This window comes from Mya arenaria, chromosome 6 (assembly GCF_026914265.1).
Source record: "Mya arenaria isolate MELC-2E11 chromosome 6, ASM2691426v1".
NCBI lineage: Eukaryota > Metazoa > Mollusca > Bivalvia > Myida > Myidae > Mya > Mya arenaria.
Genome location: NC_069127.1, coordinates 60695240 through 60765591, shown reverse-complemented (window position 1 = coordinate 60765591; position 70352 = coordinate 60695240). Strand labels below are relative to the sequence as shown.

General features: G+C 34.3%; 2 protein-coding genes across 3 annotated transcripts; one reads left to right on the top strand and one right to left on the bottom strand.

Annotated features, from left to right (window-relative positions):
* The first annotated feature begins 10619 nt into the window (after positions 1–10619).
* Positions 10620–65647, top strand: LOC128238508 (ras-related and estrogen-regulated growth inhibitor-like). 2 transcript variants are annotated; one of them, XM_052954495.1, is made up of 5 exons: positions 51655–51665; positions 52111–53149; positions 54559–54615; positions 63615–63688; positions 64013–65647. In XM_052954495.1, the coding sequence occupies exons 2-5, from the start codon at positions 53083–53085 to the stop codon at positions 64451–64453; spliced, it is 639 nt and encodes a 212-aa protein (XP_052810455.1). In that variant the 5' UTR covers positions 51655–51665; positions 52111–53082; the 3' UTR covers positions 64454–65647. The 2 variants fall into 2 exon arrangements, with proteins under 2 accessions (XP_052810456.1, XP_052810455.1); XM_052954496.1 differs by lacking the exons at positions 51655–51665; positions 52111–53149; positions 54559–54615 and adding an exon at positions 10620–11064.
* Positions 28916–32378, bottom strand: LOC128238502 (uncharacterized). The gene is made up of 4 exons (XM_052954483.1): positions 30965–32378; positions 30611–30761; positions 30059–30164; positions 28916–29542 (listed from the first exon to the last, which is right to left on the bottom strand). Exons 1-4 carry the CDS (start codon positions 32245–32247, stop codon positions 28950–28952), a joined length of 2133 nt encoding a protein of 710 aa, XP_052810443.1. The 5' UTR covers positions 32248–32378; the 3' UTR covers positions 28916–28949.
* Positions 65648–70352: the final 4705 nt, after the last annotated feature.

The window sequence follows — 70352 nt, the reverse complement described above, 5'->3', positions numbered from 1 at the left end:
GATGGTGGATTGCATTTCTTAACACCTGTTTGGGCTCTAAATGTATTTATTGTATATTACTATTTCAATGCAAAACCCGTGGGAGTTGTGGAATTTGTGTCATAGTGAACTATGGGCGAAAATATCAATTATTTAATTTTAAATTTACATGGATATAACACTTAAGGTTCTTATACTAATGGTAATTCAGAGAGTTCCTTGTAGCGAGTTTCTAAAACATTTTGGTACACATACTAAAAATCAACTGCAATGGTACCTGCCATATTTTCATGAAGAACGGAATGTTTGTCTTACGTATCGTTGAACGTAAATGTAAGTAGTATGACGTCATATGTGATGTAGAAATTCATACACAACAATATATAATGCAATCACATAATTAAGGTTGTAAAGCAAAATTATTTCACATAATTTATAAACAAAATATGTTGTTAAATCCACATATATTCAAATAATAACAAACAATTCAACACATGTTTGGCTTATATCTTAGTTTTTAAAACGAAAAGCGGACTCTCCTCAGTTCCCTTTAATACATAGTTTTACATAATATTTGTTTTAAACAATACATTGTTATAAGGCATTTACATTAACTCTATTTTATACAAAACCTTTGAATAATGAAAGTTATGCTTACTAAGAGTACAATGTGAATACTAGGTTAAAAAACAGGAATATAATAGCAATAAGCATGACATACGAAAAAAGAAATAAACATACCACATACTCATAGGTTTGCTCGAATTTCGAATTACTGTACTAAATCTAGAATAGTTTTTAAGCATAGCAAAGGTATACACTGAAACAGATGTCTCAATTTGTAGAAACCTTTTAACAATGATAATCTTCATTTAAACCGTTCACGTATTTGCCCGTTCTGTTCACTTAATCGGTGTGGATCTTGGCATCGTTGGTATCGGCATTCTCAAATTTGTCTTTCATTGGTTACTCGAAAGGTTTTCTGTTGTTAAAGTGGAATGCTAGTGTTGCACTGTAGTCAAGATCAACTGTTTTGTTGACGATCGATGCATTTGCTTTTACCATACTCCTTGGATATCAAGCGATCGGCCAGGACAAGCTTAAATTTCTACTTAACCAATGTAAGGGTTCCCTCAAAATGCATGTGGGCAGATCAGCCGCTGTTCCTAAAGGCAGATTTAACTGGCACACTCATTGATCGTCTGCCTTTCAAAGATAGCATTTGTAAATGTTTCTCGCATTATTACACGTTCTTCTAAACTGGACTTTTTATAGCAATATTTGAAAAGGTAATGCCTATTATCACGGAGTCTTAAACAGACATCGGCCTCGCAAAGCCGAGGATGTCAATGTCGCCTAAGGTACAACAAAACACACACACACAAAATGACATTTTATCGTTTGGTTTATTGATTTCTAGTGGTTTCCTGTTCTTGGTTGGAAAAAGATATAGCCGACTCTTTTTGGTCGTTTTCCTTCTGTATTTTTATTGCTGTCGGCGTATCTCAACCAATATATATTTCACCAGGAGCCTTGGAAATTTAAAGACAAATGTTTTCAACGATATTTTCTTGGAGTAAAACTATGTTTTGTTGGGCCATGTTAGACCTGGATGACGACGATTTAATACATTAATAAATCAGACTTACCAATAGGCTAGTTCTCCGATAGCTACAGTAGCAATAATGTTAAATTTTGACGCCTGGTGACCCTTTATCATATTTGTATCAATCTAGTATGCTTTGCTGGCTAATTATTAATAATATCAATCAATTGTAGCGCGTGTAGTCAACGCATACATCGGGTTGTCTTTTGCAGCAATTCCCGCTAAAACCAGAACCGCTGTAACAAGTGTCCGGACGACGGATGTCCTTAAATACATAATTTTGTCTGTTTAACTAAAAACTACCACTTCGGAAGCTCGTCTCCGTCATGTTCAGTGTATAAAGCGGGTTTACTCGTACACCTAATATTGCATACGTCTCTATAGAATCGGAACTGCTGTCCTCATGACGGGTGCTCCTTTTTTAAATAATTTGAATTGATATTTCAAGTGCCGTGTTAAGTTCGAATCCGTCATAGTCAGTGTGTTTAACTGGCTGACTCTTGCATTTGCTCTGACTATCATGTAACCTTAGCACCGGAACCGTTCTACAATTTATTTTTGGATGTCCTTTTTCTATAACATTCCATATATTCATTTAAATATTTGTATTGTGTTGATAGAGCGACGCTTATCATCCTTTATGGACTTTATAAACAGTTGTGAACTCGCGTTTAACTGACCGTTCTAAGGCAGTAATCCCATCAGGTATATTATGATTCGTGTATGGTCTGTTTTGGGGGTTTGTTATTGTGTATGTGGTGTTTATAAACTTGTGACACTAGTTTATTGTCCTTTGAGTTCTTTCCTTGTGCTTGTATACAGGGTAAAGCTCTGAAGTTTCGACAACGTTGCCTTTCCCTCTACTTTTATTTTTTTTATTGAACATCGGTGACTTTGTTTTACCGAGTATGACCACGTCGCCCAATCACTTTAAGTAGTGATTATTCCTTTTTATTCAAAAGAATATTATTTTAAGCCTTGTTATATATACCAGTTGTATTAGACACACTACCAACCAGTTGCTCACCTCCTTAAAATAAAATGTTGTCCTCGAAGGGAAAACTACGTTTCAAAGCGATGTTTATTGATCCACAAGGCATCAAATTTTAGATTTTTAGGTCTTTTAGAAAAGCGATTTACATGTAATGATATGTATATGGCACTTCTAATACCAATGCGTCTTCTTATGCTTGATGTGCAAGCCTATAGCGTGCAGCGATTTCCAAACTTTAATGTAATACTTACACGTGTATCGGGAAAAGGCAAAAGTGTATAACCTCCTCAATACTTCAACGATATTAGGAAAAATTATCACTACTATTTAGTAAATATCACGATGAGATATCACAAGTATTACGTAATATTGTCTTAAAGATAGTTATAGTACTGATAACTTGTTAACTTGTCCGTAATCACATCCGTTGATGGTTCAGATTAAGCCTCATACAATAAATCCTATGTTAGTTGAGATCTCTGAATTTATTATGGCCATTATCGATAAATAGTGCAATTTTTTCGACTTTATATTTCGTTGTTTATAAGTTCGTCTGGTGCCATTTTTCGCCTCCGACATCTTAATCAAATAAATTGCTATGCAATGTTTTGTTCTGATTGCATTCAAGAATGAGAATTTAAATAGTGTTTTAGCTTTCCACTATTTCTTGTTTGATTAAATAACTGATCGGAGATATATCGTAAACAATATTTGCTTTTGTGTTTTACACGTCACTGGGTACACACCTAAGCTTTTCGTACGTTTGAAATATTGTTTGGAAGCCTTTTCTGCAAGGTTTTTATACAAACCTATATACCGATGGAAAGCAGAGAGTCTGACCCTTTTTTAATGTTTTTGGGTTTGGAACCGTACTAGTAACTTCAACAGTTAAAGGAAATGCCAGTTTGAGTTAAAATAAGATATATCTTTATCATCGTAAGGATAAAGTAGATAACAAACAGTTAATTGTATAACCTCTCTTATTTCGAAACAGTTTGCAATGAATACTGTTTACGTTAGAAACAAAATGTTATAAATTGCAATGGCGTTGCTGAAATTGTGAAATCACGTCACATTTAATATTTTTTTGTAAATATCTAAGCTTATAGTAGCAATAAATGCACAAGAAAGAGTTTTTGACTCGGTTAAACTGTTGATTGGTAGATATGATGGAGAAGAAAAGAAAGCTGAAAATATGATAACAATGATAGTATAATTGTGTAAACTGGTCCTGACTCAGAATCAAGGGAAATCCCGAATTTGTCTCGCATACATTAAGAGAATATATATGTCAATGATATAAATTTGTGAACATGGCTAAAGGTGGTTTTGGTTAGTAATATCATCGTAAAGATACTTATTAGAAGGGTTTTGATTGAGATATATTGCGGTAGTTGTACATTTTGAAGAAGTGTCTGATGTTAGTTGTTGAAGACATAAGAAATAGTGTTTAGCGGATTCAATTTATCAACATTCGGAGAAATGTTTGAGAAGATGAATGAGTTTGCAAATATTCGTGTTTCTTTGAGACGAAAAGTAACGTAGATTATTGTGAGTTATACTTTGTCTAAGACGACAAATGTCAGATAGGAAACGAACTTTCATTTTGTGAAACATTGTAACTATTTGCTACTGTCGCCTTTGCAACAGTGTTTCAAAACCGATTATCGATCCAGTTATTCACACGAAACAAGTTTTGTTGGTCCAGTGAGGAGTCTGAGTTCCTGAAGCTGGACTTGCTCAAGTATAGTTTCATGTCGATGTGTCAGATGCTTTTCTGACAACATCGCCCAAGTTGATCTGATGAATGACGCAATACATTATTGAAAATAATTTCTTGTCGAAAATTATTTTTTATCACCTCAAAGCGTTAACTCCTTCCACACTTTTCTGCAAAATCTATTTCTGCCAAGTAAAATTGCTTGGGAAAGTAAGTCCAATGTGTTTATGTGAGATATTCTCCTGCATTTGTATGTTACGCATGCTAACGGTACGCAAAATTGGCTTATTATGTTTGGTGTGATATCATTAGTGATTTTAATTGAAAGAAAATAACCATTTGTCAGGCCATTGAGGAATTTTATGAATGTGAGCATTTAGAGATACAGAAGCAGTACGAAGATCGTCGACAACCTAAAACCATCAAGAGAAGCATTGCTTATTGTTTTTAGCCAACAATATCATTAATGAAAACATAAATAGTTATGACAAAATAATGGACGCTTGTGGACATCAACTATGAGCTGCAAAAGTACTGCTCTGTTCCATGAATGACTACTCTCTGTGAGAGATAAGAAATGTTATTAGATAACCAAATAGGCTAAGAAATAACCCTAAATTAGAACCGATGTAACAGACCATGTTTCAATACTGCATACGGTAATTGCATGTTTTGAAATAAAAAAAATATTTGCTCAAGAGATGTTTTGATTACAAAGAGTTGACAGTTGCGTAAGACTCTTCAACCGGTTAACGTACAGATTGATTTTATTCCTTTTAAGGACAGACCTCCAATTTGTAGAGATCGACAGTCTAGGAATTACGGCAAATATATAACTTGTCCTCAAACCAAGCTTCACGAGTGTCACTACAAAGGAGAATGGCAAAGCACGGTGCGGATTGGAGCCTGGGTTCCACCGAACCCGATCGGAAATTCTTCAAAACCGAACCCGACGACGACGAACAGACCCGACGAAAACGATCTCTTGGAGCAAACTCCTTCTCCAGCATGGGAAGCATCGCCTCTGGAAGTAGAAACCAGGACATCCGAGCTCTTAACTCACGAGGGCAGCTTCGACGGGGATATGGAAGTTTCCTCTACCATGCCGGAGACAGGAGACTTCTGAAGTATCGAAAGCAGGATTTGATTGCATCTCATCAACGATTTGGAGTGGATAACATGAAAGTAGTGACCGTCAACTTTACCAGAGTAGCCTATAATCATCAAGTCTTGGATCGTACTCATCCAGACACCAAGGTGTACCTGATGCATCCGTTCATCATTGATGTCATGAGGATTCTAGACTTTGGACAATTGTTAATGTATCAACTCGATGGCTATGAACGATACCAGTTCCTGGATTTGACGTTTGGATTGAGTAACTTTAACCGAAAAGATACCATTGCCTATGGATGGAGGAATGAGACCAATCGGACAGTGCCTTTGAACATGGAGACTCGACACTACACCATGATTGATTGTCAATACATCTGGGACTATAACAATCAATTTAATGCAGCTGCCCAGACCTATCCGACAGGAGATCTCACCAAACTCTACAAACAAGTCACCATCCCTACACAGAGTTTCAAGCAGTACTTTAAATACAAGTACACTACAAAACCTCATCCTCACTTTCGATGGATTGATGGGACCAACAGTGATGGAACCAAACAGAATATCTTCGATTTGCTGAAAAAGATGACCGGCCAGAACGGTAATGAGTTGGAAGTAGCAGTCCGGAAAATTGTCGAAGATCCTAAACGGATGCTCTATGATACAGACTCTGGCTAATACCAAAGATTATGGAGAAACCCAATACGTGCTAGGAGCGGAATGCCATTACACTTCTCAAGAGTTCTTGGATGAACAAAAAAGAGGAGCTATAGGAATCACCTCCGTCACCACTCATCTAGAATGGACCAACAACGTGGAGCTGAGGATCCTCGCCAAGATGCCGACCTGCACTGTGCTTAACTGACATTTGTGTTGTATTGTTTGAAATGACATGTAAATGTATTCAATAAATCATGCTATTGCTACCAACATAGTAAAGAGGTAAAAAAACCGTAGTGTGCCCTCCCTTCCTACTTTCAAAAAACTAGGTTGAGAGGACACTCTACGGTGGACTCTAGCTCTATGCCGCGGGCTCTATAGAGCGCTTTGCGAACAGAAATCAGGAACTAAGGCAGACCCTTACTTTCTGTCAGCATTACAAGACACCTATCAAAGTAAAACTGAGAGAAGATCTAATTCTCCAGTGAACGTTGCAGACGTAAAACAACTTGCAAATATTCAAAAGAATTTGGATATTTTTGAAAAAGAGTAAAGGAAAGAAGTTGAAGAAAACGTCAGAAAAGCTTTACTCCAACGAGAAAAAAGAAGTGCATCTGAATCTACACCATCATCCAACAAGATGTATTGGAACGAAGCCGTAAGTCAGAAACGATCCGTAAAGAAAGGAGATGTCAAACGAGGAAAAGCCTACATCAACTATCATGCAGGAGACAGACGCTTGAAACCTTATTCGAGACCATACGCTCTTTTAGGCCGTAGGGTTTGCAAATTAACAGTACGATTAAATCGAGTTAGTTCATCCAGTGGTCAATGCAGTAGGAATATCAGCAACATGTGCCATTTTTGGCCCAGAGGTTTCAAAAGTTTACAGCATGATAAAACGAGTTGCTCACACGCTGTGGTCACACGCAGTGGTCAATATAGTATATAAACTGTTACTCGGCGCAGAGGAATTGGAAAAAAAAACTTTTAATATCTATTAAAGTTAACCATTGACTTAATTAATATCTGCGGGATAACATTGTGTTGTTCTTGTATCAAATTTTCAAAGTTCGCTACCAGGTGAGATTTGACGATTCATGAATATCGGATCGTATAGAAACGCTTTAGCAAAGCTATATCAATACAATAATGTAGGGAGTTGTAAACATCATATACTATGTAATGGCTACTTTAATATACAACATCTGTCGTTCGGATACCAAAATGCATTGAAAAAAAGACACTGAAACAACATTTGAACTCTAAGTTTCAGACGATACAATTACAGTGTCTTGTTCACGTACTGATTCGGGTTTTTTGAGGCACCAAACGAAGATGACTGGCCCATATTGTCTGTTCGATACGAACATTTTCCCAACGTTCACTCAGGTATCGAACGGATATTTATCTCATTTTAGCGACCATCAAACGTATGCTTGTTCACGTCGCTCGAAATTAAGATCCTCCTTCATGAACACTTTCGAGTTATTGTCACGCATGTATTTCTTGCCATTAAGATATTAAGTTTTTCTCTGTATATATTTTCTATAAATCGTAGGCAGGATTCCACATCCGAGTACATTTATAAAATAAATGAAATATTAGATTCAGTCACATTGCATTAATCACACGACACTACAGCATTCCGATTCATTCCATGGTTGCGTGATTAAGGTTACTTTCATCAAACATTCGATTAGTTCAAAGATATAAAATTATCTACATATAAAAGTTTTACCTGGCTATTGAAGTATGAAAACGAAGTATTATCAAAACCATACATTAATGTAGCGTGTTCAATCTACATTGATCATATATATTGCGTTTAGAAGACAACTTGCCAGCAATAGGGATGTTGATCTATGTATGCTGTAATTCACCTTTACATTGCAATTTCTTACATAGTTTACAATTAAATGATTATGAGATATTCATACTTTGTAATGTTTTGCGATCAACATTGACAGAAAGTAGTGCTCTTACAATTCAACATGCCAGCATATATACAATTTTAATTAGAATTTTAACTTACCAATATTTAAGTTGGATATTATCTATTTCAGAGTTGTGTCAATTCTTTGAAATGGTCTTTCTTTTTAGAAACCATTTTATCAAAATTTGAAACTACCTAGCTTCTTTTTCGACTCGTGCATTTAGTTCGCATCAAACAAACTACAAGTTTAAATCTGAGTATTATAAACGGTATTTACAAAAATATTGCTTTGCGCATAAATTATTTCTTTAATTTACATACCTTATTATAGCCCGCGGTAGAATTAACCCGATACAATAATGATTTTTGATAATTTGGATGCCTGTGGTTTATTTTATTATAATAAGAAATCGGCTAAAAGTGCATAAGAATTATATACACACATTATGCCACAAATATTATGACAAACAAGATGTTTTGATCTTGATCTCACGTAAGATTTAAGAGGAAATAGATAGCAATATACAACCTGTAGTTATGTGTAATGTACTTTGGTTCATTTAGTTAACATATTCTTAATCAGCAAGCAATACCCATTGTAATGATAATACTATTATATATGATCACCAATAAAAAACAAATATCATTGCTAATGCAGCTATTTTAAACCTAACTTATTATTCTTATTACATCGTCACTGAAGAATGCATGAAGTACCTTTTTATTTTCAAAAATTAAGATTTCCTCACGGTGTTGGAAAAATGAAAAAAAAGTCACCCGCTCACCACATCAAAAATGTGCAAAACATAAATAGCGATGTTAGCAATACGTTTAAAATGTTTATAACGTTTCCTGATTCCGCTGACATCCTTGATATCGACATAAACGGTCGTACAAGCAATGCGTGTAATCGTTTCCACAGGGACAACACACGAGCGCTTACGGAGGCCTGCTTCTTCCCACCATGACTGGTTGTGCTACTATAATAAATCACTACCGGCGTACGTATTGTTTAGTCAGAGCCTAAAATGGGCCTATAGTTAGTATGGCAACACAATACTTATGTTAGACAATATATTGTTAAGGATGAGTATATTTTAAATACAGATTTACCTGTACTGTAATGTATGCAGCACCCACTTCTTATACAATTCTTTTTTTCGGAAGAATTGAGGACTCCATTAAAAGAAAATGCCTAAACAAAAGTAGATGCCACTGTCTGTATTCCTTAGGTCCGTTTTAGAAAAGGACTTTAGTTTTAACTTTAGTAGTATCTTAAATATGTTAAAACGGCACGAATGGTAACATGTTTTTATATCCTCAAAAGTGTGTTCATTTTTATTTCTGGCTCAGGATCAATTCACTCAAATACGTAGAAAATAAGGAAACTATGACACTAAGTTCATTTCAAAATACAACTAAGATCCTCACTCAAATGGGCACAAAGGCCCCAAGAGTCATTCTCGTTACTGGCCACCATAAGCCGAACAACACAGGCCAGACCCTACGCAAAAGACCAATACGATTAGGAAAATATATCAATAAGAATCGTACAATATCAAAGTAAATAAAGAAATATTTATAGATGAGAAGTCCTGCATATATAAACATATATATATATTTAAAGATGTGTGTGCGCGTGCAAGCGCGTGCGTTTGTGTGTGTGCATTTGAGTGTGTTCGTGTGTGTGTGTGTGTGTGTGTGTGTGTGCGTGCGTGCGTGCGTGTGTGTGTGCGTGCGTGCGTGTGTGTGCGCGCGCGTTTGCGTGCGTGCTCGTGCGTGCTCGTGTGTGTGTGTGTGTGTGTGTGTATGTTGCAATCGTTTATTTCAAAAAGTGTATTGTCTTAAATAATTCGTGAGAGTGTTGATCCATACTAACGGGATTCCACTCACATACTTCTTTAAACCAGGTTTAGCTTCGTGTATAACAGCCTTTGTAATATGTTATCTGGCTTCCATCGATAAAAAGTTTAATGTTTTTCTTGTTCTTTTCGTGGAAGAAACCAATACTTGGTTGAATACGTTATGTAAATAAGTAAAACATTTAACCTATCAAAACTGGTTTCAACGCTATTCCAAACATAACATGAGGAAAATCTCAAATTTCATATAAAACTGCGTACTTTATTAAATTCGGTGAATGAAAATACAGGAAGTGTCGCTTTACGTAAAAACATAGTTCGCTCATCCTGATGTTAATCATATGACAAATGGTTATTAATACCACTATGCTGTTTACTGCCTGTTTAAAGACATGCAGGACATCTCAGGTGAACTCCCACACACTCAATCTAAAATACAGAATACAAAAAGTGGTATACGATTTTGTAGCAGTACAATTTACCACAATTTGTGAGGAGTTCTGAAATTTGCATACATTAACAAAATAAACTGCAATTGTATCTGCCATAATTTCCTGATTAACGTCGTATTTGTCTTACGTGATAATGAATGTAAATGTGTGCACATCAACATCATACAGATAACGTTACCCGCGGTACGCACGTCTGCCGCCGTCAGCGACACACCTCCAGTCACGTCATCATGGTCTAAGGCCAAGAAATTGACGGAGCAAAGGTTAATTTAAAGGCAGTGTCCTACCTGAACACACGTTATGGTCGGAAGGTTATCCCGTCAATACAAAAACTAGTGAATAGTGACTCAAACTCGTGCGTGTGTTTACAAAATAGATGGCAAAAAGGTAATGTAAAGTACTTGCGCATCAGAGCTCTTTTTAATTCAATTAAAACGAAAAATTTGTAAACAGTGCGATTTTTCTGCACTGCATTTCAGCTATATTTTACTACGACGAGTATGACGAAATCATTTAAAGATATGGACGGTCACTGAATGATGCAACGGACCCTTCTGGCATTATGCTAACGATGTCGACACTGATCATCTCGGCCACAACTTAGATAGATGATGCCTCGCACGAGCTTAACCTTGCCAACCCCAGATCAAAGAGACTAAGAAGTCAAGACTCACAGCCTTCACCACCAAATGATAGACTCACAGTGCCGGACGAACTAGATGGTACATCAGAATAGTAAGTAAGTAAATTGTTTATTATTGTGACATGTGCAATTCAAACAGAGTAATGATACCATATATACAAACATTTGCACCAAACCCGTTGGGTCTATAGGTCACCATATCTAAAGTGTTATGTAAGTAACATAAGGTATATAACATAAATTGACTAGTACCATAACACAGTTGATATTACAGATACAATGTGAGTTCAAAGAGCGATAGAAAATGATCAAATATCACATTAATAGTACATAATAGTTCGTTTTTGCAGGTAGGCATTTACAATATATTTGGATAGTTTCCTAGGGTATAGGGACATTAGAATAGATAATTAACTGTCTATATCATGGTCGACTAGTTGACGCGAAATTATTTCGTTTAGGTGTAGCAAACGTAGATCACAGTAACGATTGCATTCAAAAAGAAAATGTTTCTCGTCATCAATATGATTTTGCTGGCATAATCTGCATATTCTCTGATCCAGTGGTTCCCCCAATATAACGTCCAGTTTCCACTCTCAATGGCAAAATTCAAGTTCTAAATTGACATAGTAAAGATCTTTCATTCTTTTTAAGGTTAAGGCTTATGTATTCCCCTAATCTAAATAACGTTTTGAAGAGTCTATATGTTCTTAGTTTGGGGGCGTGCTAGATTTATCCCTTCCATACATCTGCATAATGTGAATGTATTAAGTATTTTGTCTGGGGTAAACTCACAGTCGATTTATTGTTAAACGTATTTGAGAGTCCCACTGCATAGAATATTTCCTTTATTTCTTTTGTCCGATTATTCCTATGCATGTGATTGTTGTAATCAGCGTTAAAGACCTTTTTAGTAAGTCGCGTGTCATTAATTAGCACAAGCCTGTTCCATAATCTGTACATAGAGTGCCAGCGCCGGTACATACTTGGTAGCCAACCGGTGTCACCGACCATGGCGAGTATCGGCGTGAAGCGGTAAACACCAAAGAAATATCTATGTTGGACGTTGTCGATAGGCTGGTACTTCTTGTAGACCCATATCGATGAACAACAATCCATGACTGTAATGACGCACGAATTATAGAGCTTCTCAAATGTTTTAAAACCAATGTCTTTGAAGTGATGTACTTTGCTGATAATGCCGCCAAGCGCGCGTCCTGCGGCCTTACCTAAAGCATCACAAGTCTAGAAAAAGTCACTTTTTTCGTGAAATATGACCCCTAGATACTTGTATCGGTCGACAGTTTCAATAATATTGTCACCAATTTTAAATACAACAACGCCTTTTGTGATCTGCCTTGACGAGAAATGCATGCACTTTGACTTGTTGCAATTCAGTAATACCCTCCAGCGCATACACCAGCTATGCACCGTGTCCAGCATAGTTTGTAGGTTTTTTGCTGTGTCACTCATGAGCGCTATATCGTCCGCATACATCAACAAAGAGAGTTTGTGATCAACCTTTTGTATTCCAAGGTCAAGGTCACGGCGAACAATGTTGGCGACAAATTACAACCCTGTTTCAAGGCAGAGACACAGTCGAACCAGTCTGTTAATTTATCGTTGATGCATATGGTTGACATTGAACTCGCGTATATATTTTTTATGGAGTTGTATAGTTTCCCGCCTATTTTGTTTAGTCGGAGTTTATACAATAGCATATCCCTGTCGATATAATCAAAACAACGGCGAAGGTCAATATATGCTGTAAACACCTGCTTATTGTTCTTTATGATGCTATTCAATGTGTATACATGATCTTCACATGACCGATCACGACGAAAGCCATTTTGTTTATCAGCTAGTATGTCATTGCTTTCTAGGTATGTGGTAAGCCTTCTGTTCACGAACGACGTATACAGCTTACTTATACAAAATAATAAGATTATCCCGCGATAATTCATTGGAATACGAGGGTCCGAAGCAGGGTCTTTTAAGATAGGGCATATAATTGCTTTCCGCCACACACTTGGTATTATGCTAGTGCCCAGGATAAGTTGAAATAGGTGTTGCAGAGTCCCAATGATCGTCGGATTTTTTAACACATCATAAGGTAATTCATCGTAACCTACATGCGGATCCATTTTTCGCTTTCAGTGCAACTTCGTCTATTGCTACGTTTGAATTTAGTTCGGGGTTCGATGTGTACAATGGATCTTCCATGCTATTTTCAGGTAACACTTTATGCATTTTTTGCTCTATCGTATACGGTGTCATCAAATCCAGATGCTTCTTCGCAATTGTATATTATTAAGTTATGAAAGTCCTCTTTAAAGTTTTCGAAACTATTTTTTCATCAAAAACCTTAAAGCCCCTGCTATGAACGATTTTAATCGGAATATTCCTTGCATTTCTTGGACCTAATTTTTGTATTTTCCCCAAAAATCCTTTGGATTGGTTGTCGACATTTCTTCTTTTTCGTACGAAATGCACGTCGATACGCACTTTCATTTTCTTTTAACAGTTTATCAAACGCATTTCTTGAACAAATATAGTCCATTCTCAACCGCGTTTTCATATTTCGCCCTTCCCGACATGAAAGAAACGCATTTTCATTAGCACTCATTGTATCCCATAGTTCCTGTAGATCCTGGTTCCAAAAGGATTTTCTTTGCCTGAAACGTCTTCTAGTTGTTCTAGTCGAGCCTGTCACTGGAAGTTTAAGGCGCATTTCGTTTTTTTTATTATCGCGCACAGATCACTATCAATTGTGTTAATACTGGTTTGATTTTCCCGCTTAGTTTCTAAAGTCATTATCAAATTGGTAATTGCCCGCCGAGATAAGTCACTGGTCATAAAAGCAGCCGGTATTTTTTTCAAAGTGTAACAGTTCTTGCTGGGGGTCGTCTCGTTTGTAGGACAGTTATCACTATAGTCAGTTTCGAATATTTATATGTTATAACGGAAAACCGAATAAAAATTGAGGAGAAAGATGAACTTTCTTTCTTAAGCAAAATTTATATTATATTGTATATTTGCAAGCAACACAGTGTTCGAATGATTCCGAAGCTTTCCTATTGGCTAAGTCATGTGAGGATTAAAAATTTCATACAATGGCAACAGCTTATCAATATGTGTCGCAGTTTTGATTAACAAATCTTGAGCTAAAAGTTGTTTAAAAGAGTATTTTAAATGACGTGTTTGGCAACATTATATTGCTAAGAGCAACTCTTTAAGAACGCTCATGTTAACAACCTACCTATAAATACGAGGGATGATCCAAAATAAACAGGATTGTTCGCACATAACCAGTATGGTTTAATATTTATACATCAACATATACATTAACAAGACGCGGATAGTATCCACTACAAACACTGAAAATTTCATGAAAAAAGTATGTATGTTTCAAAAGTTACAGGGCTCTGAACAAGGTCATTAACGCAGACCCGGCACACGCCGGATGCATTGGAATGACGTTAACAGCGTCAATCGACGTCATCCTAGATTTTTCAAAATAATCGCCGTCACACTGGATGCACCGTTGGTGGCGATGAATCCATTGGCAGAATATTTGTCTATACCACTCAGAGTCATATTGTTTGATAATTTGTGATGTTGCCGTGCGGAGATCTGTCAGCGAATCGAAACGATTTCCTTTTAATTGTGTTTTGATTGCCGGGAAGATGGCAAAATCAAAAGGTGCCAAATCTGGGGAATATGGTGGGTGCGAAATTGTCTCGAATCCGAGGACCCCGATCTCCAAACGTGACGTTTGTGCAGTATGGGACGATGCATTGTCCATATGCAAAATGAAATTCTCGAGGGGAATCCCCGGTCTCTTTTTCTGCAATGCGTGCACGAGGTCTCGGCGGAGTACCTGTTCAAGTGAAAAAAACATTTCGGCCCGCATATGTGATAATAAGTGTGACAAGAAACGATTCGCTATATGCAACTTACAAAATTACGTTAGATAAAAAGTATGGTATCACATATTTTGAAATAACACATATTTTTTGTTCATTTAAAATAAAAAAGGGGAACATAAATTGCTTAATATGTAGCAATTAAATAGTTTTTACTTCAAACCTAAGGAAATTTGAACAACATAGTGATATTTATATCAAAACTCGAAAAGTGAATAACAACTAATTATCAAGTATAAAAAATAATCCTACCTTGCTATAGTAATCTGCATTTACGGTCATATGGCTTTGGACGGCGTGGCTAAGAATCATCCCGTGCATGTCAGCAAACATGATAAACATGTACTTTCCGCAGCTCTTTGACACCCGGGCCTTCTTGGGAGGTGGGGATCCGCTTCGTTTCCACACGGCCGACTGTGATTTTGTCTCGGGGTCATAAAACCAAAGTCACGTCTCATCTGTTATTATAATCCTACTAAGAAAACCGTCTTCCTCCCGCTTATACCTTCGAAGGAAGGTTCTAGTATCACGGACACGGAGTTCTTTTTCATGGTATTCTTCAAACGCACAGTTAAAGTCGACTCCAATCATATGGTTTTAATTGTTTTCTTGAATTGAGTTTCATCTTTGCTTGTTTTTGGAGTCGATTTTAACTGTGCGTTTGAAGAACAGCTGTTCCTCTCGCTCGTTAAGGGGTTGCAACTCTCTTTGAAATTAGAAGATGTGTCTCACAAGTTAATAGCCCTTTGTGATAAACCTAATAAATAAGACAGTTGGAAATCGTGTATGTACTTATTTCTGAGACAAATATATTGATGACGAAATTGAACAGAGCAGAATTTTTCCCTGTATTTTCACAGACTACAACACATTCTTTTTTTGAATACGTAACGAAAAAGGTAGCTCGATGGCTTTGGATCCCTAATATATGGTTACTTCAGGACATAGAGTATGCATCCTTTTGGTTGTCATGGAAACAGATTATATCACCTGACGCTAGGTGCAGTGAAATGTTTGGAAATGTCAAAAATAAATAATTACCTTTGATAACTCCTGGTCAAATATCGTTCTAAAACAAATATTACAAAATAATAACAAAAGCTCGCGGATTTACAATCGAAAGCTTATACTTTAAAAAAGATAAATACTGAGGTCCTGGCTATTGAGATCCCGTCATATATCACTTCATTTGTCCCGACCCTGGATCGATATTGATTGCCACCGATACTGATAGCCCAACTGTCAAGTTTAATTTAATATAATTTTATCACCTTATTGTTCCCAGCCCGATATCGATACCATAGTCACCGAGGAAAGGAATTTACATCAGTTTGCCAAACATGTTTTCCTACGCTTCATTCATTATTGTTGTTCATATGCGAATTTACAAAAATGAATGTGTTAAAATTAATTATCACCCATACTGAGGTTTAGGCTGTTCCGTTATAAATCACTGGAATAGTTTAGACCTTGGATCGATACATATATTCAGCGATACTGCGGTCCCGGCTGTTGTGATCCCGTCATATATCATTAGAATAGTCTAGACCCGGGATCGATACTAGAAGTCACGGATACCAAGGTCCCGGCTGTTGTGATGCTGTCATATACCATAAGAATAGTCTTGACCCGGGATCGATATTAGAAGTCACGGATACCAAGGTCCCGGCTGTTGTGATATGTCATATATCATTAGAATAGTCTAGACGCGGGATCGATATTAGAAGTCACGGATACCAAGGTCCCGGCTGTTGTGATCCCGTCATATATCACTTTTTTTTGGTTAAACCTTGATTCGATATTAATAGTCAGCGATACATAGGTATAAGCTGATGTGATCCCGTCATATATCATTTTATTGATAACGAACCGGAATCGATATTAGAAATCCCGGCTCTTCCGATAATCTGGCCCGGGTCCCGGCAACTATAACGTATATACCTAGATTACCTGACTTAGCTCACACCGGTCTCTTTAAGTGAAAAGAGAATGAATGTACCAGTCTATCATATATATTGGTTGTTACTTCTATAACGTATTTTGTCGCGTTCACGTTAATCGGTGTTTTCAAAGCTAGTGAGCTACTGTCATTGAGAATAGAACATATTCTTGATCAATCAAAACAGTATAAAAAAATTGTCAAAATTTAAAAAAATGGCCCTAGGTTAATGGGAAAGCATGTTGGAATTTATCATTTGTCTGAATTATTAATATTGAATTTAAATTTTGACAGATTCGAATGAATCCAGGATATTAAAATTTAGCTGGAAAACTGGAGATGTTCCATTAAACCTTAGCATTTTTGAACAGTTTGTAAACAGTGATGTTTTGTGCCACATATTTATTTCAATAAACTTATACAATATGATTATGGATTTTTCTATTGACATACATACATGTTATTGTGATTCGTCTATACATGTTCTCTTTATGGGTTGAATCAAATCTAATATTACATTTTCTAAGTTATCAATAAGTTTATTTTGAAACATTATGCTTTTCAACCGAGTATAAACCCATGTATTTGATATTGTAGGCTAGCATTAATACCAAGAGGGAATCAATGGGGGGAAATAGACTGATGAAATATTTGATGGTAAAATAATTATGTTCAAATTGAAAAGCGAAACAGAAGTACAACAAGATTTAAAATCGTTCAATAAGTAAATGTTTTGTTTCTGCCATTTTTTGTTATTTAAATCGCTTTCACACCTCTGAGTCAATTACTGGGTATCAGCTGGGCGTAGGATTGTTTTTTGTCCCAGGTATCAGTCAGTGTTTATACACACATCGTATCAGCTTGCGAGTGACTCATCCGGTTAAGATATATTCCCACGCTATGATGTACTTTTAGCATGGTTTACTTAACCAATGTGAATTGAAACTGCATAGTGTTTAAAACTGAATTGGTGTTCATTTTATTCATTCTTCTTTCATTATTTCAAGGAAATTAATAATTTAACTAGCATAAGTCATATTTACAAATAAGAGTTAAGAATTAAGTTATCCTGAAATATTTCATTAATGTTATTTACTAGGCTAAATTTGTAATTGTAATTTGCATTTGGTGGTATGTTTGAATATCTTCTTGAACATGTGTTTGAGGGGGGGGGGGTATTTCTCCAGATCAGGTCGAAATGAAATGCTTTTCGAGAGACTATAATCGGGTTTGCGTTCAGTAACTCTAAAAGCATCAGCCGCCACAGGCCTGACGTACCAGTAAACTACGATTAATTTATCCGGGATGTTCGTGAAGTGAGGCAGATTTTCAAGGTTTCGTCGAAGACTAAAGCCTACTCCTAATCACAGCAATTAAACCTTACACCTGGTATAGAAACGCAATTAGCTGATCTAGAACAGCGCATGCAGAGCAAGATGAGGTCCCTGCTGTCTAGCATTGATTCTAAATATTCTGCCATTTAGCATACGTTAGAATCTTTGCCGTTGCTTGCACCTCCAACTTTTCATAATGTCGCTATCCCTCCTCCAGTCTTTATTAAACTACCCTTATAGGGCAACTCATTCAGCCATTCGCGTGGTGTTAAACGCAACAGTCGTGGTCATGGTAGATTGGAACCGCAATCTCAGCACCTGTCTTGTTGTCGCACGGGTCACCTAAACTACTAATGTTTTCTGGCAAGGGGAAGTGATTTTATGTCAAGGCAAAAGTACATAAACAAATGTTTGATAGATTTGTAGGAAGATCAAATTTATGTTCTATAGTGTTTCATTATGTCAACATGAAAGGACTGATTGACCATGTCGCATGGTTACATCTGTTTCTTCTTTTTGTCAGTCTTTGCCAAATAAGCCACCATTACTTAATGATTTTGATATTTATTCTGATGTTGCTGTTGTCAATGGTAACAATTTAAACATATTAGGAAACATTGAAATTTCAATTGCTTTAGAGATTCCAGTGACAGTATTGGAAGCCGCAGACACCAATACCAACTCTTCGTGCCCTGTTAGTTCGGGTATCGTATGTCGCTGTAAACTGGCTGCAGCCGTAGTCGCCTCCGCTTTGCCAGAGCCCTGGCTGATGGCTTTTGACTCACTTGTTTTCCACCCAGTTACAGTACGGTCATCAGATGAGCATACGGTTGAAGTTGCACTGTTTGAAACCGTCAAAATAAAAGTTGTTGCAAGAGGTCTCGGCTACAGCATTCAAAAGGTGATTAATGAAATTATTTTAATTGACAGTTCTTTCTTGGTTAGGTCCCATGTCATGAAAGAATGTTGGTTATGCAATCATTCATATCCATGTTTGTCATATTTCAGCTAAACCTATTTTCATTAAACCAAAATTTGACAGCCGTTGCGTCAAGGAATTAACAGTGGTTGAAGTGTTAAAATTTAGCGTGACATTTAAACCGTCAACCTCATTTACCACTGTAGAAGAGAAAGTCAAGAAGGTTGAGACAGAAAACGTCACATCAGATCAGCTTCTTTGTGTTCGACAAATATTAGGCAATCGGCAACATATTTGTTCTATGGGACACACATATATAGATCACTATAATCTGGTTAGGCAAAAGATAGTCCTCACTGATAATACCCTGATTAATAATTAAACAGTCACACCGTAAGATCCCTCCAGGCATGTGTGATAATGTCCGTTATCACATTAGGGAAATGCTTAAATTCCGGGCCATCGAAGAATCCGACAGTCCCTTTCCGTTTAATGTGGTCCTGGTAAGAAAGAAGGATGGTTTACTACGATTCTAATCATATTTCAAGGTGCTGAAGGCAAAAAAACTAGAACGGACTCCTACATGTAACCCCCATATTCGATGAAACTACGGACCTCCTAGTTTTTCGAAATTAGACCTTCGTAAGGGATATTGGAACATCGAGATGAATCCAGACAATACACTGCCTTTTCTGATGGCAATCTTGGATTTAATCATTGGGAGTGTTTGGATTTTGAATGATACTACTGACCTGCTGGTTGGTTCTAAGTTTTTTTCGAAGTTCGACCTTCGTACGGGATATTGGAACATCGATATGGATCAAGACTCCAAGTAATTCACTGCCTTTTCTGTCGGCTACCTTTGCCTTTATCATCGGGAACTTATGGTTTTTGGATTAGTCAACAGTGGTGCCTCTTTCCAAAGAGCAATGGTAAAAGCCCTATACGATCTAATTCTTCACTTTTGATGAGATTATTGTCCGGTTGGAAAACGTATTTAACCGTCTAACCTCTCATGGTCTCAAGCTCAAAGGTTCCAAACGCGAATAATTTAAAACCTCAGTCTCATATAATGGTCATATAATTTTAGAGCACGGCATGGTCACTGACCCTTCAAAAGTTAGATCTATCACAAATTGGCAAGAGTTACGTCAAAACTGCACAGCGACATCACAAATTGGCAAGAGTTACGTCAAAACTGCACAGCGACATCACAAATTGGCAAGAGTTACGTCAAAACTGCACAGCGACATCACAAATTGGCAAGAGTTACGTCAAAACTGCACAGCGACTCAACATGCTAGAAGGCCATGGCGAAACGGCAAAGTCAAAAATGTCCAAGAAAAAGTCCCCTGCTAGTTGGTCCTGTGGTTTTGAGAAACAGTCGGCCTTTGGTTGCCTTAAGGAAAAATCAACTTGTTTCTCTGTCCTTGAATTTGCAGATTTTACCAAACCATTTATTTTTTACAATGATGCAAGAAGTAATGGATTAGGCGCAGAGCAGGATGACTGAGCTGAGAGAGTTATTGCTTACGCCAGCCGAGGGTTCCGCCCAAATGAACGAAACTACACAGCCAAGCATTTTGCAATTTCTTGCGCTTAAGTGGGCAGTAACGACTACCTACACGGTTATAAATGTACAGTCACAACGGATAATAACCCGTTGACCCATGTCTTGACAACAGCGATGCAATTGGTCACCGCTGGGTCGCTGCTTTATCAGCATACACTTCTGACATTGACTACAAATCAGGGAAGCTGAAAGTTGACTGTGATGACTTGATTTGCCAGCCCAAATGGTTCTCTGAAGCTATCAAAGCGCTCTGTTATTCTATGGTACTCCCTATTTTTCCAGCCGAATGCTTATCAGGACCATAAGGTACCAAGATATATGACAACTCTAACCAATGAAAGCTTCAGCAATTCCTCCAATTAATTGGGCAATAGAACATGGCAAAGACCCTGATATAGCCAAGGCTATTTCTATCTTATATTACGGTCATCAATATAGGGGGAAGGAACTGCCGAAATACACCAAATCGCTCCTTCGTGACAAATCCCGTTTTTCTGTTGAGAACAATGTTTTGTACCACACTGCCGAGTTTAATGGGAAAATTGTCAGGCAGCTCGTCATTCCTGAAACCAAGCGTGCTCTCGCATTTCATGGACTCCACAAAGATGTTGGCGATCCTGGCTAGGGTGGAAGCAGATTTCAAGAAACGTATGTCCGTGTGAAGGTCCTGTGTCTGTAAGAAGATCCCTCGGTGCCTGCGGCGTAGCTCATGCGGCAAACGTATAGGCCCATGCAGCTAGTCTGTATGGATTACTTGAATTTGGAGAGTAACAAGGAATGGCGTGAGAATGTCTTAGTTATAATCGACCATAATACGCGGTAAGCGAAGGCTATCCTCTGCAGAAACCAGGCGACAAGAACTACAGCGAAAGCTCTGTATGAGAACTTTAAGGCCATTACTCCTTTCCAGAGCAGTTCCACGGAGACCAGGGACGAAACTTCGAGAGCCGCGTCGTTAAGAAACGCGAACGCCTGAAATACGCTTACAAGGTAGCTAGAGAAGAAGCCAAGAATATGGCGGGGAAAACAAAGCTCAGTATGACCAAAATGTCTGAGAAAACACCAGAAACTGGCTGACAAGTGGAAGAAAGACCCATATGTAGTACTGAATATTTCATTATGACGGTCTGCCGGTGTTCAAAAGGCAACTCGAGTCTCGCACTACACTAAAATCTGCTGCTTCCTTTTATATCCGTGCCAGAGCCAGAAGATACTGAAGCTTGTGCTCAAATACCCAAACCTGTCCGAAAGATCAGAACGCGGTCAGTCCCTGTTCAGGCCGAGTCTGAGCATGATGGGGATACAAGCTCCTCTGATTCATCTTCGTATAGAATATATAATATTCGAAAGAGGGGGCCAATGAACAACTGACAAAATTCTAATCCACTAAGTGTCAGTTCTCAACCAAATTTTTACCATGCTGCACTTATATCCGAAAAGCATATTCATTTCCCTTATATGAGTACCCCTGTTTGGCCTTTACCAGTTTTACCATATGCTCATAATCTAGATTCTTCACCCGTATCTAGAAACCCCTTCTCAGCGACACCTACTCCGCCTGTCCCGGGAGTATATGACAACCGAAGAGATATGGAGAATTTGTAGTAGCCCATTTGAAAAATATTTCAGCAATATATATTTTTTTTGCATATATTCAATTTAAGGTGTAATATAGCCCATATTAAGTGCTGTATAACCTTTTTTAAATTATTTGTGCACGTATTTTTTCTTTATATATATATTTTACAAAATCTAATTATGCTGTATGTGGTTTACCACGTTTGCGTTTCAGTTAAACATTGCAAAATATTAAATTTTCAGGTTAAAAGAACTTTTACATTTTAAGTTTATTATTTTCCTGAATCCGAAACAGGAAACAGATCTATTTTTGCAGGAATAAATTACTGCGACTAGATTTAATTTCACAGCTAAATGCATAATAAAATAATAATATTTTCCATATTTTTTTTAGCGTTTCAACCTATATCTGGCAAATGCTTTTGAATTGCCATTTGCTTGTTTTGTTGTTGTTTTTCAGTTAAAATTTAACTTTAATTCCATTTAAGTATTCTTGGTAGAAAATGTCGATATGTGCTGAAATTCATATATCTATTTCTATTTAGTATTTTTGTGGCAACTCCTTGATTAAGTATTCAATGTGACATATTCATTTGTCTAAACTGTGACTTTGCTTGAGTTAGTTTTATTGCCCAGTTCATATTAAAGTAAATTCTGCTTGTTCTGACTGACAGATAATTTACTGTAATAGATAAATAAATAAATGTTCAGTTACAGTTTAAGGGAGAATACTCAAATATTATGTCTGCATTTAATGTAGTGCAGTACTAGCCCCTGTTGTTTCTAGTTAGGTCTTCTATGTAACTTGGATATATTATCTAAAATTAATTTTGAAAATCAACTTATACTTTCTGCATCATTTTTCATTTAGAATACATACTTTGGTGCCTTAAAGTATTAAAAATATTAATTCTTTCAGTTTAGGAATTAGGAGTCTTTATAATTTTTGTAGGTGGTTTTGGTTAATTTAATGTGCTGGAAAATGTCGGAGTCATTTTAACCTGCTGGGGAAGAGTGTAGACAAGTGTTTTAATTCTCCCCTACTTCTAAACTGCAGTAATATTAACATTTATACACGTCACATGACAGCTGTCAAAGTCACAAATATGTCAAAGACACATGACGTCATGGTAGTGATGGGTATTAATTTACATTTGTTTATGTGCATGTCCATCATGTGGTCAAGGTCTGTTCTCGTCCCTTGTCCAAACAGATGTGTTGTATGTGTGACTGCAAGTTTGAAATTGATGAAAAGCACCATAACATCTAACTTACTACAAATGTTATGGTATTCATTTTGATGAATATTAAGCAATAACGGCGTCTCTGGTCAGCACCCTTAAATTTTTATTAACAATATTATTAACAATTAATTAACAATATATTAGTAATTTTGTGATTTGTATTGACACGTGCATGCCAGGTGTATCGTTTTATACCACCTGTTATTAAAACTTTATAATACTGAATTGCCTGAATAATTAAAGTATATATATATATATATATATTGTATATAGAAAACACATTGAAATAAAATATATTTTCATATAGCAATAACAGTTACAAAACGCAGGCGGTGTGGGTTTGGAGACGTTGAGAACCTGTTATCACAGCCGGCGATCTTGAGAATCTGCACAAGGGTTGAATTCCATTACATGTAACAACCCTATTCTACTGGGGAAGAAAAATGTATGAGTAACCAGACAGTGCATTGTGTCGAAAAGCTGAGACTTTTAATTTATGCGTTGTGGCATTGACCCCTTGGAGTTTTCAACGAAGGAAGTGATTTGTGGTTTTGCGCTGCCCCGTTGGGAAAAACTGCTATTGCAGCCATGATGCCAACAATTGCATGATAGGCTGAACTGTTAAAATCTATATTAATCATGCTTCATCATGTTGTTTTTGCTGTCAGTGTTAGTGATTTTGTTAATTTTGGGACCTGTAATATTTAACATGTACGAATTTAACTTGACATGTTTAGTAAAAAGTGACAATCATTGAATGTAACAACCAAATGCTGACTACTAAACAAGGTGTGGTTTGACATCATGTACTACCTCATTAGGAGAAGGCAGGAGAGTCACCGTTCAATGCCCAAGTCGACATTTGCTGTCGGGACCTATTAAACCAGAAGGAAGTTGCAGTGAAATGTTGGTATTTTTTTACAAGAAATGGAATTATTTACAAGACGCATTTAACTTGTTTAGTGTGACATTTTAAGTGATAATCCTTTCTCAATTAAAAAAGATGTTACTGTTGATTCATTTTGTTTGAAAATCTGTCTTTTATGTACTTAGAGTGTTTTTTTTATTGTGATACTTTGAAAATTGAAAGTCGTTATTGGTTTTTGAGTGTCATTTTGTAATATCAATACGCTATTGGTCCCCTTAATGTTTTGCGGTATAATAAATGTTGACAATTTACAATCACCCCATCAACCATCTTATATGTATATACTATAATTAAAAAGACATTAAACTGTATTTCAGCAAATATTATGCTATACTCAGGAGATATTGTTCGGTATTTTAGTAAAGTTAATACTCTATTGCGGGAGATATTGTATTTTTCTCGGGATATATTGTTCTATGTTTCAAGAGATATAACACATGTTGTTGGTTTTCAGAAAGAGAAACGCCATGGCAAATAATGGCAATGTAATATATATCTAAATTTATGACGATGTCACAAGTACATTGTTAACTTATAACAGTGTAATATATCCCTTGTTAACTTATGGTTATGTTGAAGACACCTTGTTAAGCATATACCTTGATAACTAATGATAATGCAACTTACACCTCGTTAACTTATGGCAGTGTAAAATATACCTTGTTATCTGATGGCAATGCAACCTATAACGTGTTAACTTATTGCAGTGTGATATATACGCTGTTAACTTATGGCTATTTAATAAATACCTTGTTAACTTATATCAATGATAATTAAATCTTATAAACTTATTGCAATGTCAAATATACATTGTATGTTGTTACCTTTTTGCAATGCAACATATACGTTGTTATACTTTGTTAACTTATGGCAATGTAATATACACCTGGTTTACTAATCTTGCGGTCCGCCTCGCGGCTGTCACTGTTCGCCCTGACCTCCAGGCCGGTGTAACCGTCCCTTGGTGCTCTTGATTGAGTGTCTCGGGCGGTCGGTACGTTTACTTTGAAGAAATTATCTGCCGTTTAAGGATATTATATTAAGGAAGGATATTAAACTTGCATGAATAAGACTTCGTTAATATTTGTTTTAATTCATAGGACTGTATTAACAGCTGGTGACTTTAAGTTTAATTTAATTTTTGTTATACAATAGACATAAGGCATTCAATATGACCAACTGACTGCCATACCATCATATACAAAACAAAATTGCTTCATCTGTGAAAAGTGGCATTAAACATTAAATAATAGATTGCTAGTATGTGTAGTTTACATTATGTCTGCACCGTATATGGCCTGAGTATAAATGGCATGGTACCCTTTGTGGCAAACCTACGATGGGTCACCAGGAGATGGGACCTGAATTACACCCAGTTCCCATCAATGTACCAGCACGTTTAGTAATCAAGCCATGCGATACTGAATATGTGGGAAAAGGATAAGGAGAAAATGAACACATTTTTAGATTGAACATATATTAAAAATGGACTATATTTGATGAAAATCTATATCAGTACTGTTAACAATCAACCCCTCTTCGTTAGAATTTGTCCCCAAATACCCAATATGAGTTATATAATACCATAGCGGCCTTTCCACTGACCACAACTCTATGTCCAACTCATGTACTGCCATTACTGGGCTCTAGCCACTGGCATATATCATTGGTCAAAGTATTCACCGACTAATAAATATATCCTCTTTTCAAGAGAGATCCAAGGTCATGAGCAAAATTATTTTTATCAGGATTTCTATTCTTGTTACCTGATCTCATAATCTTGCAAAAAGAAGAGCAAACACGTCCTATCAATAAGAAACACGATGACTTGGAAACACCATGACTAACCCCTGTTTCATTGTTTTGAATTCGTATGACTATTTCGAACACTTACTTTCACATTGATATAGCCATCCGAAAAATGCAAAACGAAAAATTGCACCTTCGTATGTATCACACAAAGAAACCATAAAACAAACTGGTATTAATCTGAAATTGTCGATATCTAGATAAGCAATGTTTTACACTAGTCATGAATGAGGAAAAAAGTAGAAAATGTCCAGATTGAAAGTTAAAAAACCGAAAATGGTTCTTTTCAGGATAATGTCGTTAGGTAAAAGAGTACTTCCCCTTGTGTTGGTTACGAATAACCATTTACACGTTTGTTTCGGCTTATCTTTTGTAGGAGATATATTCTATCACTTCATGTACTGAATACACCTAAATAGTGTGGGGGACATGTCCGCCCCTTAACGTTGGCATGATAATATCGACTTCAATAGCAGAGCATAATTAAAATAGCACGTCAAACGATATCCCAAATGAGCACTTGTCAATAACATATTCTAAGGGATTTAGTCTGTCGCGAAAGACGCGCTTGTTGTAGGCATTTGATGCATTTTAATCAGCTGCGATTTTGTGAGTACCAGCTCGGGTCTTATTTCCTGATTTTATTCCTAGTGTAAGGTAACGAGTACATTAACGTTACTTTTATGAAATAATTAGCTTTTTATTAAATGGATATTGGAATACATGTTTTGATACTCAACACTTATTAAATATTGTAGTACATATTTGATTGATATGTCATTGTCCAGTAATGCGTATGTGGTTGACAGCTGATTGTGTACATATACACAGTTATGAATTACTAGTCATGTTTATAACAAATGAGTGCGGGCTTTGGGTTGTTAAGCGGTCACCTTTTAGCCCATAGTTTTGGTATATATTTGGAACATTTTTCTGTGTTAGGGAGTTCAGTTGAGTCAAGAAGCTACGATGGACTCAGATGTACTGTAGTAGGGTTTTGGAAAGCAGACTGGTTATTATTATGCTCAACTCTGTAAATATATTAAATTAAAAAAATATGAACTTGGAAGAAGTTGTTAACATGAGTTTTGTTGAAAACGTTAAGAGTTCCGTAGCGTTACGCTACACTTGGAGAACTCTAAAGCACTCATCGGGTTTATAACAATACTGTTCATAAAAGCAGTTTCAAAAATGATGAAATACACCTAGGGCAGATATATATTCATACTTAGGTACAAAAAACGTTCCTATGATTCTGGATTAAAAGGCACCCTTTAGTAATAAAGTTCGTGTACGTGACGTTCGTTAATTTGTTCATAGCAACATTTCAACTAGAAACACGAATTGGGATGTTATTTATATTTGTTCAACTAAATAATCCCTTGTATATATTCTTCTGATATATTACATCTTGTACATTTCGAAAATATGATTTTCTGTATACCTTTCAATTGCAAAATTCTAAAATATAAGGGTCCTTTTTATCGGACAGGCACTTTTACCTTCATGTGTTGATTTTCTTCACCGGAAACATTAATTTAACCTGTAGTCTTCTTCTTGACACCCAGTTTATGAACTTTTTATTGAACAACATTTATTAAAGTCAGGTTCAGAAATATTAGATGCTCGTGCACATGAACAGAAGAGCAAATGTTACATGAGACATGGGTGTTCCAAATGACGTACATAGCTAGAAAGAATTTGTTTAACACACCTGCACAGTGCATTAAAAACGGAAACACATGTTCATCTTAAGATGTGTTTTGCTACATCTTGCTTTGTAAAATATATTTCCACGCAGTAAATTTGTGTTGGATTGTATTAATGTCAGCCGTTTTTTTGCTGATAAAATCATTAATGAAAGTTTGTGTAAGGAAAATATCAACTGAGACATAAACATAATAGTGATTAAACTATCAAAACTATCAAGCTGATGATTGGTAAGTAAGATTTGATTTAAGGATATTGAATATGAGTTAATCTTATTAAAAAAGTGTTAATAAAACATATAATATGGTTTGTTAATACGGTCCCAGGCTTTACCTATTTCATTGTTCTTAGCATGGTCAGAAATATTTCCCTTTTGAAGACTTTAAAGCTTTACATCATTTTTTTGGTTTAACAAGTATTTCTTGCAGATAGCAATACATAAATCATTAGCGTTTTAACAAACCAACAACAAACGAATACAGATCATAAATAATAAATTAAAATATAATAAAGACCAACGCTTATAAAATTAATTGAAAAGTACAATTTGTTTTTCTGAGTCTCTCTTTTGTTTTCCTGTCCTCGTGAAATGCAACACAGAATAAACTGTTTTCTAAATTATACTTTAAGCCCATTAAGACGTTGGTTAATAGTCTCATAAAGTCCTTTACATGTAGATATCATCAAATGATATGAGTGTATCTTCTTATTTGAATATTCGGAATGTATACTATGTCCTTTTATCCAACCACTTACTCTCAAAGCACATCCACAACGCCTTTTTGAGGTTTGATTCGTTTTGTTGCCATATATCTGCTGACATACATATCCTTCAAGATATATAATTGATTTCACTTAAGAAAATGCAATTCGTCTTTCAAAGAAAATAGCTGGACCAGTTATGCTACGTAGACATAAACACAACTCGTGGGCTTCCGCAGATGTTCACGCCCTCGAAAAAGTGTAACTTCGGTAAAATAAATCGGCAACATTTCTTATACTGACCGGACTCTTTCAATTATCAACGTGCAGCCACTGTATGCATACACATTCCGCCACAATGGCATTGCATACAGTAATTATCCCGACAATCATAGTGACCGCATGGTGTAAGATGATTCCCTACATCTTCATTCACAGGCCTAATCTCCTTCCTTGCCGTGTGATTTGAATATCTATCACAGGCTGATGAGGATGAGTCAACAGTCGCATTGCTTGTATCCTTATTGCTGCTTTGCTGTTCGTTGCTTCCGCGGGCTTTGAGTTGGGGAGTTTCTTCGTAACGGCCAACAATGTTCATGAATTGATGCCACGGTATCTTATTAAGCTGATATTTGGAAGAATCGATACATCCTCCATTAATCGAACCACATACTACGTTTAGCAGGGCCAGGGAGTATGTCAAGGCAATATATTCTGCAATTTCCCTACACGATTGACGAAGTTCGATGTGAGCCTTGCAAAATTCAACCGAAAGAGGACCTATTTCAAGATAATTCCTCAAGGTTAGTTTCGGATTCTTGCCTCCTTCTTTCAGAAAATATACATCTAGTTCAATATATCCTTGACTTCTTTTCTCCGTAGAAATAGGTCTATCAAAACGAATAGCGCGACCTGCAATTTAATGTTTATGAGTATGTATTAAAATATAAACTTTAAGGAATTATATGACAACATTTTGGCACAAAATGCATTGAATAAACATATTTCACTTTCCATATTGAATAAACGTCTTTTTTTGGAAGTACTGATAAATTTGAACATTTGAAACAACAAATCTAAATCTAATGAAAAAAACGTGTTAAAATAATGCTTCCACCGTATGTTTGTAACCATGCTCTCAGTGTATTTAACTTTGTGTAACATTTTGATTAACTGTCAACAGGTCAACGATTTCAAATTTCAATGATTTGATAGGTTTATTGTAATTACTGGATAACATTGGCCAGCTGATAAACATCTTCTCTAGCTACGACCAAACCAAATAATTAATCAGATTTTTACAACTAGCTGCATGTTTCTAGAAAAATGTTCTGAGTGGCCTAAATAGATAATTTAGTAAAGCTGAAATGAGCACACCATTGCGTATTTCATAAATAGTTTTTACGCATGTACTACCCTGTTGCCTACCTGTCCACCTTCCAACCAGTAATGCCCAGTCACCACCATTGTTTTTAATCATGACAGCTTCATCGCCTTTCATTACATCTAGAGTTGGAATGACGACATCAGCAACCTGTTTTGCAAAGAAAAGAATTAATTTATAAACTGGTCAACTCTTATTATATGTCTATCTAATTAATGGATCGTACACGTTTATGCAATGGATAGACAACAGTACATATCAAACACTCTGCCATAAATTGTCGATCAAAGTTCTAGGAAGCACATACTTGGCCAGTTTTCTCTCTCCTTATTGGCATTTGTTTAACGGTTTTGATTTGAATATTCAAATAAAGGCGACTCGGGAAATGTCGATTCTAAGCAGTAGACTTCAACTTTCATATTATACAACTACTAAAAATACATTATGGAAAAAAAAATATAAAAATATAAGTCTCGGTTCGATTAATTTTAAAGAAATTGTAGGTTCATCATTGCCTATGTCCCCTAACACCTAGCTCTTTATATACAAATATTAACTATTGACGATAGTGTTTAACTTTCTACACCCAGAATCACCTGTTCTGAAAGTGGTAGCTCTCCCGGCTGCAGCCGATGAGCGACTGCTTTAATGCTCCCCTTACAGCGCACCTGTATAACGGATGTCATCAGCGGCATGCAATGGGCAATTGTAACATCAACAGTGCTTTGTCCGAAAGAGTTTTCTAGTCTGAAATGCACACTAGGATGATCCATAATAGTCATGTAGAAGCTTACCAAATACAAAGAAATTATAAATGTTCTTTACATGTATTCAAAGGGAAATAAAGAGATATTTACACCCGTCTGTTTCTATGTTATGCAATTTGACTCCTGTTTTCCATAACTGACACATAAGTTGTAAAATGTACCAAACGTAATGCATTAACCTACCCTGAGCGAGTCCATGTAAACCCGAGGTCATTAGTATAATTGTCTTCTAAGACTGGCCAAAGGTAGTTCATATCTCCATCCTTATATTGTGGCGCTTCGTTCTCAACTGAGCCTTGTTTTGCTTCGAATGACATATCAGCACACTCGTCTATGCTTGTTTTTGAAACAAGAAGTTCTATTGTAAATCGAAACCCATGAAGCTCCAGTGTGATTATATCTGAATGCTCGTGATTGGCCTTTGCAAGTTGGTCAAAGCGCAAAACTGTCGAAGTGCAGCCAATGGGTGATAACTGCGACGAACAGAATCTTCTGCGTATTCTGTTCATTTCCATTATAACACCAATGCACATTCCCTCTTTCATGTCAAAACTGTGTTCGAGATTCGACCATAAAAAGCTGTTCCTGATGTCAGACCGTTTTGCAGTAGATCCAGCTAGATTAATTTTCCGGAAGGGGTATGAACTTAAGGTAGTATTGGTAAATTTGATATCAATGAATAAATTTCGCAGCCGTTTTCTTGTATGATATTTAGCTTCAATTTTGCATCTTTTTATTACAACGTTGAGCTGCCGCTTGGGATAATCTGACCACGTTATACTGGTTCCATGGATGGCATGTTTGGTGGGCGTTCCTCTATACATTGTTCCTGCAATTAAGTAGTTTTCATTGAACATCGCTTTCCATATGTCCTCGGTTTTATTTGCGCATATCTGCAGCTTTGATCCTACTTCCCTATTCCCGTCGGAGTCGTCATGATTGAAAACCTCTCCCATTATCGCGTTTGTATCTTGTTGGTATTTTAGAGGATGTGACATGTGGGTATGCCATATAAGATCAATGTCATAACATGGAACGAGGAAAGATGTGCGATTTTCCGCCGCCATAAACAGGAACTGTCTATACCTTTGCGAAGCATCCTCTAGAAACTTCGAGTCTCGATAATGAGGTAATGATACGTGGTAGAAGAAGCTCGTTTGTCTCAGTGCTGCCGAAACAAGGTCATAAGAAATGCGGGAGTCACCGTTTGTGTTGGATTCAATATCAGAACTCCCTTGAGCTCTGAGGTCATACGGCTCCGATGGATATTCACTTGTCCATAATTCACGCGATGTAGATTGCAAATGAGTGTTTTCTCTCACACTCATGAACCGGTGATCCAATACTTTGCCCAATACATTGACACAGTCTTTAGCATAAGTAACCGGTGATAGCATGTGGCAAAGCCACACCCAATGGATGTCTATGGGAGGTACCAAAACTTCGTGCCTTGCGGCAAAGGGCATCCAGAGTGCCTCATACCTATAGACAGCCCTTGCAATAAATGTTTGATCTCTGAAATGATCCAAATCATCTATTTCCTTCAAAAAATCAAGATGATACAGAGCCTGCGGTTGTAAATCCACCGATATCTCTAATCCTGCGGCCAGTGCGTGTTGCACCGACATCCTGTGAAATAAATTGTATATATTTTGCTATCAAATGTGTTGATTATTGTGTTTATTCATATTTTTCAGTGATAAAAAAAATCCATTTATGTAACTGGAAATCTTGCTTGTTTTTCATTATAGATATTTTGCGTTCAATATTTATACGTTTTTGCAAATACGTTTAAAGGTATGATATCAATTTTCGAAATTTTAAACAAAGAATGTAATATAACCAATATAATAAAACGGTTTGTGTGGCTATATCTACTACGTGAAGCTGTGTTTACTACAAACAAAGCTGTAAATGAATTCAGTTTAACAAGTACACCCTTGGACTGAAGATAGGTCTTCAGGTTATTCCACTGATCTTTTATTATAATGCACTCCATCTAACATGTGAATTGTTTTTCATTGCTTGAGGTCACGTCGCATTGGCTGTAGTTGTACTTTCTGTGATAGATAAACACCTGTTTGTATGTATGATCATATGTTTTGTTCATGCTCGATTAAATATGAAGTGAATTAACAACAGTGAGGATATCATTTTGATACTTCAACCTTTAGTTCCTTTGATTAGTTCCTAATACTTATTGGGGATATAGTTATTGTTAATTCCTAGAGTTTCCATAATTGCATTTTTATTCTATTTTGGTACATCGACTCAAGTGTATAAATGAATGTACAACAGTCGAATGGTTTGTCTTATCGCATGGCTTATTCTCACAATTAAAAATTGTATTGCGTAGAAATTCGGAGATAAGGGTTTAGTCTAGACGAGAGAATATAATCGGCATATGCCTGGTGTATTGGTGCAAGTCTTGATTGTTCTCGCGCCAAATATCGATCAAATTATAGTTTGCAATCATTAAATTTATTGCTGATAGACATTTTTTTATTTGTATTGTTCCTTTCAATTTTCTTATCAATAGAGGGATTAGGTACAGTGCGGATTTTATTGCGTCCATCACTGTTAGCTCTTTTTGTTCTAGGTGATTGAATAAAGATGTCCTATCTTCGTTAGGTCTATATACATTTACTTTGTTATTAACTTGTATATCTAGAGTAATAAACCGCCCAGTTATCAACTGATTTAATTTTAAACATTCAATATTCGATAAGTTGTGACAAGGAAGGTGATGCCCTCTTAAACCCTCCCATTCCCGTTTCTAGGATTGACTTGTTGATACATTGGAGTGAGTTTCTTTTTTAGATAAAACGACATACGATTTAATCTCAACATACTTAAATACGAAGACGTTTTTGTTTACGCCCCTAAGTGTTTAGAGTACGCAACGTGACACTCATTATCTAATCAAAAGGATAATTAAAATATTTCTTGAGAAAAGTCGAAATGCCTCTCAGAAACGGATGTTGTAATGAATTAAGTTGCATACAGAATTTCATTGCTGTTCAGGAGAACAGTATATTGATAGTCTGATAAAGCTTGAAGAATACAATAAGTTGTTCATACACGTTATTAATGTTATAAAATCATAAAAATAAGTGTTTATTATTTTTGCGATGTTATGATTCATGTATGTTTTGTTGAAGCTTTAATTCAGCACTTGTACAGACTAATAATTATTAAGTTTTTAAGTCATTAGAAGGACGCAAGTAAAGTTGACATTAACGTATTGTAGTACCATAAAGATTTAAAAAGCAAATCAAATTGCGGTAAATACTGTTGTAGGAAATACTCATATTATCAACTTTGTGATCTGGGACAATTTACAAGTTATCAAAGACCCAACTTGGGTATAAAAGGGAGGTAATGGTGGGTGGGTGTTTTCTCCTGTTTTTTAAAGCATTTTAAATCAAGGAAGCATTTTTTTACATTTTAAGCCTTAAATTAAATTAGTATATCCCCTTAAAATTTGACATGTAGTTCGAAAGTGTGTCCATCAATATGTTTACATAAATCATACTTTTATCTTAAAACGTGGTCTTGATAAGAAGAAATACATATCACAAATTTCAAAACTTGAATATTGTAGGCGTGGCTAACAAACTGGCTTGATCATGTGATCTTTTGTTTGTTAACAGAACCACATGTTAGAAAGGTCAATCTAGAATCAGTGTTAGCATTATATAAATGACATGCATTTAAAGTTACTTAAGCTGCATTTTTTCTCTTAAACAGTAAAACAAGGACTATTACGTTCCAGTGAATATAACACATTGTTATCATTTTGGTAGTGCGAGCTGGTTTTTGGTATTTTGTTCTGACCAATTCAAGCATGTTATTTATTTTTGCATTCTAAATACTGTCTCATGAATATTGTCACACTGCATAAGTCTAGCTCCTTAACCGAGCCATGCCTACTCATGTGCTGTACATGTTCCCTCTTAAACATCATTTTCTCACTTTCCTGTAAATTGATAATATGTTTTATCAAAATGTTCCCTCTGGTGTCAAAGGCAATTAAATATATAACTCATGTTAAGTTTCTAAATTATTATTTAACACATAATCGGTAATAAAATTCAGTTGGCTGAGAAAGGTGTCATGAACTTTCGAGATCTGTCTTTTAACATTATGGAAAATTTGAATTTGTTTGGCAATTATTTGAAATATATTTGAAAGTCGTATTTATAAATATTTGAGAGCTTTGAAATTCAAAATATATGTTTAGGATACACGTAATAAACCATGTGACCGACTTTATCAATTTACGTTTGCTACTTTTTGTACATTTAAAAAACTGGCAATCTACACTATCACACAGCTCGTTGAGGTCAAGTGAAATGGCCATTTTCTGAATGTCTTCCTTTTATACTGTTACCTTGGCCCTTAATAAGGTTATCAAGAAATGAGATAAAACAAACTTGTAATTTTGAATGGAGCATTAACTTATATATTTTTTTCAGTTTTAAAGGTCTAGCGAGAGACCCATTAGTTATTATATGACATACTTATTTTAAAAAATGTATACCTGATTTTCCTTCGATTTTCGCATCAGAATGAAATCCTTCTGATTTGGTCTGTTGGGTAAATGTGAATAGATGGAAGTGACATATAAATCGTCCATTAAATACATGAGGTTTGGTTTACTTATCAGTTCTATGAGATTGTATCACAAAGGCGGGAAGATAGTTGTCATCTGCAATGCTGGTGCCATTAAACAAGACCACCCGGTAGGCTCATTCCACATAGAAAACCTACCAACTAGTGAGTGGGTCATGGGTTCAAGTCAACCATTGGATGCATTCTTCTCACAGATATTCTGGTCAGTAAAATTCATTAAATCAGGGTGAAGAAAGCAATACCAGGTATGCAAATATACACACGCGTAACATTTGATGATATGTTTGTAAAATGAAAAATGTTATAAAAAGAAGGGTAAAGAGGGTACCAGACACCATGTACCTAGCGATTAGAGTTAGACGATAGAAAGTAAGAGAATGGAAGAAGAAGACAGAGCATAATAAAACAAAGCATAAATAATATCACATCTATGTTATATCATGTTGTGGCTTCATGATTCCTACAAGCGAATAGAAGTAGATCTAATAATATCAATATGTCTTCACGTAAAATGGAACTATTAGAGCAATGTTACTATGTGCGTGTATGAATGACAAATAAACGCAATGGAAATACAATAATCAAAATGAAGTAACAAACACAAGGTTTTAAATTCTCAACAGGCGAATCGGAATTTTGAAAATATATAAAATAAAATAAAAAATAAAAAAGTGATACAGGGATCAACACTCGTATTGCAATTATGACCCCTCTGCCCTTCCATAAAAACATCCAATAATGTTCCTTTTCGTCATTTTCCTTATATTTCTGATATTAAACTCAAACGTATTAGGTCCTCTTCAAAAATTAATATGATTATGGCTTACAACATTTGAAGTTAAATTTAACTAGAATTATATCAAGTCATAAATGCAATAGTTAATATGGAATGAACTTTTTAGTAAAGGCATACAGAATAAGTACGTACTAACCTAATTGTTAATATGTAAGTGTTAATAATCTAAGTAAGTTTCGTTAAATAACAAGAAATATATTCAACATACATACCTGTAGCTCCGATATAAAGTTATTTCACTCTAAGGAAAACGATTGAGAAATGTTTTTTAATCACGAATGCAATATACACATGTATCGCATAAGTAAATACTTAAACAACAAGCGTATCTGTTCAAGATAATCTTAAGCACACATACGTTATAGATACGTATATACCCTAGCTCAGACTGGTGTTGATTTGTTCACTTACATTTAGATGTACCTTAAGCGGTAATTGAAAATTAATTGTTAAGATGTTAACAAGATTGAAATAGATGACCTTTGCAAAATACATTCACTGCAGATCATACAACCTCACCTGGCATTGACTCCGTTTGTTATGAGGTTCGAAAATATATAAGTAGATGTTTGTGAAACTAAACTATTATTAGGTCAAAATGTAAATCTGGTAGGCTATATTTGTTAATTGTGCATCTTTCAAAATGTTAACCATTTCAAATAAATATCCATTAACGACCGTGAATCAATAGAACAGTAGAAATTACAGGGACATGCCCAGCGTTATAAACATATATAATACAAATGTTAACACAAATACACTAAGATGATTGCCTTAAAGTCAATACACACGGGATATAGTATTTAGACCTCGTGCCCAGTGCAGGTTTTCAGTAAATAATATTGCGCAGCGATCATACTAATACGATGAACCTTAGTAGTAATCCAGCATCTGAGAGGTTGTTAGTTTAATCTTTATGACACAAAAACATTTCTGAAATAAATGAAGTAAAGTTTAGGTTTGAACATGTATAAAAACATAAGGTATGATTAATGACAGTCCATCAATTACACGGCTCTTTACAAACTGGTTGTCGCAAATAGGGATGGTTAATTTAATCTTGTTGTTTTTTTAAAAATACGGAAAGACGAGACTCCATAGCTTTTAGCTTAAAACATCAATAAATATATCATTTTCTTTAAGAAATGTTAAGGCTGCAAACATGAATAATGAAACTAGTGTTCTAGCAAAACCATCTATAAATTTTGCGCATTGTTTATATACATATAAAAATATCAGGCTGAAAAAGAAAGAAAATATACCAGTGAAACACTTTATTTAAAATGAAACTCAATCATTGTTTTCTTATACGTGAAAGAATCATTCATTAGCTGGCATTAGAACATTCAATTCAGGTTATGACATGTTTTAATCATGCATGACAAGCGCATATACTCAAGCGTCATATAAGGCGACAGACACTTCAGCTATGTACCAACTGAACTGTTAAACGGAATGGGTTTTTTTTTTCATTTACAGATCAACCAGAGGCGGTTGATAAAACTTTGTTTTTTTGTAAATCTGAAAAGGTTTAAAAATATGGCTGGAGCAAAATATATGTACTGTTAACCGTAGTGATTATGAACTCTTTATGTAGTTTGAAATTATTTCAGCACACCTTTATGAAATCAATATTTAACAACGCACTAAGGTAAACCCAGTATGTTGATATAATATTTATCTTGTTTACCCCACGTCTGTCGTCCTGATATGAGTTTAAACTATTTATCTTTAGCGATCGCTTATCAATAGTGTTTAAATAATTGATATCAGTCATTAAATTGAACATTTTTTCCAGTTATACTCAAACCACAAAAATGTTGGTAGGACATTGTGTCTTTCTTATGTTACGCGCCCCAAACATTTTCGGACATTCTTACGAAGAAAATATAAAATGTTTGACCAGTTGTTAAGTGTTATGATTTTTCTTTAATTCGCAAATCATTTGTCTTTTCCTCAAACAACTCATGTATACAGCGTTCAACGAAGGTTGTCTACAACAAAATATTCAGGGTGGTCACTCTACTTGGTAGTTGGAAATTGTTGATGGGATTTACTTCCCTTACTAAACCACCTTGATGCATGTTAATTGGATCTGCATTGTATTAGCCAAAGACAATGGGGTGATCTGATCACCGATCGAACGAGAATATACCGTAGGAGATTTTAGTTTATTATTTATTTGAGTGTCACAACTGTTATTGAAAAACTATTTTCAAAATCAAATATACTTTGGCTAAAGTGACAAATAAAGCGTTTGTTTTCTAATAAGAAAGTAAATGTACTTAAGTAATATATATGGATTCGAATAAAACGATCGCATGAGCATCCGTGTGTTGATAAGATTGCCCCAATATGTGAAACATTTGCGGTGCAGGACGAACATTTAAACCCTGCAGCAAAAAACAAACAAATAACTGAAGTACCTGATAATAAGCCAGACTCAAGACTTTCAATACAATACTCATAAGAGTAATAAGCATAATACAACAATGGATGCCTTTTTCATTTTAGGTTTTGCTCATGTTTAAAAATCACAACAACACCTATTTACGTCAGGCTCAATACGTTTTTCAAATGTTAAAAAGAACTATGCTCAATGCTGAGCTCGTACTCAGGAGGGACTTTCAACTATGATGCACTACATTTACTCGTAGGTTTGAAAACGCCCCTAAAATCAAATTCATGTTGTAAAAGTTTAAGTAATGTCTTGTAAGACAAGTCAGAAATCGTTCCATTGAACACAAGTTTAGTAGGTCACATTACCTAGTATTATTTTCTCTTAAAGTGAAGTCTTTCTTGACCATAAGTTGACATTATATTTTGTAAGAATGATAAAAGAATTAGTATGATCTCTGAAAAAATATCGTTTATATAAATATGTTTTCTTTTGTTTAGCAATACAATGCTTTCTTAATATAACTCTTGTTTTTAACAGCAAATGTTGTGTGATATTAAATTAGTAGTAGGAGGAAAAACAATGTAGTATAGAACCCGTAATTCATATTGCATTATCAAAATAAATATGTAATAAAAAGACTGCAAAACTGCAATTAGAATTGAGGGGGGGGGGGGGGTCTGAGACGACCTCAGTACCCTCGTTTCGTTGATAGCGCTGTTAGTATTGATCAGCGTTGCAGTTTACCTTTGCAGAACTGTTGGTATCAAGTATAATTTCTTTTAGACTCAGAGATAATTCCTAACCGTGCTTTATCTTCCAATAAAAGATGAAATGACGACTTAAACATGGATATACTCCCTGAAAAACCGATTAACTAAGATAAACATGAACAATTTTAGCCAAAGATCTCACCAATACAAAGTTTTATCTGATTTTCTGTCTGGGAACATTATGTAAGACAGGCGATATGACGTTACTTAAAATATAAGGCTTTTGAATATGGCGTAACGTCTTCATGTAAATGCTACTTATGTCTACCAGTTCTGACATAGTAAAATTTATTTCTTAAAAAGCTTAATAGTATACCGTGTGTTATTTAAAACAGTTTATTCGTTTTATTTGAACCAACATTTTCTAACACAGCGCAAACTGGCTTTGGATCCAGCCATATTGAAATGATAGACATGAAATGAGGGTATCAGCAATTACTGTGCCTGTTTCATCACCATCTGATGATACATTTTCAACGAAATATTGAACCTTCTTTTTAAAAAGTTGTCATTCTCTTTGTCATTTGCTATTAAAAACGGTAAACATAAACAACGATTGCTATAGTCGTAATCGGTTCCAGAATAATATAGATCTCAAAAAGATTAACCGAATATTGAAACGCCGATCTTTTGTAAGCAATAATTCAATTTTTTAACAAAATATTCACTGCGCTTTTACATAATCGACACTTTTGATTTGTCAAGAAGGTAATCGGTATTTTCACAGTAATCTTTGTTTATCTGCTTTGTTGTATAACATACAAAAACAACAAACAAAACATTATTTTACTCATTGAAAAATTAATCTATATTCATATATTTTATTTTCTCCCACATCAGATATTAAGTAGATCCATTAATTTAACCATGCTAGAAATTCTTATCTTGCCCACGGGCGAAGATAAAATGCCCGGATGGAACTTCTTTTAATGGTCACCACAGTGTAATTACCTCCCTTGTTTAAGACTGTCGTCTGTAGCGCATCATGGAAACCTTGTCTTATGGCAATATTTAGAACGCTAGTTAATCATTTCTCGCTTTAAATGTCACCAGAAAACAGTTTTCACGCACCTTTCAAGAAATAATGCTTCACTCTTCTTGGAACTATTTAAAGACCGATCAGACCATTTACATACTCTGAATCACTGCGCCAATATCCATGAAAACCACGAATCATCGCATATCCGTACGCAATTATTTTCACTAAGCACAAAAGAGTTCTAGCAAAAAAAACAACATTTTTACTTAATTTTGTTAAACTGAGATGGGAGAAAAAAGCATCTACCATAGCCGCTCATGTAAGATAGGTTCATACAAACCCTCGCGCAGGGTGTTTTGCGGAAACTAGGTAAACCTCGTTTCCGCAAAACACCCTACGCTCGGGTCGGAATGAACCTATCTTACACTCTCGGCCATGGAAGATACTTATAATCTTTGGAACAAAGGCTTATCAAAGATATGGGTATTTTTTTTGCTTTTCTTATTTTCCTTTTTTCATCGCCGAAATACGAAAAAAGGGACTATACGAAAATATACGCTATTGGCATAACAAAACATTTATATCGCCACATCCAAGAAAATGATACATATTGTAATTATGCTGATGGACTATATTGTGGTAATTGATATGGAAAACCCCCCAGCATGAACACATTTAAAAAAAAACTGACAGTTGTCTAAATATTCATGGAAATGTCAAAAATAGCAGAATTAAGTCATTAGATAATACACACACACATAAGCGGCAAAGGAGGTATAATAATAATTTAAATATATCACTTTCAGGCGTTTTGACGCACTGTATCAAGTCTCAATCGATGTATTAACATACAACCATCTAAAAACGTGTTAGTATATACAAATGTATTTTAGCTCAATTGTGACGTGATGAACGGTGTAAGAAAGGCATCATACAATAATAGTATATATTATCCTCTTACATCTCATTGTAAGGCGGGGACCCGGTCTTCAACTCCTCATATCACACATATACTAACATTTCTGCAAAGTCGTTTGTAAGGATTTGTTTAAAAATTAATAAATATATAAAAACATTTTGATTTTATTTGTTTAAATTATGTACTTTTCATTACATATACAATAGTGATACATTTTTTTTAATAAAGGTACAGCATTGCTAATCAACCCTGTTTTGTCAGCGCCAACACGCTTTGATTGTGTGTAGTCTTTTATGCACATCAACAGCGTTTAGGAACAAACATATTTAAAGAACATCAAGAATTAAAAGGTACTTTTTTGTAAAACATAGGTCTTACTTAGATATAATCTGTAATAATTTTATCAGTTTCCCAGGCCAACCCCGTGCACTTTTTATGGCTTATTTATTCTACAATAAAATTGACTGGAAACTTCTCTGGCGATTGCTAGTTTGGAAATATCACACGCATCTTTACAAAGTCATGCGTAAGTGTTCGAACAAAGTTTCAAAGCATTTATCTAAGATATGGCATTTCTTTTCAACTAGACACAATTGATCAGATCCAATAATTCAAGCATAGAATGGATGGATGTAAATGGAAACCTATCCCTTTTGTTAATTTTCGAATTAGTAGTCAACAAATTACCAATACAGGAAATAATATCACATGGAAATTAAATAATTCAAACTTATATCAATGTTCAAATTTAGTCGAGTGCTTAAGAGAGCAATAGTTATGAAACTCAAGTTATATATTTTTATCGCTAAATAAACATATACATGCTAACTTTAAAAAATCGTGAATAATACTAATACTCGTCTGATAGATAAATAAATCAATGATTTTTCCAACGCTATCTAACATATTGACCCCTAATAGAACAAACCCTGCTCAAGTAAACCGTTTCTAAGACGTTCTGGTTACTGTAACATCTCCAATCATTCTGTTTAAAGGATTTTGAATCTTTCTATTATTATAATCAGAAGTAATACAAATCTGTCGAGGTCTTTCAATTGTCCTTTGGCTAGACTTTGACCAGGAGCAGGATCATAATTAGTTTTAGCTATATTTCCAGTCAGCTCGACCGACACATAGAATTCTGATAAAGTTTATTAACTTAATATTAATGCCGTGATCGAGTATACATAAAACAATAAATGTCTCGTAGCTGTAAAGAATATTTCAGATGCTGGAGGCATTGAGGTAGATTGTTTCGCTTTATTTTTTCTATGCAAATAACAATTTTTGAAGGCATACCATCATTTTATGAACTGTTCCAGTTGTATTTACGTTAAACTCTGCAAATTCACATTTGAAATAATAAGGAGCCTAACAATGAACATCTAGTGATGGTTAATCTTAAATATTGGTTTACATATACATGAATCCATTTTATATATGTCTTTGTCTGTCCTTGCGTTTAAAATGAAAATAAACAGCATTTATATGTCAAATAAACTTCGAGAAAATACCTATAAATTAGATTATGGTTATCTATCACACGATAATAGAACGCATCGAACAAATTCAACCAGATTTTTCAAACTTTCGGCGCTAACGCGATTGTTCTGCCTCTTGGTTTTTATCATCGTAACACATCATTTTAACCATGGTGAGTTTTGAACACTTATAACATTAATGCACATTAGGATTGTCGTGATTTTTTTTCAGGTCATTTGAAATAAACAGTTTCCAAAAGGTCGAGAACTGTATGTTTATTTCAGTGAGAGTTCAAATATACTCATTTATTCCACTGTTGATTATATGTTTTACACGTTTCATTTGCAAAACAATCTGATTAAGATCTACTCTAATTTATTTTTATTTTTTCAAATTTCAATAGAAAATTATCCCGTATTATTAATGTCATTGAGCTTGTTTGCAAACTTTTTTGCCTAAGATCAGTAATAAAAGGATAATAGGCTATCAGTAATATTGACAAAGGCATTAATAACGAATGTGACATGATTATTAAAGAATTATTAAGAATTGTTGGGATAAGAGTGAGGTTTGTGCACATAAACTGGCTTAAAGCCCCAGTAAATTTATATTTTACTGACCGTTCCAAGGCGGTACCTAACAATTATTGATAAACTTACCAATTATTTATATATATGTATATATATATAGTATTTATGCACTGTGCTGTTTATAGAGTTTTGTGCTGTTCTATGTTTCTTGTTTGTGATTTTGTGTTCTATGTCTTTGGCGTTTGCCCATTGCCACTAAACCGGGTTTATGTTTAAATTTTTTGCTATTGAGCATGTTTCTGTAGCTTTTTGCATATATATGGAAGACATATTCACACGAAGTTCATTCATTAATTACAAGAGAGGTTTCGGACATCACAGTGTTCACTAGCAATCAAGTAAACCTTCTAAAGGTCGTCAAATACTTGGTTGTCAAATACTTTGTTTTTAGATTTTTCCTTCGTCGGTTAGTAGTTACTGATGTTCTTGGAGATATTTCGTTACTAATATTTTGCCCAACCGTGTAGCACATTATCTTTAAATTATAATAAATATTATAAAAGGCCGTTTCAATATGGTTTTTAATAGTATTAATTTAGTAGTGTTAACGATAAAAAATGGTGTTATGTTTTCTCGGCGTGTCCATTATTGCTGGTGCAGTTACACAGCGCAGGTAATATCCGTGATTTTTAGCGTAAACATTGCATTGCTGTGTAATATACTGTAACGAACACAATTTCTACAAACATCACCCAGAGACGTAGGGAACCATTGTTCACAGCCTTTCTTTCAATTGGCATGAAATATTATTATGTTTACTTAGACGCTTGTTATAAATGCTAGTTATATACTCAAAACAACTTAAAACGCAACTAATTATTATACAATTTATATATTAGAAGATTGTGTGCAAAAAAACTGTTATTGTGTGATTTTTCTTGCAATGGCAAATCCCCTGTGAAATGTTTCGGGATTTCGAAACATCAAGGTGTGAATTATTTTCCTCGAAATCATACGATGCATTTGCATATTTCGATACTACAAATAACGCAAGTGTGCCGTTGAAAGCTTCCATACCAGTGAGTTCTTACTAAGTTTTTGTTTAACCTGGCCAGAGTGGTTATTCCCAACCATGCGAATGACGATGTTATTATAGAAGTAACCTTTCTACCATCAATATGGATTGACCATTATTTCAAGCAATTAACAAACAGTTTCAACAACTTTTCCCTATTTTGTTTTGTTTAATTTTGGCGAAACAATATCGTGTTTGTCATATATAGGTGGATAGCCTTACAAATTCAACTGATAAGCTGTTAAATAAACTACACATTGTACAAATTACATTTTCAGGGTCTTAAGATATGTGTTTGTGTATTTTACAAATTACAAATCATAGATTTAAACGATTTTAAGCACAATAATTGTGAAATTCGCAATCATATATTTCATCAGTTAAAGGTCATCATCAAGCAATCTACCACTACCCGACAACGCAGATATCTGCATGAATGCATAGTGGAAAGCATTGTTTATTTTTTGCCAAAACAAACGCTCCTCTGTATTAAAAAGTACGAGTATACATAGAGTTGACTGTTTGAATAACATAGAAATATACAACATATGTTTAAGTATGTACATACTTGTGTTTAAATGGTTAGTGTTACCAAATGTTCACCGTCAATCTGCATAACAAAGTTTATGTCTAAGATATAGCATTTTCAAGGAACACATGCCATTTGTATTGCATTGGGTATAACTGTTCCCGTATAACGTTTAATCTAGGCTCATTGGCTTTGCTGTTACAATTGGGTATATCAACTCCTAAACATAATTTCGCTAGACTCATGTACCATATTATTATCTGGCGTAAATCTACGCCTGTTCTACGTTTGACTTTATTTATCCTGTATACTCTATGACTCTATGGCCTTATGTTTTAAGGTCCATAAGTCTATGATTAGCATTATCACTATTCACTTGTTGGTAAACAAAATTTAAACAAGTTCACAATAGTATTATTAGTATTTGGTCATTCAGTGTGTCCTTGTTTTATGGCGTCAATGTTGTAGGGAAATGTTGACGCAACTTATTTCATTTGTTTCATGATTTCATAGAAATCGAACTCTTGAAGTACAAGTTAGAGTATTGTAAAACAAATAAGATATCGTTCCATTTAACACAAGTTTAGTAGGTCACATTAACTATTATTTTCTCTTAAAGTGAAGTAAATCTTGACCATATTTTGACATTAAATTTTGTAAGAGGGATAAAAGATTTACTATGATCTCTGAAAAAAAGATTGTTAATGTAAATATTCTATCTTTTGTTAAGCAATACAATGCTTTCTCAATTTAACACTATTATTTATATCAAATGTTGTGTGATATTAAATTAGACTAGCATGAGTAAATATAATAGAAATCTATGTTTGAAAGCACTTAATTACGAATCTTGATTTTTTCTGAAATCTGTAGCTTAGGATCCGTAATTCAAATTGCAACATCAAAATAAATATGTAACAAAAAGACTGCAATACTGCAATTAGAACTGGGGAGTGGGGGGGGGGGGGGGGGGAGGTTTGAAACGATCTCAATGCTCTCGCTTCGTTGAGAATGCAATTACTATTGATCAGCGTTGCAGTTTACCTTAGCAGAAATGTTGGTATCAAGTATACTTTATTTTAGACTCAGAGATAATTTCTAACCGTGCTTTATCTTCCAACAAAAGATGAAATGACGACTTCAACATGAATATACTTCCTGAAAAACCGATTAACTAAGGTAAACATAAACAATATGAGCCAAAGATCTCACCTATCTATAAGGTGATATATATAGGTATATATATATGATTTTCTCTTGGGGAACATTATGTCAGACAGGCGATATAACAAAGTTAATTGAAAGATAAGGCTTTTGGAATTGGCGTAACGTCTTCATGTAAATGTAACATAGAGTTCTAGCATAGTGAAACCTATTTCTTAATAAGCGTTATAAAATGCCGTGTGTAATATCGAAATTTTTATTCTTTAGAAAATATTAGAACCAACATTTTCTAGCACAGTGCACCCGGATTTGGATCAAGCCATATTGAAATGATAGATATGAAATGAGGTTAACACAAATAACTTTGCCGTCATATGATAATACTGTTTCAACGAAATATAAACCCTTTTTTTAATGTGTCATTTTCTTTATCATTGGGCGTTTAAACCACAATATTTGTTTCCAGATTAATATATATATATCAGAAAGATAAACCGAATATTGAAAAGGAAATGTGTTGTTAGCAATAATTCAAAATTGTAGCAAAATATTCCCTACACTTTTACATAAATTATCATTCGCCAGAAAGAAAAACAATATTATTACCGACATTTTTGATTTGTAACCCAGGCAGACAGAATTTTCACAGTATTCTTTTCTTATCTGCTTTATTGGATAAAAAAAACAACCAACAAAACATTATTTTACTCAAATGTTAAAGTAAATTCATATATTTTATTCTTAAACGCTTATCAAAGAAATCAAAGTATTAAATGATATTGATCTGACTGATATTCTTTCCATTTCTTTACCCTACTTTCGGTTGTTCCTATCATTATTTCTGATTTGGTAAATTACCGCTTGAGAAGTCTTGCCTTTTATTGAGGCTGTTTTCTGGTACTTATTCCTTTTTAACCACAGACATACTTAAAAAACGACAATACGAAAATAAACGCTAACATACACATTACAACATCCAAGAAATTGATACATATTAAAATTATGCCGATGGACTCGATTGTGGTTATTGATTTGTGAAAAATAGCATGAACAAATTAACACTTGTTCATAAAAATGTCAAAACTACTAGAATACCAATTACAGGCTTTTTGACATGCTGTATCATGTGTATATCGATATACATGCAACCGTCTAAGAACGTGTTAATCATCGACGTGATAAACTGCATCGGAAAGGTCTAGAAGCTCCTAGCATCACACACATGCTAGTATATTGTAGTGAATTTATATGTATTCAATCCTTTAAATCAATAATGTGGGTTTTCATGCAGCAAAGGCGAATTACTTAATTGATTGAGATTTGAAGTACGTTTAATATGATAATTTTGTAATCTTGAGGCATGCTCGTAAAGAATGTACAAATGAATAATGAGCTTGAACCTTTTTAATTGTTTTCCAAACTGTGTGTTGCCAAAAAGGAATGAAAAATGGAAAACAAAACTTTGTTGTATGATCCTGTGGATTTACAAAGAAGATTGGATGATTGTAATTTTATTTTTGTTATAAAAACTATTAATTTTGACTTCTTCTGTCTATGCAAATTGCTCTCTGCTCAATTATGAACGGTTTATTTATATCGATAATGTAATATTAAACTTTTATTGATTAGTGAGCCATTAAATTTGATCTGATATTCACTGGCAGAGAGTCATATTGACAGAGGCGCAGCTGTATAACCATATGACAATTTATCTTTAAGATGCAAAATATTACAGCCTCGGTATTTATTCAGCCTTATTGAATAACAATTGGTCGTATACAAGCTTCGTAATAATCTTATATCAATACGTGCATCTATTATTTACCTTGAAATGTCTTTGGAATTAATCTGAGTTCATTTTATTGACAAGAGCTCGAAAACTAAGAACCAGACCGGAAAAAAATGTTGAATATATTAATAAAATGACACTCCAAAACTAGATCAGGATTATGAGAAACAAACTAAGTAAATATGATACATAGTTTCCTCTTCGATGGCTGTCAGTACCAATAAGAGCCATTTTATGGGTCAGTAATATTGTTTATTATTCCAAGAAGTACTGAATAGTGGATATGAAGTATGCAGTAACATCTCTACATGGTTTGTCCAGATCGCGCCCCGGGGGTCAACATTTGTCCCTTAGTCACTTTTATAATTTGCCTTCTTCTGCGTAGGCTCAGATCTAAGTTTTTTGAAACTCAACATCAGCTAAAGTTGTTTAAAAAAATATTTACCACGTTGGCATGGAGCTCGCGTCAAACCCATACCTGACTTGATTGTGTCACTCGTTCATCTTTGTTTCGGCCTTAGCCTTCTGCCTCTACACACACTTTATTTTAATTGTCGACTACTGGGCTTGTCGCTGTAGTTTTTTGTTGTATTTTTGCATAGCAGATACACTTCAAATTGCCTTCGTAAAGCACGTTGTTTTCATATTTAGTATGTAGTATCATATGGGGGTATTTAACAAAGTCGTTAAAACTGTGTCCCTGGCCTCAGGGTTGACCAGCGCACTTGCGCTATCTAGTTTCGAGTTTTTATGTAAATTAAACACAAATGAATTTGGTTTTAAACCAGAATGCACGTCATTCGTTTGTAGTGACAGACAGATATAAGTTTCGTCTAGTTTAGACCACCACTGAGTCTCTGATAAACCAATCTGTTCGGTAAGTATGTTGCTATCCCAAGCTATTACTACTAGGAAGATTAAAACATATCCATAAATAAAACTGACTCATCTCTCTGAATCGAACTTTTAATTCAAGAATCTTGTTTAAACATTAAAGCAAAATATGAGATGTGAATATATTCTGATAAATTATTTATAAAACTAGGTTTCTGTCTTTGCACTTAAGAAGGGAGTATATTTTGATGAAATACATGTGTTGGAAGCACGCTATTTCATCAGATTAAAAACATAGATGTTTTGCAATTGCAAACAATTTCGAACAAAACAAAACATCATGTAAATGTTCATTAAATACATACTTAATATTTAAAAACCTACCTGGGTTTTGAATATAACAAGTCTACTGTTATACAAAACTTCAAATGATACTCGGGGAGCCCATCTATATATAAAGAATTTACTGGACTTTATACAGTACGGTTGTAGACAAGAAGGTCCTTTTATTATTTACAATATTCAAATAATAAGTTCGTGACGGGTGGAAACAAACTTGATACTAGGGATTCGGTTTGGATAAACTACAAAATACATAAACCATGTGCCTTCTGGTTTAATATAAAAAGGGTTATCAGATGTATCGGACAGTAATAGATTTAAAGATTTAGCTTTTACCTCTAAGTTAAGCTCTAGTAGCCATGTTTTTCACTAAACCGGGACCTAATGACTAAGTTTGTGAACTAAATGTAATAGAGCTTTAGATAGAAAATGGTAAACTGGTGAAAGTGTTATTTAAAAGAGTAAATTGTTATATCGCGGAGAACAAAACCTGACCCTTCCCGTGGTGTTTTGTGGTGTACATAAACGACTTTTACACCTGCGTAATAGTGAAATGCTGTTGTAATACACGATTGTCATTCAAAAATACCTAACTAGAGTTATAGTTTATAGATCCATAAATCACATATTCGGTAAAAATGTATCTTATTATGTAATATTTCATTTCGGTGCGTTACTGTCATGTATTTATATTTTAACACTGATGATGGAAAACAAGACGCCGGAACCCAATGACGGCCAATTAGGTTGTATTCATTATGTGTAAAAATACCTTTACGCCGTGTTTTAATTGGTTAAGTTAATTTCTTTAATTAAGATTTGACTACACAGAAATAAATGTCTTACAAAAAGAACAGCGCGCTGAGATATATTCGTTCGTTTATGCTTTTCCATTTGCACTTTGGATTGCTGTTTTGTTTATGTAAAACATGACGATAGCTACATTAAACGGATACATTTGTGGTATCCTGCACCTGTATGTAATTTCATTGCACCGTCGAACTGACACGGTTTATTATGAAATATACAAACAATTTCGTTCATGACGATTTTTAGAAAAAGAATTGAATTTCTCCTGCCAACTCTGTAGAGTTCAGCCATTTCTGTAGATCGCAAATTAAAACACTAACATATATTCAGTTAAACTCTATACATGAATTATCTAAACCTATAAAATCAAGCATGAATTTAAGCATTGACATGCTGCCGGGTTCTTAATCAATAATCAATAAGAGACTTTGGTCGCTTTACACATCTGTTCAAATGCATAGGATACATATGGACGGTTTACAATGTCAGAATTATTTACATTCGACTATGCTGCAAGTAGATTGCGTAGTAAATTCAAAGAATTCAATAACAGAAAACACCTGACTCTGTACTGCTTTGTTATTTGCCGCTTGACAAATGAAAAAGTACAGATACAATATGTAAAGGCAGACACAACCCCATGATATTTGACTTGTACATTCTGTACTAAGGACTTGATAAAATCTTAAACTAGATGAACCTTTGCGAATAAACAACTGGCTATGGCGAATGCACGAAAAATAACGAAATATAACACTGTTTTTAACAAAGACACATATTTGTAGATGGGTAAAAAATCGAAAAAGCGTGTATCTTAATTACATTTACACCTCTTAACTGGAATCTACACCTTAACTTAATCTGAATCACCTACTACCAACTGGCAGGTATTTCTTTCTTTTTTTGCGAATAAACAACTGGCAATTTTAATCTATCCAACTGGCAAATGTAGACGTAAAACAATGTTTCACCCGATGATACATCGGTGTACATGCATACAAAAACATTCTTCACATGTGTACCTTTCAACCATGAAACAAGAGAAAATGTCAATCCCGAACTTACCAACTGGTGGCTAGTTGAATATAAGCAAATAACAAACTGGAAATGGTCAAGTAACTTAATATCAACAGTTGGATATTCGAATCCACAACTGACAACTAGCAGGTATTTGACCATTCGAAAAACCAACTACCAAATAGCAGATAGTCAAATAATCGAACCCCCAACTACCAACTAACTCCCAATTTAACCGTTTTAACAGCTTGTGTGAATTCATCTAGTGTTCATTCTCTGATAGCGGCTAACTAGGAAAGGGCTTGGTGCGATTTGAAATGTAAAATACCTTAAAGCATCAGTAGAATCTAAACTTCAAATTATAATTCCATATAAGGGATAAAATGTTCTCGTGAATATTACGAATATTGTTTAAATGCCATTTTCTCAAGGTTACCATACCCCTTCTTTAATTTTCAGCAACATTCGATCAATTTTAATCTGATATTGCCCGGGGCTACTGTATATGTTTACCAACATCGTGTTAAAAAAAGTTTCAGTGTTGACTGAAGTTGATTGCCAAAGTGACACTCGTATAACCATCGTATAATAAAAACGTACTCCTACGCAAATGTTGTTGTTAGAACGAGTTTAAACACGTTTTAAAACAATTTATTATGCAACGTTATCAGAAACACGATTCAAAAGCACTAATTGGCGTTTTGAGATGGTATCATAATGGCGATGCGATGTTTTTCAAATTAATTCAACGCCAAAATTATTTAACACATGTTATAATGGAAAACAGTCCTCATGACATATGTTGTGATTATGTGCTGGAATATACTATTGTGACTTCGATTGGGAAATTGAGTCCTGTGAGATGTACTCATTTAATCAAATCCGAAAACAACATGATCATTATATTATGTAGAATTAAGTGATCTTTACCGAATCTCGAATAAATTTGCTTTTCATGAATTAGATTCAATATATGCTGCTGAAGGGATTGACGTTTATTATTGAATATTGAAAGTTCTGTACTGGAATACATCTCAGGGGAGACAAATAAAACAAACAAAATGTATTTAAACATCAGTCTTATTATTTTAGAATTGTTTAAGAAGTTTGAAGATAATAAGTAATTTATTCATATTACGTTTCAATAACGCGAGAAAAAAATCACTCTAAATCACTTTTAAACGTAAAATTGAAACGCTAATGACAAAAATACATATAACCTATTAATGATAAACACTTTCTAACGTTTTGATTTAGGTTTTTCGTGGCCTGTTGGCAGTACTTAAACAATAACAAGATAACACTTCAATTCACATTAATATTAATATGCGATGATTCGCGATCCGAACATATCCGAAGATGTTGCGTTCATCGGAAAATATTCGCAAATGCTGAAAGGCAGTTAATTAAAGGAATAAGAGTTGAGGTGTAAATATCTGACATTTCACAAAAACATAAAAATATTATACAGTGTTTAAATGACGCCATAGTTACAAGATATGTTACGTTGATTAAAACCAGTAGACACGCACACCTTAATGCCGAAAGTTTGGAAAACTTGTTGAACTACTTGAAAGAAACTCTCCAGGTAGGAACATGCGTTCTCTTATCAAGTGCTACAATACAAAACTTATATTTTAATTTTACAGAAATTTCATTAACTCGAGGATTCCTTTGACGTATTACTTCTGGATATCCACTGACGAAGAGCTAAGACAGACAAATAAATTTGTAAACCAGTAATTGATGTTAAACATTACTAGGTATTCATTTCGAGTTTTCTTTTATTTCGAAAGTTTATTTGAAGAGTGTGACGTGAACAAAACTAGAAGGATTGGATCAAAGTGTTCACGGAAAAGAGATCAGACCTGTACAGACCTTCGATAGTTTCAGAAGTCGCTCACAGATTGTGACGGTATGATCGCAATACTTGTTATGTGAATAGGAATTAAATGATAGGAAAGATTGACCTTAATGGTTTTTGCATTCCATTATTTTTTACAGCCACTGGACATTTATCGGATATTGTACATGGCATTAATATACAGTTAAGTTAATGTGTTAGAGTGCCTGGAAATACTAATTAATATTCAGCTCGTGGTCAAAGTCTAGCCAACAGACAATTTTAATACGTCGACGGATTGGTACGCATTTTAAAGATTGCTAAGGTAGATGGACTATAAGCCATAAAATAACGGAGTGACTTTGGAGATTATTTCAGTAAACGAAATGTCTCAAAAACGATTTACCGGCGCTCGAACTGTGTTACTAGGGGCCAGCGGTGTCGGAAAAACAGGTAAGATAGCGTTCATTTATTTATGAATATATCAGTACTATTTATATACATTTGTTATAAATAACTTAAATATTTAAGTAGTGATGAAAATGTATTAAAACAACTTACAGTTATCGATTATAATTATTGCTAATTGATGTATTTGACTAAATATTAGCATCGATGGAAATAAGATTTGATTTATTTCCAGCGTGATAGTTTTCCTGTACAGTTATGTAAAACCCGTTGCATGATCAATGCATTGATTCACGTGTTTGTTAAAACTATTCAATACTCAAATTAATATGTTTTTGCCCAATAATGATAACTAATAATGTTCATAATTTGAATACTTACTTCAATATAGTTTTATATATTTAATCATCACATAACTAGAACTGTAAGCCATAGGCTAACGAATACCCCCCACCCCTCCATGTCTAGGTTGTTTGCCCTGGAGTTAGGCCGGACAAAGCTAATTTTGCCTACAAGGGGAGATAACTCCAGTCAGGGTCATGTGACCTGTACCAAATTCACAGAGGCGAAAGTTTACAACATGGCCATTAATTTCTGAAAGTTTGATAAAGATTTGTTGAATAATAACAAAGATGAATCCCGGACAGGGATTATTTTGCCTACTTTAACACATCAAGGGGAGATAACTCCAGTCAGGGTCATGTGACCTGTACCAAATTCACAGAGGCGAAAGTTTACAACATGGCCATTAATTTCTGAAAGTTTGATAAAGATTTGTTGAATAATAACAAAGATGAATCCCGGACAGGGCTTATTTTGCCTACTTTAACACATCAAGGGGAGATAACTCCAGTCAGGGTCATGTGACCTGTACCAATTTCACAGAGGCGCAAGTTTACATCATGGCCATTAATTTCTGAAAGTTTGAAAAAGATTTGTTGAATAATAACAAAGATGAATCCCGGACAGGGCTTATTTTGCCTACTTTAACACATCAAGGGGAGATAACTCTGGTCAGGGTCATGTGACCCGTACCAATTTCACAGAGGCGCAAGTTTACATCATGGTCATTAATATCTGAAAGTTTGAAAAAGATTTGTTCAATAACGACAAAGATGAATCCCGGACAAAAAAAAAACGGACGGACAGACGGACAGACAGACAGACAGACAGACGGACAGACGGACAACCCGATTCCAGTATACCCCCCCAAACTTTGTTTTGGGGGGTATAAAGATCCTTGCAAATAACTTGCATACAAATAAGAAAAGTCCACCCATTTTTTCAAATACTTGAACGTAAATGATGAAATGTATACGACATATGTGCTCCGGAAACGACTTTCAATTGTTTAAAAATATACTCACCGAACAATTAATTCAAGATAATACTCAATTAAAATATATATATTCACTTACCCTGTACATAAATACAGTTTTTTTTTCCATTTTCAGCTTTTGCAGTCCGATACATCACAAAGAGGTTTATTGGAGATTATGACAGGGATAAAGGTAATACATGATTCGTAAAATACATTTAAAATTGAATTGGATACATTTACTGTAAAACAAAATTGTTTTACTCTTCGACAATGCGATTGCTCGATAATATCATCGGTGGCCCCCGGTAATGAAATAAATAGAATATATTATGATAAGACGCTTGTCACACGGCTGGTATCACGTCAAACTCGTTGTGTAAACACGTTTTAGGCGTCATACTATACATGTTTATACACATTATGGGACTTTATACAGGTCACCAGAACAGCTAAATGAAGGCATAATGATATTTTATTTTTTTCTTTGTTGTGGCGATATAAAATCGCCGTTATTCCATTAACGTACTTTCGTAATTTCAGTAAACACTCGTTTGTCGTATATTAGTTTATTCGCGGCGAAAATACAACATACAAAATGGCAGAAATCAATCACCTTTCAAAAGAGACAGCTCTTAAAAAGAGGCGTTATGTTTGTACGTACTGCTTATGTGTCATGCTTATACGTAATGTTTATATGTAATCGATGTTTTCACTACCCGATACGGAAAAAAACACATAGATAGGTTTGCATTACACACTCAAGTTGTATGTTCTTTCATAACACTAAAAGCAACATCTGTTAAAGAAAAATCTCGTTGACTGTTCAATTAATTTTACCAGTGTAAAACATTCAAGAAAAATGTATATGTAAATAGAAACAACCAAACATTTCCGATCAAAACTTATGTAAGAGAAAGGAAATCAAACAGAACAAACCCCGAGTAATACTTCGACTGTTTGATATGCTGCTGTTCAAAAGTGAATAAAAGAGATGAAAGAAACATATGTTAAGAAGAATATATCATTGAGTAAAGTATTCATTAGTTTGTTGTTTTTGTATTTTATCCATCAATGCAGATACAGAAAGATAGTTGAGATAATTCTTAGACACCGACCGGCTGCCGGCGTGATAAATCAAAAGTGTCGGTAATAATATTTTATTATATCTGGCAAATGATTATTTATGTATAATTGCGAAGAGTTACAACTGTGCTAGAAGTTTGGACTATTTCCTTCACGAAGACAAGCGTTTCGATATTCGGGTAACCTTTTCAGCTGAATATTATTCCATTGAATGAGTAAAAGCGCCCTATACATTGAATATGCCTTTTACAAGCAAGCTCGACATACATTACATCATATAAACATACAAAGAACACAAATAGTAAATATAACAGTGAAAGAATCTTAATTGTATTATAGTTTTTATAAAGAAAAAATAACAGTCTTATCGCTGAAGCGGATAATAAGAAAAACATTAATATTTTAGAAAGCCTTGATGTATTACCTCGAGAGTTATGATTCAGTCAATTGATTACAGAAATAGTTGTAAACGTTAACATATTTAAATTAGCAATGGCATCTTTTCGAAAAGATGGGTTAATATTTCGTTGGAACAGTATCAGCAGATGATAGTAGTTCAGGCATACTAATATGTTAATACTGTCATTTCATATTAATCATTTCAATATGGTTGTGTCCAAAGCCGAAAGCGCTGTCCTATGAAATATTTGTTCATATTTATTATTTACCACAAAGTAACTTTCTAACTTTAAGAGTAAATTGGTTTACACAACTGTAAGACGTCGAATAATACACACAAATTCTGTGATAATTATAAACCATGTCCATGATCTGATACTTGATATCATGGAATATAAGAACGTAACAAATTTTGAGAACCGACAGAAATATGTTTCATTTACAGTCGTAAATGCCATATTAAATTTCTCAATATTTCAGTTATTAATAGCATCTTTAGATCAAGTAATTAGCGTACATAAAGCAATGTTCAATTCCATTAAAATTCAATTAATATCACGTAATACGCCCATCTTATATAATATTCTCAGACAGAAAATCAGATGGTACCTAATGTTCAGAATTTCTGTGGATGTGATCTTTAGATAATATAATTCTTGTGTATTAAAGCTGAGCGTTTTATTTCAGGGGGTATATTTATGTTTAAGTCATCATGACAACTTTTATTGGAAGATATCGCACTGTTAGGAATTATGTCTAAGTCTGCAAGATAACACCAAACATTCAGATTGTATACCAATAATTCTGTTAAGATAACGTGAATCGTTTATCAACAACTACCACTCACTAGAAGAAACGAGAGATATGTAAATCTTCTCAGAAATAATTGCAATATTGCAGTTTGCATTAAAACATATCAATTATTGAGTGCTTTCCAAAACATATTAGTATTGTATTTCCTATTTGCTAGACCAATTTAATATTACACAAAATTTGCTGTCAAAAATATTGTTATATTGAGAAACCATTCTTTATCCTTATATAATATAAGATCCTTACAGTAAGTTACTACTTTCAGGGTTTTGATTATAGTTTAACCGTTATCATTTTTATATCAATTGTTGTCAAACTATGGCCAAGAGCGATTTAACTAATCAGGTGTAACACAGCTAACTAAACTTGTGCTATATTTCATTATATTTGAATTGGCTTTTGCAAGACATCACTTTATCATGTGCTATATGATTTCAATCATCCGGGGGCGATTACAAACCTAAGAGAGATTTTAAAAATAATTACATTGCATTGTTGAAAGTCCGTCCAAGGTTCGAACTCATTCCTAGCATTCGGATGAAACGGTCCGCTTGCCTATTTCGATGATTTACTGAGTTTTCAATTTTAGACTCATTACAGCTATTTTAACGAATTGATATATATAACAGGGTTAAATTTCATAACCAAATACCTACAATCAACTTGTGAACTTGTTATCATTTTGTTTATTATCACAAGTTCACAAAGCTTTCTTCAAACAGGAAAGCAAACAAGACTAACATACATGCCGATCCACACCAATATCAATCGAGTTTTAGACTTTTCTTGAAATTGTCCTAAGACATAAGGCTTATCGCATCTAACGCGATTTAGGAACTAAATAAATTAAAAATAACCGCTGTTTTCTATCACGCGTTTAAATCTTTTATACAAACAAAAACGAAACAACATCCAGGGAGAAGTACTATCCTGCTGAAGCGAAGAGCGCTTACATATTATCAAGTTTTTAGTGTCTTAGTGTCTATGACAATAGAAAAGCACTCAAACAGTGCACTCAAATATGAAGTACAACTATTGATTACGTAGTTGAAAAAAAAAAACGAAATAAAATTCACATGTTGCAAACATTGATGCTTTAACATATTTACGATCTTTGAAGTTACGACTTACATCTTTAATTGAAATCAGGCGCTGCTGGTGTCTTTCCTTTCTTATCCACTATGCATGAACAAAAGTGACCTGTAATGAATGCTTCGAAATAAGAAAAGAAACTAGCTTGGATCCATCATATCTGTACCATGCATTACACATTATTTAAAGCATTCATTTACGATAACAAATATTAATATCATCGAATTTCTTTGCAAACATTATTTAAATCAAGTGGTGATATCCGCCAACTTTTGAGAAACCAAGAAACAAAGGGTATTAAACCTCAAAGTATATATATGTATAAATAATCATATCAAATGCTTATCATTGTTTTGATGATTAAAAAAAAAAAATAAGTATGCAAGTTTTCATTTTTGCATCAGCCTATGTTGTGCCCCTTTGAAACAGAGATTTTGTAATGAATGCACGTAAGCTCATACATTTAAATCCTTCTAATCACAGATGTTGTTTGAAAAACACAACCGAACTTTCACATATACGTTTATTTTCTTTTTAATCTCATATCATTCCGAAATATTGAGTTAGGCTGCAATGCTTAATTGTGTTATTAATGACATGTGGTTGTCCAATTGAGCGGATGGGTTTAAACTGCAAGTGAGTTCCTACTTAACAGATCGTTCAAAAGTGTTGGACCCCTGTATCACTTATATTTCAAAGACGGTATCAACAGGTCTAACTGACGGTTCAAAGGTGGTGGGCCCCTGTATCACTTACCGTAAAAGGCGGAAGCAACTTGCTTAACTGACCGTTCCAAGCCGGTATTCGTCCTGTCTCACTTACCGTCCATGGTTAGGTGTGTTTGATGAATTTTGACGTTTGGTGTATGCAATATGGTGTATTTCTCTCTTGGCATTTAAACAAAGTAGTTATTAATTATTTGCATATTGGGCAGGTTCCCGCAGTTTCCAAATAATTCTTAGTACAGTCAAGTGATAGTTATTCCTGTAGTGTTCATTGTATTCTATGTATAATCAAGTGGAATTTATCTAATACAAAATACAATGCAACTTTAGAATGATATAAAATCAGCATTAACATGTTGCCTATTAAATGAGCGATATATAATACAAAACGCATACAAAAACACAGTTTTATTTTGTTTTCACTCATTAAATATTCTAATATGTGTTGATGTATGCATTTGGAGAAGCAGTTTTCAGGTAAAAGAAACATTTATTTAAACTAAATAAAATATTTACCTACAATATATCACCCGTGTTTGTCATGACGAATATTTTATGTCAAATATCGCCTTTCGCCGACAGAGCTGCCGCAATAAAACTGTACCGCTAAATACAGAATTATTTATGAGACATGTACATTTTAACATAGCGGGATAGCAGTGCTTATAAAAAAGGAGTTGTGCATCTATGAAAGATGTGCACCTCTTATGGATGATATGGCCAAAAAGAGGTATAACACTACATATAAAAGTGCCCCTTTATTTGATGCAGAACAACTATTAGAATGTGACCAAAAATGGTACATCAAAGCTTTATTACCCTTTGTCTCTGGTCCCTATACCAGCAGCGTAGAAAGGTCGGAACTGACTCCCACAACCTGTTTTTACCTACAAATTTGATTAAACTTAGTATCATCAGTTTAAAGGTATATAAATATATAATTATTGATATCGATATTAGATAAAATGTGTTTTGAACGAAAACGATTGAAATAGAAATTAAAATTGACATTGGATTCCAATTGTATTTTTTGAAAAGAAGAGTAATCAAAGTTGCCAAGGTTCGACTCTTTATTTCCTTTAACTTACAGCCCAAATTGATATTATATTTTAAGAAATTCTTTTAAATTGCAATTCCTAAAATATTTTTTTCTAAAAGAATGTCTAAAAAATATTAATACCATTAAATTATCTTTAAATGTTTGGCGTTCTTATGTTTTATGTTTAAATCTGTAAAATTTGCAATGTGTTCATTATATGTAATGCTTTCACAGGTGTATAATTATGAGAATGATTTAAGAAAATTGAGCAAAGTGTTTCAAATAATTTTCAAATGTATAGGGATCATTATTTGTGGTACAATTACGAGATTCGAGATTTTTGCAAAGTTTTCACTAACCTTTACCAGAATATTACACATACATTTACCTCTGACAAAAGTGTTATGTACGGGAAAGAGTTTGTTGTAAAGTAAGCTTGTGTATCTCTCGCTTAGTTACTAGCGGCCTTGATCCATAGGCGTTAATTAAGGTTAAAATTACTGGGCGTGTAGTTTTAACTGTTGAGATTAACTTTAAAACACAGACATGATATGTTTCTTTACCATTTTGAAATCTTGAAATGGTTTTTAGACACACTAAGTTATTCAATGAAAATGAACGAAGATAGTGATATATTTTCTGAACAGTTTTGATTTTTACCACCTATATACAACTTGTACATATCAATTGCTGATATATTTTCTGAACAGTTTTGATTTTTACCACCTATATACAACTTGTACATATCAATTGCTGTGTTGCCGGCCCTATTAAGAAACACTCAAATTAATAAGCAATATAAGGAGAAAACGGAATTTGGCACATACTTCAGGGTGCGATGACGGTGTCGCACCTGCCAACACGTGACCACTGCATTGTTGCTTATAAACAAACGGTCTTTTAATCATGTGATGTTTCTCAAATATACCAAAGTATGCTTAATCAACATTAGGGTTATCGTTAAGACTAACGTTCATCCTTTGGTGTTGACGATAAAAAAATGTTAAAATAAGCCCATTCTGAAAGACTTTATGTAATGTATTCGCATGATTCAAGACAAGATAACAACTATCGAAATAACTCGCAATTTATAGACATAAGAATATTGCACTAGTCTTAAAATTATATATTAGTACTGTTGTATCTATTTTAGAACTAATGGCTTCTTGTTTAAAAGATGGTTTCTATAAAAACATAATTACTAACCTGTCACCTGAAATGCGATGTAACTTTGGAATTTTGGCGGAGAATGGTGCAAATACTAAAACTTTGACACTTTTTGTTGTCAACCCCATTATCGGATGGTTAAAATGAAATGGAGCAAAATTGACTTTTTATTGGCCTAGGCCAACGGTAAAACGGCTTATATTCCGCAGTGACCAGTGATGAATAAAGTTACATTATTTCTATCTTGTCTTCTTTGCTCATGTTATTCAAAACATTTATTTTTAACTTGACATTGTTTTTGAAGAATTCAATAAATTTGAATGTATTGCATATTTGCTTTGTCCATTTTGTCTGTTTCCGTAAATGATACGCCTGTTTGGAAGTCTTAATGCCAACTTATGTTTGTTTTTGCAATCTGATAAAAGAACAGATTGACTCTCTAGTTTTCTGAGCTTCAGTTGAAATCTGTTTTATTACTTTGACACTTTTTACCATGAATTAAGTCTGAACAACTGGGAATGAAAATGATAAATTGTAATATGTTCACAGCCAGTATGAACATGAACTTAGGGTTTTAAAATCTTTATAGTTTCAAAATAAAGTGTTTGAGTCTTGTATAAAAACGTTGCTTTTTGTAATAATTTCAAAATTCTCTAATCTTGAGACAAACCGTACATTTTTGCACAAATTTATGCAAACTTATGGACTCAATAAATTACTTGGATTTTATTTAAACCGTGGATATAAAGGCAAAACTTTGAAGAGTACTTGCTTTCTAGTTTTTGAAGATGAATTCCTGAAACAGAATATAGGGTTGAAAATAGAATACATAATAAAGCTTTCAGTCCTTGATTAAATGAACATTTTGCAATTCATGTTATCTTTAAAACCTTCTTTGGCTGACTCAGAATGTTTTGGCATGTGGCGCCATTTTTTTCTAATATTTTACATAGGTTATCATTTGGAAGAAAAGATTAGCTTATATAAGTCGCCTTTATTTTTAATAATGTTTTCTTTATTTGTTCCCAGTTTTAGTACAATGATGCTTTCTATTATGAAACTCTATGATCACACAGTTTTAAACCTTTTATTGTATAAGGCAGACTGTGGTCATAGTTTCAAACAATGACTGCATCGTATCTCTGAAAAGTTTTTGCATTAGCTGCTCTGAATTGTATTCCTCCGTCTGCAGATAGAGTTGGGATCTCTAACCAATGAAGTACTTTGGGGTTACCTATAAGTTTATTATTATTTGTTTTATTATTAAGTTTCCTCAAGTTAATGCACACTTTGATAAAATTTACCATTTACATTACGTATGTATGCACTGTGCTGTTTGTGGATTTTTGTGCTGTTCTTCCATGTTTCTTGTTTGTGATTTTTTGTTTTTGTGTTCTATGTCATTTGCGTTTACCCAGTGCCATTAAATCGGGTTTATATTTAAACTTTTTGCTATTGAGCTTGTTTCTGTATTTTTTTACATAGGTATTTATCAAATGAGTTTTGTAAATAGAAATTCACTTTCAACAGCAATCTTTCAATAATTTAGACAGTGCATTTAGTAAAGTGCACACTGTATGATGATGTTATTCAAAGCAAAACTTTTACGACACATCTATCATTCTATTGATATCTTGAAACACGGCATAACATGTTTTATTTTCCAATCCGAATATTGGAGTCGCATTTCTATAATATTAAAACATATTTGAGTCAAAACTACATATTTCAACAGAGATATGTTCCATTCAAGGAATATGAAAAACGACGTGTCTCCGTTATATGCATGGCCATACAATAAGCCAAAATATTTCTAAAAGTTCATTTTCAAATCAAATTATGCGAAACATTGTACGTTTGCATTCAATTTACAACGAATCTGAGTATGGTATTATATGCAATGCATTTTCCGTTGTTTTTCAAAGTCGAAAAGAAAGCAGTGACTGTTTTTCTTTACAAAAAACTTTGCGAACGAAGATACAACGTTTCTGAACTATAAATGTAACACATATCATCAGATAATTTCTGTCAAATATCACGCGTGTTCTGATAACACAGTACAAAGTTAAGTTGTATTTGACAATATTGAGGAAATAACAGAGGAAACATCTCACAAAACGATTACAAAAACCACCTTGTAATAGCTTTTCCCCAGCATAAACTTGTGTTTCTACCTATAGCTGTGAAAATTTGTAAAAATATTTGGTTAAGTTTAAGTATCTGTTTCGCCCTAAAACAGCGCCTGCGTACAGTTGTTTTTACTGATCTTTACTGGTTTGTGGAGTTTTGTGTTGTTCCATGTGTCTGGTTTGTTATTGTTTGTTTTTGTAATCTATGTCGTTGGCGTTAATGTATAATTTAAAAAGATTACGATTTACATTTTTACTTTATTCGGGATTGTTGGGATAAGAGTGTGGTTGTGCACACAAACTGGTTTAAACCCCCAGTAAATTTACATTTTACTGACCGTTCCAAGGCGGTACCTAACAATTCTTGCTAAACATACCTAGTTTTTTTATATATAGTATGTTGCACTGTGCTGTTTGTGGAGTTTTGTACTGTTCTTCTATGTTTCTTGTTTGTGATTTTATGTTCTATGTCTTTGGCGTTTACCCAGTGCCATTAAACCGGGTTTATGTTTAAACATTTTGCTACGGAGCTTGTTTCTGCAGCTTTTTGCATAGTTACATATTGTTTTAGTTTTAGTTAAAAACCAATGTAGCAAAATGCTTCCATTGTTACCAATACCACTTCCGTCACTCAACGCCATCACCAATATGTGTATTATTGCTTCTGCTACTACTACTGCTACTATTATTGCTACTGCTTCTAAATTACTACAACTAAATATAATTTAAATTTTTCTTTCAGAGATGGTGTACACACGTCAGCTTCCTACGCCAAGAGATGAAATTACCCTGGATATCCTTGACACCGGAGCAAGGGTAGGATACATTTCTATATGGCATTTTGTAACGACATTATATTTCTTCATTCAAACAAACAGACTAAAGTCGAATATGCACTTTCTGATTTAAGTGACAAGTTATGTAGCAAATATCTACCAATAAGACCAAAACGTCTTTTGGTGACAACTAAGAGACAACATGAGGAGGATTATTTATACACCAATATCAATATAAATGATACAATATGATACAATTACTAGAACACAAATATCAGCGCAAAGAGATATATGCTTAGGCAGCTATTAGTCTTCACCAAATGTTAATATAAACACGTTATTTCCGTTGTACATTTATATTCAGCTGACCTCGGAAACAATCGAAAAGCACACCAAATGGGGTGACGGTTACATTCTCATCTACTCACTCACTGATCGCGCAAGTTTGATTTACTTATCAGAGGTCAAGGACATCATTACAAAGGTCAAAGGTCGCGACTGTCCTTTGACTTTGGTGGGAAACAAAAGTGACCTGATTTCTGCACGTGAAGTCAATGATGAGGAATCGTGTGATTTTGGACAGAAATTTGATTGTCCTAAATTTGAAATATCCGTTGCAGAGACCAGTCAAGGGGTATTGGAAGTTATGGATGAAATAATGTGTCAAATCAAGCGTGACTTTGTGAACAATTTGAATACTTCTAATCAACTGGCAATAGCTGATAATAAACCCCGCTCAAAACTTTACAGCATGAAGAAAGCATTTAAGAAAAGAATAAATCGTAGCCATAGCGATACATATTAGTGATACCTAGTAAACCTACATCAAATAATGAAAAAACACTTGAATTAGTAATATTACAGTTTAAAATAAATCAACACCCTTTGAACAGTGTTTGAATTACTATTCTTTTTTATGCGAATTTTGGGTTCGATATGGTAATAGCAACTTAAATCGAGTTTTTGACGATATAAATTTTTGTAGCTGATTCGATCTACGTTAAAAAAAATCTTGTCGATATATTTTGAAGAAATTTGATAAAAACTGTTCCTTCGACATTCGAATTTCGAAATTTAGAATGTCGATGATTCCGATGACGACGTCAATGACGACAACGATGGCGATAACGATGACGACAACGATGATGATGATGCCGCATGTGAGTTTGATTGGCGGACACCAAGTCGGACAAGTTGGTTTTCCTCGTGATCTTCGATTTCCCTATCAACACAAGACCACACTCTCTCGCAACAACGTGCCAACTAGAGTGACTTAGTATAAGCTAATATTTCTTTCTTCACAGTCGTTGTAAAAAATAAAATGTAAACTAGAACGAAATGCAAGTTAAATATCGGTTGTTGACTGAAGTTTAAGACCAAAGTGAAACTTGAATAGAATTTTTGAAGTTGATAGTTTCCTTAAAGATAAGAAACTTACAAATCCCAAGAAAACGTTACTGTAAATGTTCACTAAATGTCACGTTTTAAAAACTTTACAGTCTCAAACACGAATCTGAATAAAACATAGCTGACGTTTTAAGACGCCATCATTAACTATTTTTATAAAGACGTTCCGATGAATTTCTAAATTTATTCAAAGCCAAAACTATTTAACATTGGTCCAAAATTCTTCAAGAACTCTTAAGCGTAAAACGAGTAAAGGTCTTATTTTATTTAGTCAGACTACATAGTAATAATTCAATTGCATTTTACGAAGTAAAAATGTCAGATACAGAACAGATCTATAAAGATATGCACGTATGCCAAACAGTTCAAATCTTGAATCTTTCTAATTCTACAAATGGTAAAGCATACATAAAGAATACGCTTAATGCTAAAAAATGTTCGTGAATGAAGCATCCATTACTTGGTTTTACTTAAAATATTTTCAGTTTTGAATTGAATTAGATTCTCATTTATGGATGCAATACATGTCAACATCTTCAAAACGAGTTTATATAAAAATAGACGAGTAAATCGCTACTTACGGCCGATTTTTTTTTAAAAACGTTTGGAATTCCGACGCTGTCAATGCATTCTTAAGTGCGAGGGACAGAAGGAACAATTCCCATTGCAATTACATAGCACAGGCGTCATGCTCAAAGGCTATTAAGGAACGTAAATACCCAAAGTAATATTAGTGTTCCTTGCAAATGGTATACACCATGTAATGAAATGTAAATGTTGTTTGCAAGTTGACCGTGAAAATATAGCTCAAATCTTCAATAAATATTCAAACATAACAGTGTGCTTTCTTTAACACATACGATATATTTCTGAACAGAAAGACCAAACTCTAAACACTGAATATTACCGCTATGAAATGAAGTTGAACGTTCGCTTTGATCATAGGAACAGTGCTGTCCAGCTGGGAGGCCTGTCTGTTATTCTGAGAAGAGAGTCGTGCATAAACTTCAATGGGCCGATTGTTCAGAAATTGTGTTTAATACACACATCATCGTGGATAACTTTGAAAAACAGCAATGATAACACCTGCATCAAAATGGCTAGGTTGTGTGAGTTTTCATCAATTATATCGCCGATTTAAAATGATAACCACGATTGATGAAGTTGTTACCAAAATGACTCCATAAATATAAACAGAAATTCACTTCTCATAAAAGTTTGCTTATAGTAAAGTTACCCACCCATTATTTTTTTCTTATTGTTATTTTTTTTTCATAATTATAGTTTTTATCTGGGCAAATATTGCGGTTACTACACTGGCATGGTCAATGAAAACTAAAACAGATCTCATTAGGGTTTACACCGGGTTACGAGTTCTTTTTACGATGAGTTGTTCTCATCAATTGCAACATGACCATAGGCATCATAAGATTTCGAGGACTTTTTATATTGGGCACAATTTGAAGAATTGATAGTCCGAATTTCATGCACTACATGCACTGGTAAAATTGAAAGATAATGCAAGACACGATTTAACTCCCACGAGAACATAAGTAGCTACTTACTGACAAAGAAAATATAATAGTCTTAGAATATGACGATTTTCTGTAGTATTCATTATCTTCGAGAAAACACTGAGAAAAAAATTAATTAAGATAAATAAATGACATTTCAGTGAATATGTCCTCCAGGTCACACCCATTTGTATATCTCTTCGCAGACATTACCGTAGGCCTTGTTCCGCTAACATCTTACCCATGGGTCAGGGGTCACGTGACACGGCAAACTAACCCATTAATAATAAGGTTTCCTTTCATTGAAAAATAAAACAAAATAGTTTTAAAAATTAAATCACACCATAATGAAATCGTTTTGGAGAAGAAACAAGTAAAAAATGACCAACACCGCAACTGTGCGAAGTGCGCATGCAGACAATTAATTCATTTGATCTCTCACTAGAATAAACATTATTTACAGTTCTAGACCTTAATCCTTTCGAAAAATGTTTCTTTTTTTTTATTAGAAATCACGATTGTCATATGTGCTCCAATGATGTAAGTGTTAAATTGACACCATGGTAACAATGATCTGTCACGTCGATCAAAACCCGGAGAAACGCATAATTGAGTTACTACCGAAAATTTGGAAGACTTACTGAATTTATTTGAAAGATATGATTTAGACAGCGTTTCTTATAACGTGATAGAATAGAACACTTTTATTCTCATTTACAGGTATTTCATAAACTCAAAGTTCATTTGTCGTATTACTGAAAATGTGCTTAAAAACAATTACGGACACAGAAATTTGTAAACCACTAATTGATATTGTAACAAACAATATTTTATCTCTATGTATTCATGTAAAGGTTATATTTTATTTCGAAAATATATTTCAACAGTAGAAGTAAGACGAGAAGGAGTAGATCACCGATATTTGCAGAAATTGCTTACAGTTGTGATGATACGACTGAAGTATCTGTTATGTGAAGATATGTGAAGACCGAAATGATAGGAAAACGGTAAACCTCAATTTCTTTGGCATCCCCATTGTTTACAGCTATGGTTCACTTATTGCTTTATGGATACTCGTTCATGGGTCTTATATACAATTAAGTATTTATTATTCAGCAATACAGTGGATGCATACTGGTTCAATTATTCATTAAACTATCATATATAGCCTATATCCTTTGATTGTTAAGATGACCGATTTGTGGTTTAAGATATTTCTTGGAAATCATACTATTCCTAGATATCATTCGGATATCTCGTTCTGAAATTTGATAAGGTTGTTGCGAAGTAAAAATCACCAAATAAAGGTCATTGTTGTTGTTTTTAATTACACATTTGAGGAAGATATCACAATGAATAGATTGTAACTCATTCTTACTTTAACGCTGTATTGATTATAAAGTGAATGCACACAAACCTCATACAATCAAACACAAGTTATTAAGTAATTGCATTGTTGTGGAAATTAATAAAAAGAAAATGTTATAATAAACGTAGTAAAGTTGAATTTATACTTTGATTAAGCTTATAAAAATGTTTAAACTGCAAGTGAAGACTGTTTTAACGCAGTAGCCTAATTATATACTAGCCTAAGATGATCAATATGTTTTGTATATATTTTTGGAATCAATGGTTTCTGGTTTGTTTAATTTTATTTTAAAACCCAATTTCTGACAGCAAAATGTAGTTTGGCATTGATGAAAATCTTTCTGAGTAAAATAAAAATACCGATACATTGGCATTTTGGCAGATGGATAACAGAACTGATTTATTTAAATTGACCTAAATAGTTTATGTTATTAGAAGATAGTTTGAAAGATAGGTTGTAAATCTAGTAAAGCCGAAGCAAGTTAGTTGATTAAATGTACATAACGTAACTGCCATTTGAATAGGCCGGACCTTCGTATCGGATGAAAGAATCCAAACAAGATCAACCAATTGATTTTACGTTGCATGCTTGTTCACTTTGCCATTGATGTAAGGTATAGAGTGCACAACCGTTGATCAGACTTAAATAAAGTCGGTGTTAACCCCGTTAGAGGAAGTAGACAATAGGAGAGTGAGTGAGATTGCCTGTTGATTGGTCTTAGTCATTGGTAGAAACGACGAGTATTTTGCTAATCTGAATGGGAACGCGGTCTTTTCATTCTGTTTGTATTAGAGTCTGTTTTACATAAACATAAATACATGTACAAAATGCTACATGAAAGTCATACCGATATATTGGACAGTTATATGTAATGTCAATGTTACCCCTTTATTGTCCTTGCCTTTGAAATAATGTTTTACATTTTCACTTAATTTGTTAGGATGCAGGACCAGTGTGTGGAGCGGGGGGAGTGAGTGTACTGGACGCGCGGAAACTATATGAGTGGTTTATGTCAATATAATTGATAAATTGATAAAATATGCATATATTTCACCATAATTCCCCATTTTAGAATAAAATGTCACACAAATTATTCAGTCTACGTGTTCCCATTCTTCATGGAGGGGTGCATATTCTTATGCGAGTCCCAAAAGTGTGCTCCGCTGTTATATTCTGTTTCTTTTCATCCTCGTCTTTTACAGGTAGATCGAAGACCCACATAAATTGGTTTGCTGCTTTATTGTTAAAACTATCACGCTTTTAGCCATTTTGGTAGCTTAAACAACCCCACGGGTAGATAATAATTTGTTTGATTTTTAAAGCTATATACTTTCACAGTATTTGGGCCTTATACAAAAACGTTATTTGATTATAAATCATAAAGTCTCTTATTTACATTAGCTATTTAAAAATAAATATATGATTTCCTGCAATTGGAGTAAGTAAAGTTAGTATTGTTTGATGTAGTTTCAAATAATTTGCGTTCAACTTTAGGCAATGCTACACATTTGCATTAATGTAATTTGATATTCAGAAATCGTTCGTCTTTTAAAAGCTCAAACAGTTTAGTTACTTGTGCATCTTTAATCTTGATGATTTAGATGGTGAGCAATAATGAATGATCGTAGTTTGCAAAAGTACATAAGTGAAATGACGTGCAATATTAATGTATCAATTTTACAATTAGCTTATAATCTCAGTTGTTTTCCATATACGGAACCTTTATGTGACATAAGTAATGAAACATTTGATGATTTATTTGAGTATTTTTAATCTATGGCAACAAGAGTAAATTAATAATAATAATGTAATTTGTAATAATTATGTCCGAAGGCCCAAAATTGCGCGACGCGGCTCATATACAATGTATAAATAGAACATGTTATATTAGTTTACAGTATTTAATAGTAGGTGACCCTATATGAGATATAAGGGGAAAAGAAATCCTTATCTGGAGAGAGCGTAGCTCAAACCTGAATATGATTGCCTGCGCCCCGTATATCCCATATCGGGTCACCTACTAACCCCGTAATGTATATTTCATGTATGCAATGTTTTTGTATTGAGCTACACGGCAAGATTATCTGGGAAATGTTTCATTTTTACATCGAAATCAGGAAAATAGGCGCAATTTGGATACGACATAAAAATTGTAGAATTTGAGAGATATGGGGTAACCGCGTGACCAGCCCTGGACCAATGGCGTTACGTCATTCTTATTGGAGGCATTACATAGAGTATGGCTTAGTTTTGCGACTTGAATTTCTTTTTAAATTAAAAAAAAATATGTCAATAGATAGTCCATTATCACAAGACCAGGAATATTTTATCGATTTGTTGTATCGGCAGGCGTATGTCAGACAAAAGAGAATTATCAAATATTATATGGTAAAACATGATTAGTGAACGACAAT

What these genes read in the sequence shown, in the direction of transcription:
- LOC128238502 (XM_052954483.1), bottom strand. Translation starts at nt 32,247, where the DNA reads ATGCCCTTTGCCGCAAGGCACGAAGTTTTGGTACCTCCCATAGACATC. An exon ending in TTTACATGGACTCGCTCAGG is followed by an intron (nt 30,762 to 30,964) that starts GTAGGTTAATGC and finishes TGTGCATTTCAG; the next exon opens with ACTAGAAAACTCTTTCGGAC. An exon ending in AGCTACCACTTTCAGAACAG is followed by an intron (nt 30,165 to 30,610) that starts GTGATTCTGGGT and finishes TTTGCAAAACAG; the next exon opens with GTTGCTGATGTCGTCATTCC.
- LOC128238508 (XM_052954495.1), top strand. Translation starts at nt 53,083, where the DNA reads ATGTCTCAAAAACGATTTACCGGCGCTCGAACTGTGTTACTAGGGGCC. An exon ending in AGATTATGACAGGGATAAAG is followed by an intron (nt 54,616 to 63,614) that starts GTAATACATGAT and finishes TTTTTCTTTCAG; the next exon opens with AGATGGTGTACACACGTCAG. An exon ending in TCCTTGACACCGGAGCAAGG is followed by an intron (nt 63,689 to 64,012) that starts GTAGGATACATT and finishes ATTTATATTCAG; the next exon opens with CTGACCTCGGAAACAATCGA.